The sequence below is a fragment of the Apium graveolens genome, chromosome 5 (genome assembly GCF_009905375.1).
Source record: "Apium graveolens cultivar Ventura chromosome 5, ASM990537v1, whole genome shotgun sequence".
Lineage (NCBI taxonomy): Eukaryota > Viridiplantae > Streptophyta > Magnoliopsida > Apiales > Apiaceae > Apium > Apium graveolens.
Window position 1 is genome coordinate 296,350,198 of NC_133651.1, and position 72,089 is coordinate 296,422,286.

The window sequence follows — 72,089 nt, forward strand, 5'->3', positions numbered from 1 at the left end:
CAGACTATGGAATTGAAGACAAAATCCTTGATTTTCTTTGCTGTGATCGTGGTTAGTGGCATAGCTTCTGCCCATTTTGTGAAATAATCCACGGCCACATTGCGTATTTCACACCCCCTTGGCCTTGGGTAATTCTCCAATGAGATCAATTCCCCATAACACAAAAGGCCAATGACTGGTCAGCGAAGTGATAGACGTTGTTGGTGCATTGGAATAGTTGGCAAATCGTTGGCAACGATCGTATGCCCTAACAAACTTGAAGGCATCTTCTTTCATTTTTTGCTAGTAATATCCTTGTCTGAGGACTTTTAATGCCAACGAACCACCCCCGAGTGATTTTCACAAATGCCTTCGTGTACCTCCCTAAGGATGTAGTTTGCTTCCTCCAAGTCCACACACCGTAACAGTGGTTAGTTAAAACCTCTTTTGTACAATACTCCATCATATTCAACATACCTCGCAACCTGATAACGAAGGCACCAAGCTTGTGACTTGTCTTCTGGCACCGTTCCCTTTCGAATATAATTATGAATGGGAGTCAGCAAAGTCGCTTGTGGGATTACTTGAGTCTGGAACACCCCTATTTCCGGGATACTCGGAATTTCTTGGATCCTCAAAGGGATTTGTCCAAGCAGCACGCTATCCATCTGTGATCCCATTTTAGGCAAGGCATTAGCATTACTATTATCTTCTCGAGGCACACCTTCTAGTTTAGACGCCGCACGCATCTCATATATAGCTCCGTTCGAGGTCCTCGAGCTTGAAAACCCCCGTTGACTTGGTTTACTACCAATTTTGAGTCACTTCGAGCGATCACGTTCACAACTCCTACTTCCAAAGCTATCTTCAGGCCATTGATTAATGCATCATATTCAGCATCATTGTTGGTGACGTAAAACTTGAAGTGAATTGCGCTCATCAGATAATGTCCTTCTGGGGTAATTAAGACGATTTCAGCACCTGCTCCGCTGTTATTCACAGCCCCGTCAATGTGTAAGATCCACCAGGGGTGTGGGAACTCTTCTCTCACTTTGGCGGGGGCATCACCCTGTGAGGAAGGTTCTTCCAACACTATAGCCTTACCATCTACCTCAGAGTCAGACTCAAGTATGAAATCGGCCAGTGCATGTCCCTTGATTGCTGTGCAAGGAAAATATTCTAAATCAAAATGTCCCAGATCTATCGCCCATTTTAACATTCTTCCCGATGATTCTGGTTTATGTAGAACATGCCTAAGAGGATAGGCGGTGCAGACTTCTATTCGGTGAGCTTGCAAATAAGGCCTTAACTTTCTTGTCGCAAGGATAATGGCGTATACCAAGTTCTCCATGCTAGTATACATAGTCTCTACATCTTGTAACCTTTTGCTTACATAGTACAATGGGGACTGTCGACCTTCTTCCTCTTTCACCAGTGCTGCGCTGATCGAATATTCAGAGACTGTTAAATAAAGAATCAACATTTCTCCGTCCTCGGGCTTGGCCAACATGGGAGGATTCCCCAATTGTTCTTTGATTTTTTGAAAGGAATCCTCACATTCTGAGGTCCACACAAAGTCTTTTCCCATCCCATTAATTGCCTTGAAGAATTCCTTGCATCTGTCTGAGGATTTTGACACAAATCGATTCAATACAGCAATCCTTCCTGTTAAACTTTGCACCTACTTAATGCTCGTGGGAGATTTCATGTCTAGCAGAGCCTTGATCTTTACAGGGTTGGCTTCGATTCCACGGTGGTTTACCATAAATCCAAGGAATTTCCCTGATTCGACTCCAAACACACATTTTTGTGGGTTCAACTTCATCCTGAATTATCTTATGATGTGGAACATTTCTGCCAAGTCCGCTATATGGTCTTCCGCTCTTTTGGATTTTACCAACATATTATCCACATAGACTTCCATTATTTTCCCAATCTGCTTCTTGAACATTCTATTCACTAGCCTTTGGTATGTTGCTCCGGCATTGACTAGGCCGAACGACATTCCGATGTAGCAATAGAGACCTCTGTCAGTGATGAAAGAGGTGTGTTCTTGATCAGGTTCATACATAGGAATCTGGTTGTAACCGGAGTATGCATCCATGAAACTCAGCAGAGCATGTCCTGCCATAGCGTCGACCAGCTGGTCAATTCTTGGCAAAGGAAAACTATCTTTTGGGCATGCTTTATTCAAATCGGTGAAGTCCATACACGTTCTCCATTTTCCATTGGGCTTTTTTACCAACACTGGATTGGCCAACCATTTTGGGTAAAAGGACTCTCGAATCAGTCCGACGTCCAAGAGCCTATCCACTTCTTCTGCCAAGGCTATATCCCTCTCTCCGCTTACAGCCCTGCGCTTTTGTTGAACCCCTTTATGTTTGGGATCGATATTCAGTCTATGGCTCATGACTTCTGGATCAATTCCAACCATGTCAGAATGACTCCATGCAAATACATCAAGGTTTGACAGGAGAAATATAGAAAGTCCTTTTCTCAATAATGGATACAGTTGGGAACCAATCATCAGAATTTTGCTTGGATCTTTTTCATCGACCTTAATTTTGATCATATCTTCCACTTGACCCATTTTCTCTGTTGACATGGGTATTCGAGGGTCCAAATCGAGCTGATTATGATACTCATCACTTTCCTGAGAGGGCGCATCCCCATGGGAGGGAGCATCGACCTCTTTATTAATTGAGGGTGCACCATGTATAACAGGGGCATCAACCTCTTCACTTCCTGAGGGTGCGCCCTGTATAACAGGGGCATCAACCTCTTTCATATTTTTTGATGATAAAGGCGCGCTCTCAGGAAGAGGGGCATCTACCTTATGTGTGATCAACCCAAGACTCTGCAAGACATCAAGTCTTTCTTCAAGCTTTTCCCCATTGAAATCTGCTTGGACTACTTGGCTAGGAGATTCTTCATCATCTAGCATCTCAATTCTGATAGTATCTTCCAAGAACAGTGTCGCCGAAGGAAATTTAGAGGAGCGTTCACTTTCCAGTTCAATATAGTAATGGACTTGAATTTCTTCGATTGGCTTTTCGATGCTTCTTTCTCGTTCATCATCCGACGCTTTTCCAGTTTCTCCATCTTTTCTCTTGAAGCCTCTCATAGCTTGTCTGTAACATTCTCTAGAATCATACTGGGAGCCTTTTATGCTGCTGACTCCGTTTGGAGTTAGAAACTTGATGGTAAGATGGTGGATCGAGGTGATAACCCTCATCTCCATAAGGAAGGGACACCCTAGCAGTACATTATGGGATGATTCTTGATTTAAAACCTTGAACTCGAGCATCTTTGTCACGGACAGTGGACTTTTCCCCAAGGTACAAGGCAACCGAATTGATCTCATAACTCTAACTCCTGCACCAGAGAAACCATAGACCCACGAATCTTCTCCCGACATATCCCGATCAGGTAGCCCCATCTTTTTAAAGGTACTATAGTAGAGGATATTTGCCGAGGTTTTATTGTCTACGAAGGCCCTATAGATATTTTTGGTCCCGATCTGGATGGAAATGACCAATGCGTTATTATGGGGGTGATGTACCCACCGGGCATCTACTTCTCTGAAGGTAATGTCCATGGACTCGCCCTTGAATACTTTGGGTGGTCGAGTCTCCACCCTATGAATGTCTGTGAGAGGTCTGAACCGGGATTCCCTTGCATATCTTGCCAAGGTTCTGTTACTGCGTTCCATCCCGGGATCTCCTTCGTAGATTGTACGGATGCTGCCATCCCTGACAAACTTATTTTCTTCCAGAGTTTCATTGTTCGATCCCCGTGGGACTCGCCCTCCTTCTTCCTTTACTCCGTCGGTGCTATCCTTGTGCCTCCTTACTTCCTTAACCACCCATTGGCCAAGATATCCTTCCTTGATAAGTGCTTCGATCTCATCCTTTAGTTGTCGACACTCATGTGTGTTGTGTCTGGATGACTCATGGTATTCACAATACTTTTTCTTGTCTTTATTTTGTCAAGATGATAGAGCCTCAGGTTTTCTAAACAGCCCTCTATTCTTGTTTACCTCAAAGATATGTTCAATAGACGCGGCCAAAGGCGTATACCTTCTTGCCCTGTAGTTATAGATTGATGGAGGGCTCCATTTCCTCCTTGTGATTGTGGCATTCACCCGATTTGGGCTTCGACTACTCCTGCTATACCTTGGGCTTGGAGATCTGTCTCTCTTCCTTACTTTGTTTCTTTGACTTGCTTGCGTCGTTGGTTGTACCTCTGCCAGAGACTGCTCTATAACTTTAAATGATTCTGCCAAATTAAAGACATCCGCCAGAGTGGCCGGGTCTTTTCCTTGTAAGTGTTTCCAGAAATCCAAACCGACCCTTAGTCCTGCTAGCAAAATGCTTTTCAAACTTCGTCTGAAGCCCTTCTTATGCTGGTAGATTCAGCGTTGAACCTTTTAAAGTATGACGTCAAGCTTTCATTCTCCCTTTGCCTAATGTTGGTGAGAGTTATAACAGAGGGAGCATACCTCACGGCAGCTTGGAACTTGGTCAAGAACATGGTCTTCATTTGGTCCCAGGAGGTGATTACTCCCGGTCCGAGCTTCTGAAACCATTGTTGGGCGCTTTCTCTAAAAGTTGCCACCAAGAGCCGACATCGAGCCAAGTCTGGGACTTGATATACATTCATCTCTATATTGAATCGGCCCAGGAATTTCACAGGTTCTGAGCTTCCGTGAAAACGGAGATCGCTAGTAGTGTTGCGATATCCGGCCGGCAACTGTGCCTCTCTTACTGCCACCGAGAATGGAGAAGGGATTTTGGTCGTGGCCGTTACTCTGCCTTCCAAGTGGTTGAGCAGCCTTTTCAGATCATCCGCATTGAAAGTTCCCACACCTGGGATAGTTTGCATGTGAGGCTGCGGACCTTGGGGCTGAGGTGGAGGCACTTCTACCTGGTTCCCACCTGGAGGAGCTTGTTGTTGGTTGGTATTCTGGGCATCTTCTGGTATCACGATCACTTTGGGGTTTCGACCTTGATCCCCCTAAATTTTCTCCTTGACCTCGGTCGCAGCCTCGAGCCATCTCGCGATCATAATTTTCCACATCCCTATGATCATCATACTCAGCATAGTTATCGCTGTCTGCTCGATTATACCAGTGGGTATCATTGCGGCCACGATGGTTGTCACGGCGATATCCATCTAAGTACCTACCTCGACCTCCACCTCTTCCCCTCCATTGGGATCTCCTCCAACGGTCGCTTCCATACCTTCAGCCATACCGGTGCAGAGATCTACGGAGAGGAGCTCTCTCATGATCGCGGTTCCGCTCCTGATTCCCATGGGAATTCAGGGGCACACACGTTGTACCATGGGGCGTCACATCTCCACAATCAGCTTCTTTTTGCCATTCAAGTAACAATATCCTTAGATCATCGTCACTTAAGCAGATCCCCAAGTGATCCTTTAAATCCGTGAAGCCTCGTTGCTCATTCTCTACCATGGACTCCGCCTGCCGGCGCTCCTCAAGACTACGCCCGGACCGGTGCGGATGGGCAACCCCCGGTTATCCATCCGCAGTATTTCTCGACCATCAGCATCTTCTTCCACAAGCTCGAAGATTGGAGATGCATTGTTGGAATAGTTCAGACGTCACGGGGTTATCGGCACACGTCCCCCTCTAGTTTGACCGTGGCCGGCCTGAAGGGTTTTTAGCACATAAACGCAGCGAAAACGTAAATTTAAATCTTAAAAAACCGAAACCCTCCGCAGGATCCATTCGAAAAATAATATTTAATTCGTAGTTCAGTATGTTTACCTTAAGAAGCTTTACGTTACTGGAAAGATGGAGGTCTTTAATGGCGATCCAAAAACGATGAACGGAGATCCTTAGTAGCTGCTCCTCAACTGTGAACCACTCCACCGGTATCCACCAAGAAAACGATGTAATGAAGGAGGAGGAGATGGAGAGAATTACGGTTTTGTAAATCTTTTCTGGTTGAGGCAAAAATAGGGTTTATAATAGTATATTTATAGGCAAAATTTTCAGCTGAAAATTTTCCCATAAAATATTATTATTATTAACGCTTTATTATTCTCACTAATAATTAAAACACCTTTTAATTATTGATCCTTTTTCTAAACTCTTTAGAAATAATTCTCTCACTTGATTTAATTTCCAAAAATTAAATTCTTAATTAATAATATTAAGAACCTTTTCTTAATTAATTTATAATCAATTAAATCTCATTTAATCAATTATTAAATTTGCCAATTAATTATTTATTTCATAAATAAATAATTATCAGCCATTATTAATTAATTCCTCCACCATTAAATCATTCTCTTTTATGGTGTGACCCTGTAGGTTCAATATTAAGCCGGTAGTAGAAATAAATAATAATAAAACTATTTTATCATTATTTATATAAATTCTCTAATTCATTAAATATGATTAATTAATTAATCATATTTATTCTACATCGTGAGGGATACTTCTCAGTATATCGCGACTATCCGGATAATACGAATTCACTGCTTAGAATACCAAGAACCTATTCAGTGAGTAGTTACCGTACAATTAATTCCTTCTACCCTGCAATGTCACGATTAAATACAAGGCATGGGACTTGTGTCAAGCCTATCTTATTTAATCACTTGCTTTCCCATTCACTATGCTTAGTTCTATTTAATGTAAATTAGAAACTCCTTTCTAATTTCATTCACTCTGGCCAGAGATTCCTGAACTAACATAAGTGGATCATCATTGAACATTCTCTTCCTACACTGGAAGGGGTAGATCCTTTATTGATCATACACTATCTTCGTGTACAAATTACTATGCCCAGTAGAGCCCTTATAATTGTCCCTTGAGACTAAGAACTAAACCAAAGCATAGTTCAATGTACACAAGATGACTATGATGACCTCAAGTCTAAGGATACTTGTACAACTATCACTATGTGAACAACTGCTGACACGTGAGTGAACTCCATCAGTTGTTCAGCTGTGTGAGTCATGTTCAGTGAACTTATTCTATAATAAGCACCTACATACTAGCTATAGTGTCACCACACAAATGTCTATGAGAACAGACATCCTTCATAATGAAGCAAGCATAGTATGTACCGATCTTTGCGGATTATTAATTACCAGTTAGTAATCCTACGACCAAGAACTATTTAAGTTTAGAGTTATCATCTTTTAGGTCTCATTATTATGATCTCATCACAATCCATAAAAAGTTTTACTCTAAACTGTGGTATATCTTATTTAAACATTTAAATAGATAGAGCCCGTAATAAAAACAAAACGAGCCTTTTATTAATATCAATGAAATCAAAATAGATTACATAAAAGTTATTCCTAAATCCTCATACATGATTGGACTGAGGACATATCTCTTTCAATCTCCCACTTGTACTAAAGCCAATCACTCTGGTATCTAACACCCATCTTGTCTTTATGACGATCAAAGTGACTCTGAGAAAGTGGCTTTGTGAGTGGGTCTGCTACGTTGTTATGTGTGTCAACTCTCTCGATGTTGACATCTCCTCTTTCAACAATCTGAATTGCACCACCATTCAGAGTAAACACGTACCCTGACATGGATTTGCTTTCACTTTCTGATTGAAAACTAGAGTCAGTATAACCCTCTATTTTTAACTCAGATTCACCACCAAAAACAAGAAAAATGTCCTGAGTCCTACGCAAGTACTTAAGGATGTTTTTTACTGCATTCCAGTGGTCTTCACCTGGATTGGAGTGATATCTGCTCGTCACACTAATTGAATAAGCAACATCAGGCCTTGTACACAACATCGCGTACATGATAGATCCTATTGCTGAAGCATAAGGAATCTTACTCATACACTCTCTTTCCTCAGGTGTCTTAGGAGACATTTTTTCGGAAAGGGACACTCCATGGCTCATCGGTATGAGACCTCTTTTGGAGTTTTCCATGCTAAACATTTTAAGCACTTTCTGGATGTATGTACCCTGGGTAAGACCTATCATTCTTCTAGATCTATCTCTATAGATCTTCATACCGAGAATGTAGTATGCTTCTCCCAAGTCCTTAATGGTGAAGTTCTTTGATAGCCATACTTTGACTGATTGTAGCATCGGTATATCATTTCCTATAAGACATATGTCATCCACATATAATACAAGAAATGTTACCGCGCTCCCACTAACCTTCTTGTACACACATGGTTCATCTATGTTTTTGATAAAACCAAACTCTTTGATTGTCTCATCAAAACGGATGTTCCATCTACGAGAAGCTTGCCTTAAACCATATATGGTTCGCAGCAGCTTACACACTAGGTGTTCATTTCCATTGGAAAGAAAACCCTCTGGTTGTGTCATATACACATCCTCCTCAAGTTCCCCATTGAGGAAGGCCGTTTTCACGTCCATTTGCCAGATCTCATAGTCGTAGTAAGCAGCAATCGCAAGTAAAATCCGAATTGATTTTAACAGGGCAACAAGCAAAAAAGTTTCATCAAAGTCAATCCCTTACCTTTGTTTGAATCCTTTTGCCACGAGCCTGGCCTTATAGGTCTCCACCTGGCCATCTGCTCCAATCTTTCTTTTGTATATCCACTTGTACCCAATAGGTTTAACACCTTCAGGCGCCTCAACCAGAGTCCATACTTGGTTGGTATACATAGATTCCATTTCGGATTTCATGGCACCATGCCATTTCTCTGAGTCAACACTACTCATAGCCTCATTATAGGTCACAGGGTTGTCATCATTAATGATTGACAACTCATTGTCATTCTCAATGACAAGGCCATAATACCTCTCAGGTTGGCGAGACACTCTCCCTGTCCTACGAATGGGCTGTTCCACAGAAGGTTGTTCAGTCTGAACAGGTATTTCCACTTGATCCGTAGTAGTTTATGCTTCTTGAACTTCATCAAGTTCAATTTTTCTCCCACTGTTTCCTTCAAGGACAAACTCCTTTTCCAAGAAGGTAGCATGTCTGGAGACAAACACCCGATGATCGGTGTAAAAGTAATACCCCAAAGTCTCTTTAGGATATCCCACAAAATTACATTTTACGGATCGAGATTCCAGCTTATCCTGGTCAACTTTCTTGACATAAGCTGGACATCCCCAAATCTTAACGTGTTTAAGACTCGGTTTCCTTTATTTCCATATCTCATATGGTGTTTGAGGAACAGATTTGGAAGGCACCTTATTCAGTAAATATGCTGAGGTTTCCAATGCATAACCACATAGGAATACTGGAAGATTCGCATAGCTCATCATGGACCGAACCATGTCTAACAAAGTTCAATTTCTCCTTTCAGATACCCCATTTAACTGTGGAGTATATGGAGGAGTCCACTGGGAGACTATACCATTTTCTTTGAGATAATCTAGAAACTCTCCATTCAAGTATTCACCTCCTCGATCTGATCGAAGAGTTATAATACTGTGTTTGGTTTGTTTCTCCACTTCATGTTTATATTCTTTGAACTTTTCAAAGGCTTCAGACTTGTGTTTCATCAAATTCACATATCCGAATCTAGATCTATCATCTATGAAAGTAATAAAGTACGAAAATCCACCCATGGCTTGCGTAGACATTGGTCCACATACATCTGTGTGTACCAATCCTAGAAAATCTGCAGCCCTCTCTCCATGTCCACTAAATGGAGATTTGGTCATTTTACCCAATAGACAAGACTCACATGTAGGATATGATTCAAAATCAAAGGGGTCAAGTAACCCTTCCTTATGCAATGTCCGCAGTCTATTTTCACTAATATGACCTAGCCTACAGTGCCATAAATAGGTCATATTTTCATCATCTCGTTTTCTTTTATTAGTTTGTTCAATCTTAAGTAAATCATGCTTTACGTCACATACATACAGACCATTATTTAAAATGCCACGTCCAAAAAAAACATTATCTCTAAGGATAGAACATTTATTATTCTTAATAATAAATGAAAAACCATCCACATCCAACATAGGAATAGAAACAATATTCCTCACAAAAGAGGGAACGTAATAACAATTATTCAAATTAATAGTCTTTCCCGTAGGCATATGTAAACTAAATGATCATACAGATATGGCCGCAACCCTTGCTCCATGGCCCATACGTAGAATCACCTCATCTTTTTCAAGAGTCCTACTTCCCTTTAGTCCTTGCAACGAATTGCAAATATGAGAACCACAGGCAGTATCTAATACCCAAGTAGAAATTTGACCAAGTGATATTTTAACTTCGATCATGAACATGCCTGAATCAGAAGCGGTAGTCTTACTACCCTTCTTCTTCTTCAATTCTGCAAGGTCAACCTTGCAGTTCCTCTTCCAGTGCCCCAACTTGTTACAGTGAAAACAAACAGCTAAATTAGGACCAGTCAACTTGTGAGCATCTAGTATGCTCCGGAGTGATAGTATAGAAGACATGACAAATATAGTAAATCTGTAAATGATAAACACATAACAACACTTAGCAAATATTCAATTTCATTTCAAAATACTATATGAATCGGGTCTTTATTCATAAGTGTCTCCCACTAGTTTATCTAATTTTTTCAACCCCCTAAGTGAAAATTAAGCATTCATAATGCTAGTGGAAATAGGGATCCTACATTCCATCACACAACCTCGGCTGTGGCACGAAACGTAATGTGATGTTCAATAGGCAGACAACTCTTGTCAATTACATCTTATGTTATTCCCTAATATAAGTTTAGCCTCTTGAATAATTGAGTCACGGCTGTGGCACGACAAACTCAATATTCTAAGTCAAGTCTAACCCAATATTTCGTACAATTGAATCAGTCTCCAACGGCCCACGGCTGTAGCACGTACCGACCTTTAGATTATAATTCAATGTACACATCTTTATGTAATAGACAAGTATTTCTTATTTCGAAATCAAATCCCTCGGCTGTAGCACGAAACGATAATGATTTAAAAATAAGAACCACTTTCTACCATGTTGGAAGGCTATGACCGACACAAGCCCGTTGTGTCATTGGCCAATTACTACTTGATATTATTTAATTTTAGAGGGATTATATTACGTTACAATCATAATCATATTATAAAGAGATTCTTCCTTTTAAATTAAATATTTCAAATCAATAATCGATAATCAGATGATTCCCAGATCGGGTGGAGCATTGTCAAGAGGCGTCACTTAATAACCCTTTCTTACAGATAGAAATCTGTTGTTGACAGAATCATCCTTTCTCTCAATACTGAAAATTCATATTCAATTACGTGTTTCATAAACACAAGAATCTCATGATCGTATTCATAATATTTATTGTTAAGGCAAGAAACGATTCCTATTCTAGATTTTCTAGAGCACGCCTTATATTGATTTAAGTTCAACTAAATCTATCATCGCATGGTAAATATAGGCATATATCTCATATTTAAAATTAAATAAACAAGTAAATGTAAAGTGCAATAAAGTAAATGTGTTTGGTTATGGCCCCATCCTATGTGATCTTTATCAAGCTCATGATAAAGATCAAGGTCAATCTAATATGGTGATGGAAATAAATACAACTACTTATTACATAAGTCTTCTTCTTTGTTTAGACTTCTTGTATGCCTCGTCTTCTTCTTTGTATCACCTCCATTGGATAGCCTTCTTGAGTCTTCAATTACATTACATGATTGAAAGTAAAACTAATCTAATGAACTTACAAGAATAACTCGAGTTACATTCGAGATTTATGATTACAAAGATTGACGACATGCAAGTCGTATTTAAAACCAAAACCAAAACCAAAACCATTACACTAAGGTCGAAAGGCCATAACCATCCACCATGCTCATACAACACATAAAAGCATGTTAAAACACATAATCTGATCTTAACATATCATATTATCCATGATCTAATCATAAAAAGAAAATATGACAAAAATCAAAAAAATCAGAATCAAATCAGAAAAACAAGAATCACTGTTTACGGGCAGTAAACGACGTCAAACGCCTTACAGACGAGTCGTTCATAGCTTAAGCAATCAGTTTTGTTCAGACGCTCGTTTACCTATGGAATAGGGTATTCGTTTGCGTAAATCGGACACCAGACCCAGATTTCAGCAAATCTGCAGCAGCCAATTCAGAATCCGTATCTAATATGATTCTCATAATTAGAACAAACATAAATCATGTATATATCAGTATATATACAGATTACATAATCATCTTATGATTATACAACTCACATGAATATTATATATTCAAAACCATACATATATAAGCATATTATATCAACATCAAATCATGGAGAATCACGTACATGCTCATATATCAAAAAAAGTTAAACACATAAATGAATTAAAAACTTTCCGCAAGTAGCTCTGATGCCATTGAAGGGTTTTTAGCAAATAAACGCAGCGAAAACGTAAATTTAAATCTTAAAAAACCGAAACCCTCCGCAGGATCCATGCGAAAAATAATATTTAATTCGTAGTTCAGTATGTTTACCTTAAGAAGCTTTAAGTTAATGGAAAGATGGAGGTCTTTAATGGCGATCCAAAAATGATGAACGGAGATCCTTAGCAGCTGCTCCTCAAGTGTGAAGCACTCCACCGGTATCCACCAAGAAAACGATGTAATGAAGGACGAGGAGATGGAGAGAATTAGGGTTTTGTAAATCTTTTTTGGTTGAGGCAAAAATAGGGTTTATAATAGTATATTTATAGGCAAAATTTTCAGCTGAAAATTTTCCCATAAAATATTATTATTAATAACGCTTTATTATTCTCACTAATAATTAAAATACCTTTTAATTATTAATCCTTTTTTAAACTCTTTAGAAATAATTCTCTCAATTGATTTAATTTTCAAAAATTAAATTCTTAATTAATAATATTAAGAACATTTTCTTAATTAATTTATAATCAATTAAATCTCATTTAATCAATTATTAAATTTGCCAATTAATTATTTATTTCATAAATAAATAATTATCAGCCATTATTAATTAATTTGTCCACCATTAAATCATTCTCTTTTATGGTGTGACCCTGTAGGTTTAATATTAAGCCGGTAGTAGAAATAAATAATAATAAAACTATTTTATCATTATTTATATAAATTCTCTAATTCATTAAATATGATTAATTAATTAATCATATTTATTCTACATCGTGAGGGATACTTCTCAGCATATCGCGACTATCCGGATAATACGAATTCACAGCTTAGAATACTAAGAACCTATTCAGTGAGTAGTTACCGTACAATTAATTCCTTCTGCCCTGCAATGTCACGATTAAATACAAGGCATGGAACTTGTGTCAAGCCTATCTTATTTAATCACTTGCTTTCCCATTCATTATGCTTAGTTCTATTTAATGTAAATTATAAATTCCTTTCTAATTTCATTCACTCTGGCCAGAGATTCCTAAACTAACATAAGTGGATCAGTATTGAACATTCTCTTCCTACACTGGAAGGGGTAGATCCTTTATTGATCATACACTATCTTCGTGTACAAATTCCCATACCCGGTAGAGTCCTTATAATTGTACCTTGAGACTAAGAACTAAACCAAAACATAGTTCAGTATACACAAGATGACTATGATGACCTCAAGTCTAAGGATACTTGTACAACTATCACTATGTGAACAACTGCTGACACGTGAGTGAACTCCATCAGTTGTTCAGCTGTGTGAGTCATGTTCAGTGAACTTATTCTATAATAAGCACCTACATTCTAGCTATAGTGTCACCACATAAATGTCTATGAGAACAGACATCCTTCATAATGAAGCAAACATAGTATGTACCGATCTTTGCGGATTATTAATTACTAGTTAGTAATCCTACGACCAGAAAATATTTAAGTTTAGAGTTATCATCTTTTAGGTCTCATTATTATGATCTCATCACAATCCATAAAAAGTTTTACTCTAAACTGTGGTATATCTTATTTAAACATTTAAATAGATAGAGCCCGCAATAAAAATAAAATGAACCTTTTATTAATATCAATGAAATCAAAACAGATTACATAAAAGTTATTCCTAAATCCTCATACATGATTGGACTTAGGACATATCTCTTTCACGGCCGAGGCATCTTCATCATTCATAGGTGCTTTCCCAGGTGCATGAGTAGCACGGTTGTGGCGAAGGCCCCTTCTGGTCTTGCGTCGCTCCACGGTGCTCAGCATTGAGTCAAAACCGTTTAGAGCATCTCCCATGCGATACAGTTGTTCCAACAAGTCAGCATTGTTGATAAGCACAATCGGCTGTCCCCCAACATCCGGAGTGGGGCAATCAGTCATGGGTGGAACGTAAGGTTTATGGCGGTCATAGCCATGATCAGATTCTTCATCAGAGCTTCCATCATAAAACTTTCATCATGGTATTGAGACATCTTTCCTCCTAGATGCAGATCTTGATTAGCCCCTCCTTCTAGCGCCAATTTGTTGACGGAGAAATCTGGTAGCAACAAAGTTTGAGGTTCGTAGCCGGAAACAAGATCTATGACGGTGGTTCTTTTTTTGAAACGTGAACAGTAACCGGTGGATTTGGTGAACAGTGTTCATCGGGAAGTATGAACAGTGTTTGGTGGTGGTGATTATTGGTGGCTGAGATTGCTTAGGGTTAGCGGTGGTTCCTTTGTGCTCTCACTTCTGACCCTTTATAATTTGCCTACGTATCCCTATTTATAGGGAATCAAGCCAACGTAGTTCTTGGGGAACAAGAAACATAATGGGCTTAGATTTCTTGTCCCGAGGCCCAGTAGAAAACCTATTGGAAACCGTATTCTACTAGCTTTAGGAATGTCTGCCGATGAGGCCCAACCACAAAGGCCCAAGGCTCGTCTGCGGCTTCGAGAGTTCACGGATAAGGCATCTCCCTGGCCAAGGATAACCCTCCGCTACCACCTTTTTCTCTAGACCGTGGACGCGGGTATAGCCGTGGTTCACCCCAAATGTTGGACGCATCCTTGTCCCCCGGTAAGGAGCCCCTACTAGATTACAGGACAAGTGATCCCAAGCTTTTGGGTGCAAAGTGCAGGATACTCCGAAGTCTCCCAACGAGGACACCCGTTGACTACAGAGATAAAGCTCCCAAAGCACACACCAGACCCCACATCCCCAATGAGGATACTCATTGACTACAAGAGGAGGCCTTTCATCCACGCATACCCCTGAGGTCTCTGACCACGGACACCGCATTTCCTGTAGATGCACTACAGGAAGGAGTTCTTCAATAGAGTACCTGCATCATATAGGTTAGTAATAATAATCTCCATCTTCCTTGAATCTTCCAACGAACCCATCCAAGTAATCATGTTGAAGTCTTCCCAAAGTTTACTATTCATTCAGAGCGCGCCCTAAGTCCCACTATAAATAAGGATTCAATCAGGGAATTCCTCATCCTTTCCTTAGTAATTGGGCGCGCATTCCCACTATGCCGAGGGCGCGCCTTCGTCTTCTGCATATTTTTAGTTTCATATTCATTGGACACGCCTCCCCTATCATAAGGGCGCGTCTTGTCCTTTACAAAGAAGGAAACCTTCTTTGTCTTCTCCCTGATTTTAGGCATTTATATATTAATTTTGACTGTTTTCTTATCTTCAGTCTAAATATAGTTTTTACCAATTTTTGGGCATAACAGCTAGTTCTTTTGAACTAACTTCTTTTGTTATTTGTAATCCATCAATACCATGTTGCATGATACCAATAGCATTACTGTTGAAATAACCTAACATCTGTGTCCAATAAAACATTTTTTCCAGATACAACTGTGATACTTGTTTAGTTGACATGAATAGGCAATTATTTATACTAGTTGGACATGAATAGACAATTATTTATACTAGTTGGTAATCAGTGGGCAAAAATTAAAAATAATACTAAGTTATTATTTGCATAACATTTGTGACATACAGTTTTTTCGTAAGTTTTAATTATTTTGTTTAAAATAATTAAGTGTAAATTAAATTATTAATCTAGGAAGTTTATTAAATCAGATAGTAATCCTCCCCTAGGTTTGTATTTGTGGCATTTTCCGATAATCAAGTCAATATCGGTCTATCCGGACTTTTATCCCTAAAATATTTTTCGACAAAATTTAAATGACATAATTTGGGATAGATATATCAACTTGATGATATGCTCTAATCTAAGTTGTTTCGGTCAAAGAAAGAACATGCAATGGCTAAACGTACGAAAATCGAGAATTTTCAAAACACCGCTTTTACGAGTTTCAATTGTCAAAATTATTTAAAAGTGTGTCGATCTTAAAAGTATCACTCTCAAATATACGTGATATATTCATTTGAATATAAATATCAAATTATCTTGCCAACAGATTAAATACATATTTTATTCCGAAACACCCTGATATGCTTATTTATCTTGATAAAATCAATATAAATTCAAATGTAATTATTCCTCGGACCTCATAGTCATTATTATTCAAGGAATATTATTTTTGTATATATATTAAGTCAACTTTTGTCTGAATTGTCGGTAAAGACAAATTATTTTTCGGTCATTCTGGAAGGTTATTTTAACGTTCGAAAAATCCGAAACAATACTTAAAAATATTTTTTGACTTGAAACTTGGGATTTGACATAAAATATATTTATTTCTAATATTGGTAGGAATTTCATATTTTTTCATGACTGTTTTCCGGGACCCCTAAAATCCGTACGTAACTGATTTATCGGTCGCTTAAAAGTCATAGATGGTTAAATGATTTCAAGGTGAAATTTTTACCATGATCCCCTGAGATTATTTCTAGAGGATCCCCCAAGTTTCATATATTTTGAGTGATTTCTCAATTTAATACAAAAAATACATTTTTATTCGTCATTCTCGCATTTATTCGCTTTGTTTTGAGATGTTTAAATATGGTACAAGTGAGGAACGTTTTTGTATGATAAAATATGTTGTACAACAGCTCTTGAATGTTTGCAAAGGTCAACCAACAATTTTCTTTGATTTAAGGAAGTTTGTTCCCATTTTTGCCACATTTTGGCCTATTTATACACTCATCCTCTCATACATTCTCTAAGCCATTTTGTGCAAGAAAAATTCTGGAGTTTTGCCATTCTAAACTCTCTCTTTTGCAGTAGCAAAAACCTCTCCAAAATTCTAGCAAGCAAGCCTTTTTATTTTCTTAAGTTTCATACCTTTAAAAAGCTTGTTTTTGTCCATTTCTTGCTCAAATCTCTCACACCTTGTAACACTTACTTAGGTAACTTAAATACCACTTTCTTGCAGCCTCTAAGTATCCCAAGAGCCTCCCAAAATTTCGGTTTTATTGTCCTTACTCCGACCATTTTTCCGGCCACTTTCCGGTAACTTATCGGGTTCGTTTTGGTGTGTTTTCGGCTTCTATCCTAGCTTGTATCTCTTGTAACGTTCTCTTTAATTTAAGAGGGGTTTGAGTCTTTTTAAGGTCAAGAGTCATAAGTTAATTAATATTTGTGCTAGTGCTTAATCGTTCGATCTTTTGCGCAAATATTCCGATAGTTTATAATTTTGTGTATTCGTGCTAAACTAGTTAAATCTTGTTAGTACACATAATTTATAAACATATTTAGGAAAGTTTGTACCTCATCTACTCTATCCTAAATTAGTTTTTTATATTCCGTAGATCTTTATCTAGGATAAAATATAACTCCGATTTATTTAAATTCCGAGTCAAAGCAATTTTGTATAAGTCGATACACGACATAAACAAATAACCTCCTTGTTGAGTTAAAGTAAATAAAAAGTTCATATTCCGAGTTGGAAGCACTTTGTATAAATATCATATAGAGATATAAACGAAAGCTTCCTTGTCAAATATTTACTAGACGGTTTCTTTTGTTTCCGAGTTGAAGTTGATTGTACAAGTCGAAAGTAACCACATAAACAATAAACTTCTTCGTCTGAAATATAAAGTAACTTAAAGACTCGCTCTTATTCCAAGTTAGAAGCTATTTGTATAAATCTCGTTATAATTATAAGAGATATAAGCAAAACGCTTCCTTGTAAAATATTTGCAAGGTAGTCCATTTTATTTTCAAGTTGAAGTAAAATTTATATAAGTCGATATAATACGATATAAACAAATACTTCCTTGTTTGAAATAAAAAGAGACATAAACTAACTAAATTCCGAGGTTACGAATTTTTGTATAAGTCTCGTTATAATTATAAGAGGCATAAGCAGAATATCTCTCGTTGAATATTAGTAAGTTTATTACTACTTCGAATCCGAGTTGAACGCAACTTGTATAAATCTCACTATATTATTTAGAGATATAAACAAGACTTCTTCGTTGAGTTAAAGAAGTTAAAATAACTTCGAACACTAAGTTCAAGGTTACTCGTATAAATATCATCTATTATAATTAGAAATGTACACGACCCTTACTTACATTGTTCTTGAAGTTAAAACCAACCTTAATTTCGAGTCAAGAAATATTCGTATAATTTAATATACGATATAAAGTCTCCTCGTTTATATTAAGTGGTTTATCTTAGTTTGTTAAAAAGCATTATAACTAGTTGTTATATTTCTCCCGAAATTTTTTAAATAATAAACAAGATATACTTGAATTTTATTCAAGTAATTTATATTCGGCCTTAATTAATATTCAGCCTTATATTTAATATCTTAATATTGCTTATATTTAAACGCCCCTGTTGTGGTTTAGAGTTTGCATATTATTTAAGATATTGAATTATCTCTCGGTTTAGTACTGTTATATACTAATCCAACCTTTTTTCTTACCAAAGGGTTTTTATAAGTCGTAGTACTTGTATTATATCCTTTGACGTAAGGTGAAGTGAAGTGAGGTGATTCTCGCTCTAAGACCCAGGACTTAGACACGCTGAGTGGGAGTTGGGTGTCTACCCACCGTAAAGAGGAGGAAAGAGCCAAGACCCGATCTAAGATCCAAGACCGGCAAAGGGTGTAGATACGAAGTCTACGCAAAGGGTTGCATAGTTTTGAGGAGGTAGCGGGGAGTTACGCTCCAAGATAAGCTTGCAGGGGTTCTACTTAGATTGTAAGGAAGTAACGGGGACTTACGTTCCAAGATTAATCTAGTAGGTTTTGCTATTGTATTTTGAGAAATTAGCGGGTAGTTAAGGTCCAAGATAAATACATGGAGTTGTAAAGGCTTCTACGCCTTCGATAAAGGAGTTTCTTTGTAGTAGAGAAAATTTCGAGTCCGGGGAGGAGTTCGGGGACTAGACTTGGGGTGAGTGTACTCCATTTGTGACAGTCATCCACCGCAAATCAGGATAAAATCAACTGTCTCGCACTCTACATCTTTACGGGTTTATCTTTCCGCACTTAGCTTACTTGTTTACAAGTAACAAATTTTAAAAGGTAAAGAAAATTTGAAAACGCCAAACTCTAAAATTTAAAAAGATTATAAGTTATTTAACCCCCTCTAGCTTATTAACCCCTATTTTGGGACAAACAAAATTAAATCTCATAATATTTCGTTTGAAATACGAATTAAAATAAATAAATAAATAAATATTATTAATTAATTATATAGTTAAAAGGAATCGAAGTCAAATGTAATTATAAAATTTTACAGTATTTTTTTTAATAATATGCCTTATAAATCTAGATATAGTTCTACTTCTCAACCTAATTATTTTACTTGTTATATTAATCTAACATATTATCTTTTACTAATATGATTATTTAAAAGTACATTGACGCTTGGATGAACACTAACAAATAGAAATTAATGTGAGAATAAAGTTTAGAGATAGTAGAAGTCAATTTGTGTTAGTTGAGATTCAATTATATCAAATTTTAAAAATACTTATATAATTTTTCTAGTGAGAGTACCAAGATTTGGTAATTTTGTTTTCTAATAAAACATAATATAGATAATTGATAACCCGTGCAAATCAGATTAAAATATAGAAATAATATTTGTAGTGCGAAACACATATTAAAATTAATATATTAATATGAAAAATTAAATTGGTACTTGTAAAGAATAATTATGAAGTTGAAAGATATCTAATCATATATGAAATTTTTCATAATAATTCTATTTCTGCATTATTTTACTTGTTATTAAAATCTAACATATTAGTTTTATTTTTGTTAAACAAATTGTATAACTATATTTGTAGTTCGTTCACTGAATTTTAAAATTGGCAGGATATTTGCCGCTCTTTTTTTAAAAAATTTAGTTAGAGCAGAAATAATTTTATCGGGAAAAAAAATAAAATAATTAGAAAGTTTACAATGAAATCGGGCTGAATTTAGTAATATCAACCAGATTGGGTTGAATTTGGAACTTTTAAAAAATTTGTAAAATATATATTAAGTATTATACTAGTGGTATATATTGTGAAAATTATATATATGGAACATCATAAAATTCGTTTACATGTTAAAATTTAGTTCTTCAAAAAAACAATTTTGTATCGAGAGAATTTTGAATTTTCTTTTACTTGGCATATTATAAAAAATTGAATATTTATGTATATATTTGGAAAAATTATTAAAAATTTATGAAGGTACCAGGAAGACATATTACATTGATCCTTATTTTTTTAGAAAATAACAAGAAGCACAATGAATAAACATTTTTGAAAATAACTATATTCTATATATGTTTGACATGTAATTTAGGGGTTATTATTTAAGGTTTAGGATATAAAAAATTTTCCTAAATAAACGTACTTGTATTATTTAAACTGCGTCAGCAGTAATATTACACATACTATCTACAGAAAAATCTAAACACTACTGAAAACTTGACAATGAATACTGGACATGGAATACATAGCTTACGCTAACAAGTATCCTATCTTATTCTTATTGGTAGACCTAGGACTAAACCCAAGTGAAGTGTCTAAGAATATCCTTGCAATCATTTATAATCGCATCAAAGTAGGACTGCCCTCATACTGTATGATCGCATCCACCACAATTTTTCACTCAAAGATACATGACCTAGATGTCCTCCACTCCTTAGTCCATGAAAGTGCTTCAAGAACCCCTATTGCTTCAACATTTCTAGATTGCAACCGACCCTAAATCACCTTACCTTTAGCTGGAATAAAGCACCCACGATCATCCCGATTAATGCAGCCCAACCCCATCCTTCCTGCCCTCAAGTGACACACAACATCAATATTGATCTTTATCCGGATACTACAAACTTTTAACTGACCAGAGTACTTATGAGCTTCCTTCCTAGCCCGGTTCCAGTCTACATTCATGCTAACAGACTTGGATTCAATGTCAAAGCTAGACCTATTTACCCGATTTCAGACCCAATCATTCCAGCAAACCATACCCACCATACCAACCTGTTCTCGGTTGCCATGCTGAAAAACAAGCTTAAATGATGTCATGACTTAATCATTTCATAATACCCATACTAAAACCATTTACATCGCATGATACCCACAATACCTTCCATATCTTTGTATTTTGGCCATTTCCAATCCGACGTCTACAGCCTTGGCGTATCACCTCATGCGTTTCCATTAAACTCCTCCAAACATAGCTATGGTTATTTTTCAACTTAGCATCTAAGAAACTTGATCCTAGAAGACAACGGCAACTGGCAAAATCCTTGTCACTACAATCATTGGCATGCCTAGATATTTTTTGATCCATCCTTCCAATATTTTGATCAATTTTCTCAGCCAAGGAGTTAAACGTTGCAACTTTTCTTCGCCCTACAATCATTGGCATGCCTAGATATTTTCCCGGATTTTGAGCTTCTCTGACTCCTAGCTGCTGACATATATACTTCCTCTCTATTACCAGCAATCGTATTAGAACAAAACGTAACCAAAGCCGTAAGTCAGACATTCCCTGTTGCACTTTCACCTTTGGTATAAGGCAAACAAGCGTTTAATTTACTCCACTTGGTAATTCTCCATTGCTCATGTACCATCTACAGAACTCAACCACATCCCTCCCAACTACACTACAATAAATCTGAAAGAAAGCAGGATTTAGTCTGTCTAATCCAGGTGATTTCTATGGTATATAATATATAGTCGACTGAACTTTTAACCTCTGCATGCGTAACTTCATCAACTAATGCAGCATTTTCTATCTCTGTGACATGATCTACAGTCTCTCTCTGATAGCTTACCATGTTCACAAGAAGATTTGAAAATATTAGAAAATAGCTTATCACTGTACATTGAATCTCTTCGTCTGTCTCCACCCATTACCCATGTTCATTTTTAATACGCCGAAAGACATTCCTTGTTCACTGAGCTGAAGCGAACTTATGAAAAAATCTAGTGTTCAGGTGACCATTTTGCAGCAAAAACACCTTCGCCTGTTGTTTCCAGTACACCTCCTTCTTCTCCAGTAAATTCAAAAACTCCCAACGAGCATCATTTATAAATTTGAATACCCTCTGCATCCTTTCGAGCTCTAAACTTACGTAAATTGTACGGACAGTCCATCAATTTCCTCTTCAATTCCTGACTCTGACTCCATTAGCTCATTCCACTCAGTATGTTCCCAACTGTTTTTCACTACATTCAATTATTCAAACAATCATGCTATTTGATTCACACATTTTCAAACCTGAACCTCTTACTTTTTGGCATATAAACTTTCTTATTTAGTTGTAAATATAAGGGCAAGTGGTCACTTCAGTAACTCTAATTTCAGCTAGAGGGAACATTTCTCTCCATTTTTGATTTGCAAAGCCACGATCAAGGCCTTCCTGCACCCAATTTATTTTTCCACGTGAACTTTTCACCTGCAAAATCGAGATCCACCAACTCACAAAATATATGGAGAAGCCATAATTTGAACCTTGAACCTTGTTTTTTGGATTTAGGATATGAATTAGGATAAAGTTTATAAAAGAAAAATGGCACTAAATATGTACTTAGCTGAATTACTGATCACATGAATACATAGTAAAGATATAATGTATTTTGATGATAGAGTTAGTAATTTTTTAGTAACTTTCCATAATTGATGATAGAGTATAATATTGAGTTTAGGATACAATTTTATTTCTATAAAAAATTTCAATCCCCATGTTTTAACTTATAGATTATAATCCTCCCTAATGATGTTGGTTGGAGAAAATATAATTTAATACCTTCCGCCAAGTTAATTTTTAAAAGATTAAAATCCTTCGTTTATTTAAAATAAATAAAAGAATGGAACATTTAAAGTATTATACTTCAATTCCATAAAACAAATAGGGATAAAATTTTAAATAATTATATTCTAATCCTGAACTTGTTCTTTAAAAATAAAAAATCTCAAGTGATATTAGAGAAAGTCTTTTTTCATAATTTTTATATAGACTGAACTACCCTATTTTTAATATTTATATAAAATTTGTGTTTTGTAGGAATTGAATTCGAGTTGCTTCATTCTTCTATACAACCTCGTACCACTACACCACATTGTCACATTTGTTTTTTTATCAAACACATAATATATGTAAGTGTACTAAAGGATTATTTTATTTATATTGTCACATGTGTTTTTTATCAAACACATAATATGTAAGTGTGCTAAAGGAATATTTTATTTAACTTTAAAGATAGTTACTTGAATTCCGCAAAAAAAATGATAGTTACTTGAAAATTTGTACAATTAATTTTAAAGAACTAAATTTCAGATATAAAGTTAGGTATAGTACATAAATGGATTATTATCTTATTTATTATTATTTTTTAGTTTGAAAATATACCTCATATATTTTTAACATATTTTTTATTATAAAAAGTAATTAAAATGTACATATATAATTTTTAAAGAAAATATTGAAAATAGAATCGCCTATATATAAATAATCTAGATTGGTTTCAGAATTTGACCCATTGTTCAAAAAATACTCAAAATTTGACTACATGACTAGCCGAAAAACATTGTCACATTCTATGTTTAGTAAATTTAAATTACAAGTTCGACGAGAATATTTTACTAATAATGTGAATTTTTTTATATCTTATATTAATATAAATTAATGTTTTTGAGGTATTTATAAGATCAAGTCAATTGATTATTTGTATTAAAATTACTAACTTCACTTTAGTGTTTTGAGACTTGTCCGATTTTAAAAATATTTGAAATTTGATATGAGATCTCACGAGATTAGTTAAAACTACAATGATATATTAAATAGATTTATTTTTCATTTTTCACTTTAAAAAACTAGCATTTTAAAAAGAATTCTTTTAGATAAAAATATTTATTGATCAAGACAATATTGTACAAATATCTTGAATTATTTTAATAATTTGAAATATTCAAATAAAAGTTATATCTATACTATATTGTAGCATTTGATTCAATATATTTTATACTATTTAAAAAAATATATTGTTCAATAATTTGAAGTAATTAACCAGTTCAACTAATATTTATAAAACTTTATCAAATTAAAAAATATTTAATTTTAGGAGAATAATATACAATATTATCAAATTATTATATGAAGAAATATTAGAGTTGTAATGAAAGAAACTTGAAAATAGTTTAAATAACAATATAATTCCAATTTTTCCTTCAAATTCTTGAAAAAAATCATGAACATCAATAATAAGTCTTACAATATATAATTTATTTTTATGTTACATGATTGATACTGGGTCGCGTAAAAAAAGATATGGATTGTTTGTGAGTGATAATGTGAATACCATATATAAATTATTGCAATTTATTAATTACATAATTTTAATTTTTGAATAATTATAAATACATGTTATTTAAATAATCAATTATCTCACTAGATATTAATAATGATTATACATGTACATAAATCAGATATTTAGCATATAAATAATTTAAATTATCGTAATTTCCTAAGAAATGTAACATACGATAATTTACATGCTAACATACACACATATAACTTAATCTTATTTTGTTAAGAGTAGTATAAAAAAACTAACATTTTTCCAAACATACATACGTTAAATTTTAAAAACTAAATTTTTTCATTAAAATCAACTTTTATATCAACAGTAGTGTAAATTTTATATTATTTTATATTATGATTGCAAGTAATTATGAATTCAGTTATTCATTTTTTATCTTTCTAAATTGAGTAAAGTAATTGTAAGTTAGTAGAAAACTCAGTAATAATATAGACCAGTTATATAATTTATTTAAATAAAACTCAAAATTTTTAGTTAACTTATTCAACATATATGTTGGTTTTTAACTTTTTCTTTGTAAACATACCAACGACATTCTACATATTAAGTTTATTAGTTTCATTTCACAGTACACTAACTACCTGTTTATATTCATTTTTTAAATACAATTATACAACACAAACACGAATATATATAATATTGGAAACGTTGTGGAATTTAATAATGTCTTGTATGAAAATGATACACACATAAATACGTTAGATATTATACAACATTTACAAATAAGATTATAACCAAAAATATTATAATTGGATGCATAAAAAAACTCCAGAAAATAAGGCACCGTTATTATGATAGTTATTATTCTAATATTTCACCTCACTCAAAAACGGCTAATGCTTTAAAGAAGTTCTCCCGCAAGCCTGGTTAAGAAATCAAACGCTCTAAAATCTCTAATAAGAACATCTCCCATAAATAAAAACCTTTAGCTAAAATGTGTCAAAGATACTGTTAAAAAATATTATATAGATTGTGTAAAAATTAATCAAAATTATGCATTTTATTTAAAATAACTTAAAATGATGAAAATATATTGTTTTAAGCCAATTCCACTAAAATAAATCAACAGGTTCGACAAATTTTACATAATCAATATTTTATGTTATTTTAGCCAACCATTTTAACCAACATCATTGAAGATGCTCGTGGATGAAGTCTTTTTTCAATTTTTATATTATTATTCTAACAAGATATGATTATTTAATAAATTATCGATAGATTAAGGAACATTCTCCAATTTTAGATGGAAATATCAAAAAAAGTTTTAGTGACATAAACGTAAGTTATTGCATAACAAATGAAGTATAAATCAATGTTTTTTTTTGAAGTGAAGGGGTAATTAGCACTTAGTGGTTTATCCCAAAATTTGTTAAACTATGTATGTCTAATTATTAAAAAAAATTATAAATTATATAAGTCTAATTATTAAAAAAAATATGATACTTTTGTTGGTTCAAAGAACCTCAGAAATAAATTTGTTACTCCTTCATCTTTTTACTGCCTTCCTTTTTAATTAAATGATCTAATATTACATATGATTGTAATAATAATTGAAACTTTTTGTAATACTCCTACCAAAATACCAAAATTTAATTATATTTATTACTTTCCTAAACATGGATTATCACATCTTTTATTCTGAAAAGGATAATCACATTTTTAGATATTATCAAAAATGAAATTCTTATTCTAAACTTAACTGTCTGAACTCATAAATGGAATCCCTCAAAATAGAAGAGAGGTTAAATGCAATACTGTTTTTTTTAAACTGAAATGTAGTACTCTTGATTATTTTAATTTTTACATTTCTACCATAACGGTGAAATGACATTAATGTAAACAAGGAAAATCAAAATGCAGGGTGCATCATATTACAGAAAAATAAAATCCAATCTCAGATACCTCCTATTGAAGATAAGTTTTTAAGAATGATGCCAGGAAAAATATTCCAAGATTGCTTCTTTTTGACTTGTATATAAATTGCCAGGAAGAATAATACACTCCTGCTAGCTGCTCCAAAGATGAGGTTACTTGATGCACACATATATAATTTTATTTGTAATAGGAAAAATGCAATGGCTTTTGGTTGGACCATGTCTATGTTCATATGTTGCATGTCTATTATAGCAAACGGTGAAGCAAACAACCGTGACAATGATGCACCACCTGGCAATGTCAAACTTCATCGGATTCTAGTAGATACAGATATCGACACTGACGACATATGCGCTCTTTTGTACCTTTTGAAACTTAACCATTCAGAATTTCACTTGAAGGTATCAATATCAATGAAACAATGTTTCATTTGAATTTCACTTGGTATATTTGCTATAACTAGTTTGCATGCTAATATATGTACCATCTTCATGCAGGCTATTACTATTAATTCCAATTCATGGAGTAATGCAGGGCACGCTGTGAATCATGTTTACGACTTGCTTTACATGATGGATAGAGATGATGTTTCTGTAGGAGTTGGAGGTGAAGGCGAAATTCTTGAAGATGGTACTATTTTACCAGATGTTGGTGGCTATCTCCCTTTAATTGATCAGGTACATACATATAAGAAGTCATTTTACCTAGTTTTGAACTGTTTTGTTAGTTTGCAATCTATAATGCATTTGGATGAATTATGTTGTATATGTTTTTATCAGGTGAAAACTACAGCAGGAGATTGTAGATATAGACAGTCTATTCCAGTGGGTATCAAAGGAACATTAGATATTGACACAAACTTTGGCCTCAGGAAAAGCTTCCTGCCGCAAGTATGAATTAGTACTTTGAGTTTTTTCTTTTTTAAATACTTTTGAACATTTTGGATCATGATTAGTGATTTGCATAGCGCGATCTCATAAAATTTGGATTCAGGGGAACAGGAAATATACACCTCTTCGGCAGGCTACAACTCAACAAGTAATGATCGACACAATTTCAGCCAGTCCGACCACTGTACTTCTCCTTGGATCGCATACAAATTTTGCAATTTTTCTAATGAATAATCCACATTTGAAGAAGAATGTGGAGCGTGTTTTCATCATGGGAGGTGGTACACATGGTAACTTATACACAGCCTACTCTGCCAATCCTTATGCAGAGTTCAATTTCTTTCAAGACCCTTTTGCTGCATACCAGGTAAATTATATGTGTCCATGTATGTGCATATTATATAGCACTGAATTGATGAAATATTCGATAAAGGTGTGTAACATTTCATCTTTGTAATTCAGGTGATACATTCTGGGATTCCAGTTACCCTGGTCCCCTTGGATGCAACAGATACAATCCCTGTAACCAAAGAATTTTTTGATATATTTAAGGATAATCAGCTTACATATGAGGCTCAATATTGTTATAATTCTCTGAAAATAGCTCATGACACTTTGCTCAGTGGCCAATTTCCTAAGGTAAAAATTCCCAGCAATCAGAAGTACTTGTGTTCATAATTCAACAACCACAAAAAAGAAACCACACTTTCTAAGCTGGGATCTGTTATCAAACGACTTATCTATTATATTTTGTTAAATATGAACTTATCTACTCTCTGGAGAGACAAAGTCTACTTACATTTTAACTTTTGCAGACCATGTTTATTTGGTTTGGTTTAATTTTACCTCACTAACCATGTTTGGCTTCACATGACAGAGTTATTCTATTTGGGATACATTTACTGCTGGTGTAGCGGCCTCAACGATGCATAATTATTACAAGCCTGATGGGGAAAATGATTTTGCAGAAATGAAGTACATGAACATAACTGTAGTTACTTCAGACAAACCTTATGGGATATCCGATGGCTCGAATCCGTTGTATCAACATAGAAAGAAAATGTTCAACCACATGAAAAACGGGATACACAGTGGCCATGTTCAAACTGGAAATCAGGATCCATTTTGCCTTGTCAAGGATGGCACAGGGAGATGTGAGGTATCATCTTTATCTTCAACATTGTGGTTTTCTTCTAATGAATATAAATTGTTCCTAAGGATATATTTAAAACTTAATTGAATGCTGATCATCATGATCAGGACGGCTATACCAAAGAAGTAAGTGGCGCAGAAGGTGTTCGTATACTAGTCGCCACACATGCAAAACCTAATCGTAACCTTAGCAACCCGCTTGATAGACAATTCTTTACGAGCTTCCTGGATGTAAGCTTTTGTAAACTCTCTTTTGACCTCAAAATTGTACTACTTTTTAACTTAAACCGTATTTAAGGAGTATCTAATTTAAACATGATTTTATAATTGTTTTATGTATGAGTTGCAGGTTCTTACTAAACCTCAAAACAGTGGGAGGTTCAATTTCACTACACAGTTTCCTTACTACAAACAAATTCTTCACAAACCAAATTTTAAAGGAGAAAAGAAACTAGGGAAGAATGTTGTGTTTGATATGGATATGAGTGCAGGAGATTTCCTAGCTTTATTGTATCTTCTTAAACTACCTGCTGAAGTGATTAATCTTAAGGTGAGAATAAATACTACTTTCTTTTCCATTGACCTGCAAATGAGAAACAAGTTTTACTAGTTTCTTTTTTCTTGTCCAGGCAATCTTAGTAACATCAACTGGTTGGGCAAACGCAGCTACAGTAGATGTAGTTTATGATTTGCTGCATATGATGGGTCGTGATGACATTCCTGTCGGCTTAGGGGAGTTCTTTGCATTCAATCAGTCTTCTTTTCCTAACAGTAACGTTGGGAACTGCAGATACAGCAAGGCTATTCCACATGGTAGTGGTGGACGTCTTGATTCAGATACCCTTTACGGATTTGCTCATGATTTGCCTCGCAGCCTCAGAAGGTGCATTACAAACTCAACAGTTTATGTCATTAGCTTCTTGAGCCTAGTATTTTACTCCTGTATATGACCTCTCTTTCAGATATAAAGCACAAGATGATGGAAAGTATGGTGCTCCAACAGAGAGTGATAAGCTTGAAGCACGGCAACCATTTGCAATGGAGGTTTGGGAATCTGTATTGAAGTCTTTGGATCCTGGATCAAAAATCACTATATTGCATAACGGACCCTTGACAAATTTGGCAAAGATTATTAGCTCTAATAAAAGCATTAGCACTCTTGTTCAGGTATGGTCGTAGAGTACTTTCTAGTGAAGTTCATGAAAACTCACTGACTGAAGTCGTTAGCTGATTGATATATATTCTAATGCAGGACGTATATATCGTTGGAGGAAACATCAACTACGATAAAAATGAGACTGGGAATGTTATCAATGTTCCTTCAAACATAAATGCAGAAATGAACATGTTTCTTGACCCTCTGGCCGCAAAAACAGTATTTGAATCCGAGCTAAATATTACCCTCATTCCTCTTAATGTCCAACGTAAAGTCAGTGCATGCGGTAAGATTATTGAAAAGCTACGCTATACAAGAAAGACAGCCGAGGCTTCATTTTCATGGCGCCTCCTATCAGCATTACAAAGCTTGCAACTACAAAATCATAGATATCAACATATGGTACTAATGCTTAATATATACCTAATTTATTCACAGTTTCTATAATTTTGCATTCTACTAAATGGTTATGTGTTGTAGGAAACATTCCTCGGTGAAGTTCTTGGTGCAGTTGTCTTGGCCGGTGATAATTCAACCTTAAAATCAGAATTCGATGTCAAATCTATTAGAGTTTCAGCTACTGGAGATGTATCTAAAGATGGACAGCTATATATTGACGAGAAGCAAGGAAAATCAGTAAAAGTGTTGACAAATTTGGAATCGTCGGGATATTATGGACTCCTTGCAAATCGACTTAATGATAAGAAACGGTCTGCAGTAGTTGGAAGCTTTGAGGAGCAGAGAAACATTTGGAGTAGATCAGCAAATTAAACTTACACGCATGAAACGTTTAGTGAAACATTGCTTTTCTTGAAGGACGACCTAATTTTGTAAGTGCATAATACTGTAAGGTCTCCTTCAAGGAAGAACTATGTATACCATTAGTCCATGTTTCGCCACGGTTACCTATAATCAAGAGAAGCTAATCTATCTACATTCCATATATATATATATTCAAGTAGTTGCTCTTTCTTAGATATCTATAACACATACACCCCGGCGGCGCACATCAGACATTACGACCACATATCAGACATTTAAGAGAGAACAATCTGCATGTACCTAACAAGTTCGTAAGCAGGCTGTTATGATCAAGCATCAGATTTGTGAATTGACAGAAAAGGCGGGAAGTAGCATTTATAAAACGTAGTCGTTTAATCTTTTGTTGCAGGTGTCGTCTCTGGTCCATTAGGTCTCCTTGTTGTTTTGGTTAATGATTTAGTCCACGTCCATTTGTGGGGTGTGCCCATTTGTGGGGTGTCACGTGTCAGTTATGTACTAGGTTGTTATATATACCGCCACCATCATTTGTCCCGAGGCAGGCTGGATCATTATTATCTATTTTGCAATGTTATTTTTTTTCTAAATCTAGTTCTTTTTATTTTCATCTTCTTTCTTGATTTATATCTGCAATTAGCTAACAATTGGTAATCAGAGCCAGTCGTTTCTTGGAAATGGCTGATAAAACACCTCTTCCTCACCGTGAGCAAGTTCTTTCTTCCATGGAGGCGAAACTCCTTCTGGTTGAAGAATCACAAAACTCTACATCTGAACAACTTCAACAAATCAAGGCACAATTTTTATTGGAAAATCGAGATATTAAGCAAAGTTTAGCTGATATAAAGGCGTTGATTAAACTCCAGGCGCACCTCAAACTCAAACCCAGGAAGATGGAAGCTCTAACAAACCTCAACATCAGACCAAGATGGTACCACTTTCTACCCCTACCCCTACTACTTTCGTTATAGACAATGATATGTTGCGTATTCATGATGTTAACCTCACTCAAAGAAAAAATAGTCACCCACCACTTACATCACACACAATGGATCTCACCACTAGACCATTGGAACCAACATCCTTACCAGAACTAAGAAATATGACTGCTTTTCTCCAGTTTCAAGCTGGACCTTATATGTTTAGTCCTCATTCTATAACTACCACTCAAAACCCTCATTTGATACCCCCCTTTCTACCAGTCTACACTAAACCCATTCGCTCCTCTAATCTATCCTTATTATCCTCAAGGTCAATTACAAAACCACCCACCCGCTTACCACATACCTGTCTCACAACCATCTATTACTCAACAACCTGTTAACCAACACAGGATTCCCCGTGACAATACTCACCAAAGGAACTTTCACACAAACCAAGGGTTCAAAACACCCAAATTTGATTGTCCAAAGTTTAATGGAAAGGATCCCAGAGGACGGATTACCAAGTGTGAAAAGTATTTTCAGCTAATGCCCTCTATTGATTTACGATCTCGGGTTCTAAGTGATGCATTACATATGGAAGATGATGCGGACATTTGGTATAGAACAGTAGAGGAAGAGAAATATAACCTCTAATGGCCTGAGTTTACTAGATTGGTATGTCAAAGATTTAATAAAGGAGGCTATGAGAATGTTGTCGGCCAATTCAATAAGCTTGTTCAAAAAGGCAGTGTGGACGATTATATCAATCAATTTGATGAATTGAGGAATTATGTGATGTTGCAAGAGGGATTTCACAGGGAATCATATTATATTGACAACTTCATAAGTGTCCTCAAGGAGGAGATCTCTCAACATTTGTATAATCAAAAGCCTCATACCCTGCAAGAAGCTAGAGACAGAGCTAAGGGCCAAGAATACTACCTCACTGTGTTGGATAAACGATACAGAGCTAGTAAATACTCCCATCCTTCCGGTACTAACTCAGGAAATCCTGCCAGCAAATTCTCCAGTGACAAGAGTGTCTCTAACGCTAAACCACTTGACACTTCTCGAAGATTAACCTTGGCTGAAATCAATAAAAGAAAACTCAAAGGGTTGTGTTTTCATTGCGATAAGAAGTTTGAACCAGGCCATGATTGTCGAAAGAAAAAAATTTATGTACTGATGGATGATGAAACTGAAAATGGTAAATCAGATGATGAAGACTTGGTAGTAATTTGGGAGGATGATAGTGTACATCATAATACTGAAGGAGAAGAAGCTGCAAAAATCTCACTTCATGCCATTACTGGATCAACTAGCAGTTGTACAATAAAATTGCAAGGGCAAAAAAAAAACAGGGAGATCACTATCTTAGTTGACAGTGGGTCAACTCATAACTTCATCTTTCAAGGGCTAGTAAAACAGCTAAAGTTACAGACAATGCCTTGTAATGCCTTTAATATAACAGTGGCCAATGGTGAAAGAATGCAATGCTCTACTGAGATTGATAAGGTCCATTGGACAATGTCTAATCATAACTTTCACTGCAAGATGAATGTAATCCCTTTAGGAGGGTATGATATGATTTTGGGTGTAAAATGGATGGCCACTGTAAGTACTGTAACAATTTATTATCAACAAGGCAACATCGTGATTAATTGGCAGAAAGAGAAGTTACAGTTACAACAGTCAATCAAGAAACCTGAAGTGCATCTGCATACTCAAGCTAAACAAGTCAAATTTCATCAAGAGGAAGCTTACTTTCTAGTACAGCTCACTGCTATTGATAAGGAACCAGTGGAATCAGATTCATTGCACCCTGATATAAGGCAACTTATTAACTCTTATGCTGATATCTTTGAAGTACCAACGAAACTTCCACCACAGAGATCCCATGATCACTGTATTTTCTTAAAACTGGGAAGCCAACCCATCTCCTCTAATCCCTATAGATGCCCAATAGCACACAAAGAAGAAATTGAGAAGATTACAAGGGAGCTACTAGCTGCAGGAGCGATCAGAAACAGTAGCTCTCCATTTGCCTCTCCAGTCCTATTACTCAGAAAAAAAGATAGCACTTGGAGGTTAGTAATTGATTACCCAGCCCTTAATGCTATAACTATCAAAAATAAGTTTCCTATCCCCATTATTGAAGAACTTTTGGCGAACTTAAAGACGGTAAAGTATTTACCAAACTGGATTTAAGAAGTAGGTACCATCAAATTAGAGTAAATGAAGCTGATATTTTCAAAACTGCCTTTAAAACACACCAAGGTCACTTTGAATTCACGTAATGCCATTTGGGCTCACAAACGCTCCAGCCTCCTTTCAAGCTCCCATGAATGATGTCTTTAGTGCTTATTTGAGGAAATTTATTCTTGTCTTCCTTGATGACATCTTAGTGTACAGTTCTAGTGTGCAAGAGCATGTTGTGCATCTAAGGCAAGTGTTTGAAGTACTGAGATCTCAAAAAATGTTCGTTAAAAGAAGCAAGTGTGCTATAGCTCAACCACAAATTGAGTACTTGGGCCACTTAATATCTTAAGGAGTTTCTGCAGATCAGAGCAAAATTTTTGTTATGATAAACTGGCCTAAACAAAAGTCGATCAAGGGACTGAGAGGGTTTTTAGGCTTAACCAGATCCTATAGATGATTTGTGCAGCATTATGGGGTGTTTAGTAAGACACTCACTCAACTAGGGGTGGCAATTTCGGATTTTGGGTCGGTTCCTATCAGGTTGGATATACCTGATTTTTTTAGTCTGACCCGAACCCGACCCGACCCGAAACGGGTTCAAAAATTGTGACATGAACTCGACCTGGTAGGTACCAAATAACCCGAAATTGACTTGTTTGACCCGAAATAACCCAAAAATTAGAAAAAATTAATAAAATTAAAATTAAAAAAATAATTTACATCATTATAAAACTAAAATGTTATGCCAAATTAATATAAAAAATAGAAATATAATAAAACACAATATTACAAATGATTGATAAAATATAACCTACCATTTATATACATATATAATATATATATATATTATTTATTTAAATAAACAGGTCGGGTTCGGGTATTTCGGGTCAACCCGAAAATGACCTGATTTTTTCGGGTAAATTTTTACCCAACCCGAACTCGACCCAAAAGTCAAAATCCTCAAACCTAATTCGTACTTTTGCGGGTTGGGTTCGTGTCGGGTTTCGGGTCGTGTCTGATTTTGCCACCCCTACACTCAACTGTTAAAAAAGGGAAACTTTAGGTGGACCAAAGAAGCAGATAAAGCATTCACTGATCTGAAGACAATCATGTCCACAACTCCCGTTCTGGCCTTACCAGACTTCACCAAACCAATTGTAATTGAGACAGACGCCTGCAAAAGTGGGATTGGGGCAGCAATGATGCAAGAAGGTCAACCTATTGCTTACCTAATCAAGGCCCTTAGTCCAAAACATCAAGGTCTATCTACCTATGAAAAGGAATTACTTACTGTAATTTTAGCCTCACAAAAATGGAGATCTTACTTATTAGGTCACCATTTCATTGAGAAAACTGATCAGGAGGCAATTAAGCATATAATGGAACAAAAGATATCCACCAGCCTTCAACAAAAGTGGCTGTCTAAATTAATGGGATATGACTATTCCATTCAGTACAAAAAGGGAAAGGAAAATCATGCTGCAGATGCTCTTTCCCGGGTGTTTGAGGATTTTGAAATCACTGTTATAGTGCAGCAAGATATACCTCAACGGAGACAAGAGATGCTCAACAGTTTGATCAATGATGATTATGCTCAGAAGATGATCTCTAAAATCTTGATTGACCCTCAGGGAGGTGATGGCTATACCTTGGTTGGTGGACTATTAAAGAAGGGTGACAGACATTATATTGGGGCTGACACTGACCTCAGAAAGAGAATTTGTACTGAAATTCATGGAAATGCAGAGGGAGGGCACTCAGGGATAACAGCTAATGTCAAAAGAGCAGAAAGAATTTTTATCTGGCCGTCATTAAGAACTGACATCACCAATCTTATCAAAGAATGTGATATTTGTCAAAGGAACAAACCAAAGCATATTCCATCTCCAGGCCTTCTTCAACCTATTGAGATCCCAGATCAAGCTTGGGAAGTCATTACAATGGACTTCATTGATGGGTTACCAAAATCAAAAGGAAAAAGTATGATTTTGGTGGTCATTGATAAGTTAACGAAGTATTGTCATTTAATGGCTTTATCCCATCCCTACACTGCTCAATCAGTAGGTGAAGAACTACTCAATTCTGTGATTAAACTACATGGCAGTCCTCAAGCAATCATTTCTGATCGAGATCCAGCCGTCATGAGTTCTTTTAGGAATGAGCTGTTAAAGGCACTTGGAACAAAAATTAAACTAAGTTCAGCCTACCACCTGAAGGGTTTTAGCACATAAACACAGCGAAAACATAAATTTAAATCTTAAAAAAACTGAAACCCTCCGCAGGATCCATGCGAAAAATAATATTTAATTCGTAGTTCAATATGTTTACCTTAAGAAGCTTTACGTTAATGGAAAGATGGAGGTCTTTAATGGCGATCCAAAAACGATGAACGGAGATCCTTAGCAGCTACTCCTTAAGTGTGAAGCACTCCACCGGTATCAACCAAGAAAACGATGTAATGAAGGAGGAGGAGATGGAAAGAATTAGGGTTTTGTAAGTCTTTTTGGTTGAGGCAAAAATAGGGTCTATAATAGTATATTTATAGGCAAAATTTTCAGCTGAAAATTTTCCCATAAAATATTATTATTATTAACCCTTTATTATTCTCACTAATAATTAAAACACCTGTTAATTATTAATCCTTTTTCTAAACTTTTTGAGAATAATTCTCTCACTTGATTTAATTTCCAAAAGTTAAATTCTTAATTAATAATATTAAGAACCTTTTCTTAATTAATTTATAATCAATTAAATCTCATTTAATCAATTATTAAATTTTCCAATTAATTATTTATTTCATAAATAAATAATTATCAGCCATTATTAATTAATTCCTCCATCATTAAATCATTCTCTTTAATGGTGTGACCCTGTAGGTTCAATATTAAGCCGGTAGTAGAAATAAATAATAATAAAACTATTTTATCATTATTTATATAAATTCTCTAATTCATTAAATATGATTAATTAATTAATCATATTTATTCTACATCATGAGGGATACTTCTCAGCATATCGCGACTATCCGAATAATACGAATTCACTGCTTAGAATACCAAGAACCTATTCAGTGAGTAGTTACCGTACAATCAATTCCTTCTACCCTGCAATGTCACGATTAAATACAAGGCATGGAACTTGTGTCAAGCATTAGAAACTCCTTTCTAATTTCATTCACTCTGGCCAGAGATTCCTGAACTAGCATAAGTGGATCAGCATTGAACATTCTCTTCCTTCACTGGAAGGGGTAGATCCTTTATTGATCATACACTATCTTCGTGTACAAATTCTTATACCCAGTAGAGCCCTTATAATTGTCCCTTGAGACTAAGAACTAAACCAAAACATAGTTCAGTGTACACAAGATGACTATGATGACCTCAAGTCTAAGGATACTTGTACAACTATCACTATGTGAACAACTGCTGACACGTGAGTGAACTCCATCAGTTGTTCAGCTGCGTGAGTCATGTTCAGTGAACTTATTCTATAATAAGCACCTACATACTAGCTATAGTGTCACCACACAAATGTTTATGAAAACAGACATCCTTCATAATGAAGCAAGCATAGTATGTACCGATCTTTGTGGATTATTAATTACCAGTTAGTAATCCTACGACCAGGAACTATTTAAGTTTAGAGTTATCATATTTTAGGTCTCATTATTATGATCTCATCACAATCCATAAATAGCTTTACTCTAAACTGTGGTATATCTTATTTAAACATTTAAATAGATAGAGCCCGCAATAAAAAAAAGTCTTTTATTAATATCAATGAAATCAAAACAAATTACATAAAAGTTATTCCTAAATCCTCATACATGATTGGACTTAGGACATATCTCTTTCAATCTCCCACTTGTACTAAAACCAATTACTCTGGTATCTAATACCCATCTTGTCTTTATGACGATCAAAGTGACTCTGAGAAAGTGGCTTTGTGAGTGGGTCTGCTACGTTGTTATGTGTGTCAACTCTCTCGATGTTGACATCTCCTCTTTCAACAATCTCCCTAATCAGATGAAAGCGCCGCATGACATGTTTGGAATTTCTATGAGACCTAGGCTCCTTGGTTTGTGCTATTGCTGCGTTGTTATCACAATACAACACAATAGGCTCTTCAACGCTAGGAATAACTCCCAACTCAGAAACAAATTTCCTCAACCAAATGGCTTCTTTTGCAGCCTCACTTGCAGCTATATATTCTACTTCCGCTGTGGAGTCAGCCGTTGTAGACTGTTTGGAACTCTTACAACTAATCGCACCACCATTCAGAGTAAACACGTACCCTGACATGGATTTGCTGTCACTTTCTGATTGAAAACTAGAGTCAGTATAACCCTCTATTTTCAACTCAGATTCACCACCAAAAATAAGAAAAATGTCCTGAGTCCTTCGCATGTACTTAAGGATGTTTTTCACTGCTTTCCAGTAGTCTTCACCTGAATTGGACTGATATCTGCTCGTCACACTAATTGAATAAGCAACATTAGGCCTTGTACACAACATCGTGTACATGATAGATCCTATTGCTGAAGCATAAGGAATCTTACTCATACGCTCTCTTTTCTCAGGTATGAGACCCCTTTTGGAGTTTTCCATGCTAAACCTTTTAAGCACTTTCTGGATGTATGTACCCTGGGTAAGACCTATCATTCTTCTAGATCTATCTCTATAGATCTTCATACCGAGAATGTAGGATGCTTCTCCCAAGTCCTTCATGGTGAAGTTCTTTGATAGCCATACTTTGACTGATTGTAGCATCTGTATATCATTTCCTATAAGAAGTATGTCATCCATATATAATACAAGAAATGTTACCGCGCTCCCACTAACCTTCTTATAGACACATGGTTCATCTATGTTTTTGATAAAACCAAACTCTTTGATTGTCTCATCAAAACGGATGTTCCATCTATGAGAAGCTTGCCTTAAACCATATATGGTTCACAGCAGCTTACACACTAGGTGTTCATTTCCCTTGGAAAGAAAACCCTCTGGCTGTGTCATATACACTTCCTCCTCAAGTTCCCCATTGAGGAAGGCCGTTTTCACGTCCATTTGCCAGATCTCATAGTCGTAGTAAGCAGCAATCGCAAGCAAAATCCGAATTGATTTTAACAGGGCTACAGGCGAAAAAGTTTCATCAAAGTCAATCCCTTGCCTTTGTTTGAATCCTTTTGCCACGAGCCTGGCCGTATAGGTCTCCACCTGGCCATCTGCTCCAATCTTTCTTTTGTATATCCACTTGTACCCAATAGGCTTAACACCTTCAGGCGCCTCAACCAGAGTCCATACTTGGTTGGTATACATAGATTCCATTTCGGATTTCATGGCACCATGCCATTTCTCTGAGTCAACACTACTCATAGCCTCATTATAGGTCACAGGGTCGTCATCATCAATGATTGACAACTCATTGTCATTCTTAATGACAAGGCCATAATACTTCTCTGGTTGGCGAGACACTCTCCCTGTCCTACGAATGGGCTGTTCCACAGAAGGTTGTTCAATCTGAACATGTGTTTCCACTTGATCCGTAGTAGTTTGTGCTTCTTGAACTTCATCAAGTTCAATTTTGCTCCCACTGTTTCCTTCAAGGATAAACTCCTTTTCCAAGAAGGTAGCATGTCTGGAGACAAACACCCGATGATCGGTGTAAAAGTAATACCCCAAAGTCTCTTTAGGATATCCCACAAAATTATATTTTACGGATCGAGATTCCAACTTATCTGGGTCAACTTTCTTGACATAAGCTGGACATCCCCAAATCTTAACGTGTTTAAGAATCGGTTTCCTTTCTTTCCATATCTTATATGGTGTTTGAGGAACAGATTTGGAAGACACCTTATTCGGTAAATATGATGAGGTTTCCAATGCATAACCCCATAGGAATACTGGAAGATTCGTATAGCTCATCATGGACCGAACCATGTCTAACAAAGTTCGATTTCTCCTTTCAGATATCCCATTTAACTGTGGAGTATATGGAGGAGTCCACTGGGAGACTATACCATTTTCTTTGAGATAATCTAGAAACTCTCCATTCAAGTATTCACCACCTCGATCTGATCGAAGAGTTATAATATTGTGTTTGGTTTGTTTCTCCACTTCATGTTTATATTCTTTGAACTTTTCAAAGGCTTCAGACTTGTGTTTCATCAAATACACATATCTGAATCTAGATCTATCATCTATGAAAGTAATGAAGTACGAAAATCCACCCATGGCTTACGTAGACATTGGTCCACATACATCTATGTGTACCAATCCTAGCAAATCTGCAGCCCTCTCTCCATATCCACTAAATGGAGATTTGGTCATTTTACCCAATAGACAAGACTCGCATGTAGGATATGATTCAAAATCAAAGGGGTCAAGTAACCCTTCCTTATGCAATGTCCGCAGTCTATTTTCACTAATATGACCTAGCATACAGTGCCATAAATAGGTCAGATTTTCATCATCTCATTTTTTTTATTATTTTGTTCAATCTGAAGTAAATCATGCTCCACGTCACATACATACAGACCATCATTTAAAATGCCACGTCCAAAAAGAACATTATCTCTAAGGATAGAACATTCATTATTCTTAATAATAAATGAAAAACCATCCACATCCAACATAGGAATAGAAATAATATTCCTCACAATAGAGGGAATGTAATAACAATTATTCAAAACAATAGTCTTGCCCGTAGGCATATGTAAACTAAATGATCCTACAGATATGGCCGCAACCCTTGCTCCATTGCCCATACGTAGAATCACCTCATCTTTTTAAGAGTCCTACTTCCCTTTAGTCCTTGCAACGAATTGCAAATATGAGAACCACGGGCGGTATCTAATACCCAAGTAGAAATTTGACCTAGTGACATATTAACTTCGATCATGAACATGCCTGAATCAGAAGCGGTAGTCTTACTACCCTTCTTCTTCTTCAATTCTGCAAGGTAAACCTTGCAGTTCCTCTTCCAGTGCCCCAACTTGTTACAGTGAAAACAAACAGCTAAATTAGGACCAGTCAACTTGTGAGCATCTAGTATGTTCCGGAGTGATAGTGCAGAAGACATGACGAATATAGTAAATCTGTAAATGATAAACACATAACAACACTTAGCAAATATTCAATTTCATTTCAAAACACTATATGAATTGGGTCTTTATTCATAAGTGTCTCCCACTAGTGTATCTAATTTTTTCAAACCCCTAGGTGAAAATTAAGCATTCATAATGCTAGTGGGAATAGGGATCCTACATTCCATCACACAACCTCGGCTGTGGCACGAAACGTCATGTGATGTTCAATAGGCAGACAACTCTTGCCAATTACATCTTATGTTATTCCCTAATATAAGTTTAGCCTCTTGAATAATTGAGTCACGGCTGTGGCACGACAAACTCAATATTCTAAGTCAAGTCTAACCCAACATTTCGTACAATTGAATCAGTCTCCAACGGCCCACGGCTGTAGCACGTACCGACCTTTAGATTCTAATTCAATGTACACATCTCTATGTAATAGACAAGTATTTCTTATTTCGAAATCAAAGCCCTCGGCTGTAGCACGAAACGACAATGATTTAAAAATAAGAACCACTTTCTACCATGTTGGAAGGCTATGACCGACACAAGCCCGTTGTGTCATTGGCCAATTACTACTTGATATTATTTAATTTTAGAGGGATTATATTACGTTACAATCATAATCATATTATAAAGAGATTCGTCCTTTTAAATTAAATATTTCAAATCAATAATCGATAATCATATGATTCCCAGATCGGGTGGAGCATTGTCAAGAGGCGTCACTTAATAACCCTTTCTTACAGATAGAAATCTGTTGTTGACAGAATCATCCTTTCTCTCAATATTGAAAATTCATAATCAATTACGTGTTTCATAAACACAAGAATCTCATGATCGTATTCATAATATTTATTGTTAAGGCAAGAAATGATTCCTATTCTAGATTTTCTAGAGCACGCCTTATATTGATTTAAGTTCACCTAAATCTATCATCGTATGGTAAACATAGGCATATATCTCATATATAAAATTAAATAAACAAGTAAATGTAAAGTGCAATAAAGTAAATGTGTTTGGTTATGGCCCCATCCTATGTGATCTTTATCAAGCTCATGATAAAGATCAAGGTCAATCTAATATGGTGATGGAAATAAATACAGCTACTTATTACATAAGTCTTCTTCTTTGTTTAGACTTCTTGTATGCCTCGTCTTCATCTTTGTATCACCTCCATTGGATAGCCTTATTGAGTCTTCAATTACATTACATGATTGAAAGTAAAACTAATCTAATGAACTTACAAGAATAACTCGAGTTACATTCGAGATTTATGATTACAAAGATTGACGACATGCAAGTCGTATTTAAAACCAAAACCAAAACCATTACACTAAGGTTGAAAGGCCATAACCATCCACCATGCTCATACAACACATAAAATCATGTTAAAACACATAATCTGATCTTAACATATCATATTATCCATGATCTAATCATAAAAAGAAAATATGACAAAAATCAGAAAAATTAGAATCAAATCAGAAAAACAAGATTCACTGTTTACGGGCAGTAATCGACGTCAAACTCCTTACAAATGAGTCGTTGATAGCTATAGCTATCAGTTTTGTTCAGACGCTCGTTTACCTATGGAATAGGGTATTCGTTTGCGTAAATCGGACACCAGACCCAGATTTCAGCAAATCTGCAGCAGCCAATTCAGAATCTGTATCTAATATGATTCTCATAATTAGAACAAACATAAATCATGTATATATCAGTATATATATAGAATACATAATCATCTTATGATTATACAACTCACATGAATATCATATATTCAAAACCATACATATATAAGCATATTATATCAACATCAAATCATGGCGAATCACGTACATGCTCATATATCGAAAACAGTTAAACACATAAACGAATTAAAAACTTTTCGCAAGTAACTCTGATGCCATTGAAGGGTTTTATCACATAAATGCATCGAAAACGTAAATTTAAATCTTAAAAAAACCGAAACCCTCCGCAGGATCCATGCGAAAAATAATATTTAATTCGTGGTTCAGTATGTTTACCTTAAGAAGCTTTACGTTAATGGAAAGATGGAGGTATTTAATGGCGATCCAAAAATGATAAACGGAGATCCTTAGCACCTGCTCCTCAAGTGTGAAGCACTCCACCGGTATCCACCAAGAAAACGATGTAATGAAGGAGGAGGAGATGGAGAGAATTAGGGTTTTGTAAATCTTTTTGGTTGAGGCAAAAATAGGGTCTATAATAATATATTTATAGGTAAAATTTTCAGCTAAAAATTTTCCCATAAAATATTATTATTATTAACCCTTTATTATTCTCACTAATAATTAAAACACCTTTTAATTATTAATCCTTTTTCTAAATTCTTTAGAAATAATTCTCTAACTTGATTTAATTTCCAAAAATTAAATTCTTAATTAATAATATTAAGAACCTTTTCTTAATTAATTTATAATCAATTAAATCTCATTTAATCAATTATTAAATTTTCCAATTAATTATTTATTTTATAAATAAATAATTATCAGCCATTATTAATTAATTCCTCCACCATTAAATCATTCTCTTTTATGGTGTGACCCTGTAGGTTCAATATTAAGCCGGTAGTAGAAATAAATAATAATAAAACTATTTTATCATTATTTATATAAATTCTCTATTTCATTAAATAATTAATCATATTTATTCTACATCGTGTGGGATACTTCTCAGCATATCGCGACTATCCGGATAATACGAATTCACTGCTTAGAATACCAAGAACCTATTCAGTGAGTAGTTACCGTACAATCAATTCCTTCTACCCTGCAATGTCACGATTAAATACAAGGCATGGAACTTATGTCAAGCCTATCTTATTTAATCACTTGCTTTCCCATTCACTATGCTTAGTTCTATTTAATGTAAATTAGAAACTCCTTTCTAATTTCATTCACTCTGGCCAGAGATTCCTAAACTAGCATAAGTGGATCAGCATTGAATATTCTCTTCCTTCACTGGAAGGGGTAGATCCTTTATTGATCATACACTATCTTCGTGTACAAATTCTTATACCCGGTAGAGCCCTTATAATTGTCCCTTGAGACTAAGAACTAAACCAAAGCATAGTTCAGTGTACACAAGATGACTATGATAACCTCAAGTCTAAGGATACTTGTACAACTATCACTATGTGAACAACTGCTGACACGTGAGTGAACTCCATCAGTTGTTCAACTGTGTGAGTCATGTTCAGTGAACTTATTCTATAATAAGCACCTACATACTAGCTATAGTGTCACCACACAAATGTCTATGAGAACAGACATCCTTCATAATGAAGCAAGCATAGTATGTACCAATCTTTGCGGATTATTAATTACCAGTTAGTAATCCTACGACCAGGAACTATTTAAGTTTAGAGTTATCATATTTTAGGTCTCATTATTATGATCTCATCACAATCCATAAAAAGCTTTACTCTAAACTGTGGTATATCTTATTTAAACATTTAAATAGATAGAACCCGCAATAAAAACAAAACAAGTCTTTTATTAATATCAATGAAATCAAAACAGATTACATAAAAGTTATTCCTAAATCCTCATACATGATTGGACTTAGGACATATCTCTTTCACCACCCACAGACGGATAGGCAGTCAGAAAGGCTTAATTAATGTGTAGAGATGTATTTACATTGCATGACTGGGCACAAACCAAATGATTGGGTAAATTGGTTGCCTTTGGCAGAGTGGTGGTATAATACAAACCACCACAGCGCCATTTGGATGTCTCCATTCCAGGTACTGTATGCAATCCCCCTCCACCTATCAATTTCCAATACACTCGAACTAAGGATACTACTGGTAATGGCATGTTACAACGGAGGTGGGAGACCCAACAGCTGCTCAAAAAAAATCTGGTAAAATCACAAGAAAGGATGAAGTGGTATGAGGATAAGAAAAGAACTGATCGAGAATTTAATGTTGGAGATGAAGTTTTCCTCAAGCTCCAACCTTACAGACAACATTCTTTGGTGCATAGAAAAAATCAGAAGTTGTTTGCAAGATTTTATGGTCCTTATGTTGTGACAGAAAGAATTGGCAAGGTTGCGTACAAAATAGCACTACCAGTGGGGAGTAAGCTGCATAATGTCTTTCACATATCCCAGTTGAAGAAGAAGATTGGCTCTACTAAGGTGGTGCAAAATACACTACCTGGGATAAATGACACAGGTGAAATTGATCCACAACCCCTGGACATAATCGACAGGAAACTCATTAAGAAGGGAAATTTACCGACTGTCATGGTTCAGGTGGTGTGGGAAAATGGCACAAAGGAAGAGGCTACCTGGGAACTTTGGGACAGGTTGATTAAGAAGTACCCGAATTTCCATCTTTGAGGACAAGGATAAATTTAAGAAGAAGGCAGTTGTTATGATCAAGCATCAGATTAGTGAATTGACAGAAAATGCGGGAAGTAGCATTTATAAAACATAGTCGTTTAACCTTTTATTGATGTAACGGTGTCGTCTTTGGTCCATCATGTCTCCTTGTTGTTTTGGTTAATGATTTAGTCCAGGCCCATTTGTGGGGTGTCACGTGTCAGTTATGTACTAGGTTGTTATATATACTGCCACCATCATTTTTTCGGAGGCAGGATGGATCATTATTATCTATTTTGCAATGTTACTTCTTTTCTAGATCTAGTTCTTTTTATTTTCATCTTCTTTCTTGATTTTTGTCTGCAATTAGCTAACACAGGCACACACTTTTACTTTCAACGTGTTTCTTAGTGACTATATAAAAGTTCCAACTTACAATTGTATATTCCCTCTGTGAAAGATATTGTGAAACATTTGACGTCGTCTGTGGACTGTACAAGTAGGCTTATTCCAAAATCCGAACAATCTCCATATCTCTCGTTGACGATAATCGTGTAAAAGATAAATTAAAACTGGTTCTGACTCCAACGACCGAAATTTAGCGACGTTGAGAATGGTTGATGGCCGAGTATAAATATTGTGCCCGTCGCTTAACATCCAGATAAGCAATACTCTTTTATTGCAATTATGTGTTTTCTTTTCGGTATAATCGTTGCACTTACTATATCGTGTTTACAAGCTTATCTTATACAAACATGTTCATGTTTAAGTATTCAAAAAGGCAGGGGCATGAATCGATAATGATTAATATATCAATTACTCAAGAACCATATTTATTAATGAACTCTTGGTATGTGTTCCTTATGCATGAATTTTGGGGTAAGCTCATATTTATGTGTGTTAAATCAAGATTTAACTGGAGCTAGCGGTTACGTCTAGCCTGCGCAGTTTTGGATCAAGTTAATTATTGTAATTTTACGACAAGAAAGTGCAAGTTTGTTTTGGTTTGTTTTATAAATTTTCTAAAAAAAATGTACTTATGATCCCATGCTAGATTGATATAGTTTGAAAAATAAGCCTACGCATACAAACGTTAAGTCCTGCCTTTACGATAACCACAATAATTTTCATAGAGTGAGCAAATCAATTGTGGTGCCACATTACTCTTCAAAACCAAGTGACTTGAAGTTCAACTTAGTCGCAGGACAAATCTGACAGAGCTGGCTAAAGGCTTGGCAAGGAAGGAGAGTAGTGGAAAAAGAACTTAATTTCAAGGGGCTGACTACAGGGAAGAGGGTGAATACAAACAATCTGTGAGAAGCCTAAAGCAAATGAATCAGGCCACTCAATCAGAGCATCCCAAAAAAGTAACAAATATCAGGAAAGTACAAATGTTAATTGATGCATTTATTAAAGGAAACAAAGCAACAAAAGTTATATATGAGGAGCACACCATCATTCTCTTTGATTGCGCCGGACAATGATGATGATCTGGATAAAAAGGAGAGGATTATAAAACTTTGCAACTTCCAGCATCTTTGCGCTATCAGGAAACAACTAGGATGAGCCCGGTCAACATAAGAAGTCGCGGGTTCATAAAAAAAAAAAAAGAAAAAATGAAGCCTATAGATGAAGCCACAAGTTGTCTGCTTGGTTGTTGTCTTAAACTTCTCAGCTTTTAATTATCAACAAAAAATAAAAGAAGTATGTTGCACAAGAAACAAATAAGAAACACATGAAAACTAATAACTGAAATGGTATCTAGCTTTGCGATCTCATCTGGATGTATTAAAATTTGTGTGAGCCAACAAAACAATCCACTCCTGAAAGGTGTGTACAATGTTCTGCAGAAAAGGTATGCATATTGATTGATCGAAATTACACTCATGTTTTGGTGTCTTTGTGACTTTTGATATGACTGAATAAGAGTTATAATAATAAATCATATGCTATGTTGTTGATTATTTATCCCATAAATTTATTTAATCGTATATTTTGATCTTGCAATTAGAAGTGTCAAGTTCATCTCCATGATGTGTGTTGTAGGATGGTAAACAGTTAATGCTAAATAAGTGAGCTGTATGGTACATGATTTCAAGCATCTGCCTTCAAAAAAAATTTATGGTTCACATGCTTATGCTTTAATGATCTTATGGAGTTATCCTTCCCTACTATTTATGAGGAAATGGATGGCCCTAGCCACTCCCCTGCGCCAGTAGCGGAGTGCTCCACTAGCGACAGTGGAGTACAGGACCCGCTTTACTTGAAAATAAGAGCTAAAAAGGCTGAGTTCTGCCATCTTGTCGAAAGCCTTTATAAAGAGGCAATGGTAGGCATAGGCCTAATCGAAGTAATGGAATGCAAAATAGAAAATCTTCCAGAACTTGTAAAAGGAGTAATCGATAAATATGCGCCGACAGTGGACAACAAAGGCTTAAAAGAAATGTACCGCTACTATGCCTCCCTGCTCACAAAACTTAAAAATAAAGAGAGGGGACTAGGATACGAGATACGGGGGGACATGCGTAATAACATACGGGAAGACTTGATGACACGTATATCAATATGTATATATGGAATACTTGCCTTTTAAAGGACTCTGGAAACAATAAAATTAGAGAAGTATGTTTCTACAGAAAGTTATGAATTTTTTTATTGAAGAGATGTCCAGTTCTGCGAACTTGTGATAATCTACTTCCTACTTCTGCAACTAAAAGTGGAGCCTGCCACTTCAAGGAAGCCAAAGCCCCGCATATCTAAAAATTCTGGTCCTACCAAAAAACCAAAAAATATAAGAGAAGGATAGTCGCTACAGAAGCACATATAATGAGATGCACTCTTGTAGTCGTGGGTATAATTCTAAATAGAACTAACACGACGCGTAACAATGAGTCAGTTATATATATCACAATTAACAAGAACATGAAATTAACCAAATAACAAAACAAAATCACGAAGGCAAACAACAAGATATAAATTAGTAACTGAATTGACAAAAGAGATGATAGAATACTTAGTTCTAATAGAAGCTTTAACAAAACTGAAATCTGAAAGAACTATGAACATCTGAGGCGCCTAACCTTCAGGAAGTCTAGACTGTTCTTGAAGAGATTATTGCCCCACTTACGCTGTGTTGGGTTGCAGCAATATCACATCCAGGATATAACAACTCAGAGTACTTCGAACACAGATATGTAGCACTCAACAACGACCTGTACCTCAGTTCTCCTAGAAAACCTATGCTATATTCTGTATGTTTGCAGGAGAGAAAGAGAGAATAAGCAGTAGCTTGGGTTTCACGATTCTGTGATAACAGTATATCTATTCTATATGTTTTGTTCAATATATATATATATATATATATATAACCCAAAAACATAACTGAATATATTAAATTAATTAAAATAGATATTCAAACTTAAATTGCATTTAATGTATATTTCCATAAATGTAACAGTCAGTATCAGGATTTAGCCCATTAGGATTTGCACTTAGCATCAATGGATAATGCACTCAACAAATCCATCAATCAATAATCCATATTGTGCATCAACGAATAATCCATATTGTGCATCAACGGATAATCCACATTGAACTTCAACGGATAATCCACATTGAGTTCAACGGATAATCCATATTGAACTTCAACGGATAATCCTCATTGTTCTACAGATTCAATATTCATATTAAAATAATATAATAAGTCGGTAAATATTTTAATTAAACATTTCAAGCTACTAACTTCAACTCAATTTCTTTATGGATTACACTAAGGAAACGACTTAGATCCAAACATAAAAGTTTAAGTCCTTATAACAAGGAACAACATCCAACAATTAGTTTTAGGAAATTACATAAAGAACATGTCTAAAACATGCCTCAAACTTTCTATTATCGGCTATGATGCAGATCTACGGCTTTGAGATGTTATGGTCTTGTCTCGATCCTGTTCATCGAATGCTTCAAGGAATAACCATTTCCTCTAATTGTGACCACACAATTGCATTCGCTTAGCTGGGTATCTTCAAAGATGTACTGCCAACATCTCGTCTTACGACTTGACCCCATTCAGAGTTTACAAATTCTGACACAGTATTTGGTCCATCAGAATTTATCAAATCCTGATCCAAAATTGTTACAATCATAGTTATTAAAACTCTTGCTAACTAGCTGTTCAAGTACCTCTTAAGGTTTATAGGAGATAGACTCGGATACATAAGTATCTAAATGTATATGGTAGAGGAACTACTAATTCATCCTTACAACTTGTTATTATCACATTGAATACACTTCGAGGGATCTCCTCTCAGGTGTATTGGGTTCCCGTTGTTGATGAATTATGATGGGTTATCAGCCCATCCCCAACCTCGACCTAAGGACTACAGCATGCTCAAGCCCTTTAGTCAGCGGAATAGCTATATTATCCTGAGTTCCTATGAACTCTATAGCAATAATCCTATCAGACACAAGACCCCTTATAAACTTTAGTCTAACTTGGATGTGTCTCTTTATTTTAGCATTATACTTTACACTTCTGACTTTGTTGATAGTTGTACGGCTATCACAATGAACAGAAATGGCAGGAAGCGGCTTGCTTACTAACATACTAATGAGTCCATGTAACCATTCAGCCTCTAGTTGTACGGCTATCACAATGAACAGAAATGGCAGGAAGCGGCTTGCTTACTAACATACTAATGAGTCAATGTAACCATTCAGCCTCTATCCCCGTGGCATCAAGTGCACACAACTCAGCCTCAAAAGTAGACTGAGTAATCAAAGTCTGTCTAGAAGATTTCGAGGACACTGCTCCACTCGCAAGGGTAAACACATAATTAGTCACTTCATTGGAACCAAATTTCTTAGCTATCTAACTTACATCACTGTACCCCTCGAGTACCCCCAGAAATCTCCGGTAATGCAAGCCAAGTGAAATAGTTCCCTTCAGATATCTAAGAACTCTATCCAGTGCCTCCCAATGAGTCTTACTTGGACAGCTTGTATATCTAGCCAACTTAGACACATAATAGGAAATATCTGGCCTAGTCACATTAGCAAGATATTGTAAAATCCCAATAATCTGAGAATACCTTAACTGAGACACAGGAAATCCTGAACTATTCTTGAGTCTAACTTGGATGTGTCTCTTTGTTTTAGCATTATACTTTACACTTTGGACTTTGTCGATAGTTGTACGACTATCACAATGAACAGAAATGGCAGAAAGCAGCTTGCTTACTAACATACTAGTGAGTCCATGTAACCATTCAGCCTCCGTCCCCGTGGCATCAATTACACACAACTCAGCCTCAAAAGTAGACCGAGTAATCAAAGTCTGTCTAGAAGACTTCAAGGACACTGCTCCACCCGCAAAGGTAAACACATATCCGGTCACTCCATTGGAACCAGATTTCTTAGCTATCCAACTTACATTACTGTACCCCTCGAGTACCCCCGGAAATCTCCGGTAGTGCAAGCCAAGGGAAATAGTTCCCTTCAGATATCTAAGAACTCTCTCCAGTGCCTCCCAATGAGTCTTATTTGGACAGCTTGTATATCTAGCCAACTTAGACATAAAATAAGAAATATCTGGCCTAGTCACATTAGCAAGATATTGCAAAATCCCAATAATCTGATAATACCTTAACTGAGATACAAGAACTCCTGAACTATTCTTGACTAAGGAAACTTTTGAATCATATGGTGTACTAGTGATTCTACAATTTGAATAACCATACTTCTCAAGTATATATTTCTCTATATAATGAGAATGTGACAAAGTTATTCCATCAGTTGACTGAGTCAACTTGATCCCAAGAATCACACTAGCCTTACCCATATCCTTCATCTCAAAGTGCCTCTTCAAGAAACTCTTTGTCTCGTTAATAATTTCAATATTGGTTCTAAATAACAAGATATCATCTACATACAAGCACACGATCACACAATCATTACCTCTAACCTTATAGTAGACACACTTGTCACTTTTATTAACTAAAAACTCGAAGTCTAAAACAGTTTCATCAAAATTTTTATGCTAGTCTATAGGTGCTTGTTTAAGGCCATAGATGGACTTGACTAGTCTACATATTCTCCTCTCATTATCAGAAGCAACAAATCCCTCAGGCTGATCCATATAAATCTCTTCTTCAAGGTCACCATGAAGAAAAGCTGTCTTTACATCCATTTGATGGATGATAAGACCATGTATAGAAGCCAATTCAATAAGCATTCTGATTGTTGTCATTCGGGTAATTGGAGAATATGTATCAAAATAATCAATGCCTTCCCCTTGCCTAAAGCCCTTAGCAACTAGCCTAGTTTTGTACTTATCTATTGAGCCATCAGGGTTTAGCTTCCTCTTGAAGATCCATTTACATCCAATAGTAGAACACCCAGGAGGGAGATCAACTAACTCTCATGTTCCGTTTGAAACAATTGATTTAATTTCACTCTTTACAGCGCCTTTCTAATGCCTTGACTCCGAAGAATCCATGGCTTGACAGAAAGTTAAAGGCTCATCCTCGACATTGTAAGTGATAAAGTCACTTCCAAAGTCCTTGACTACTTTTGCACGCTTACTCCTTCTAGGTTCCTCTACTTCATTAGGAGTAGAGCTACTACCAGGATCCATACCCATATTTGTCATCTTTTTCACATGATCATGAATAGAACCCGATGTGTGAGTGAGATCATCCTCAGAACTACCCAAAGGTATACCAGTCTTCATAGGAAATACTTCCTCAAAGAAAGTTGCATCACGAAACTAAACTATCGTATTCACCACAATACCATCTATGTTAGATTTTAATAGTAAAAATCTCATAGCAGTTGTGGTTTCAAGATAGCCCAGAAAGATACAATCAACAGTTTTCGGACCCAGTTTCTTTCTCTTGTGTTCAGGGACAAGCACCTTAGTAAAGCACCCCCACACACGAAGATAACTCAAACTTGTCCTACGCTTACTCCATAATTCATATGGTGTCTTTTCTATATGTTTCAGAGGGACTCTATTCAGAATATGGCAAGCTGTATTCAGAGCATCTCCCCACATGTACTTAGGCAACCCCACAAGAGAAAAGGGTCCTTGCAGACCTTTTGAGAATGAACCTCAACAGCCAGGTGCCATTGGTATACTTGCCAATCATGAATGCACCACAGGTAAGTGAGGTAAATACTTCTATAACTCCTACTATTTCCAACCCCAATGTTTCTTTGCCTTCTAGTGTGGCTATAGAACCTGTGTCTTTGTCCAAACAGGCTCCTACCAAAGCCACCAAATCTAAAGTTTCCAAAGTCAAGTCAAAGTAACCTACCTCTGTTGTTTCTCAAAAGACAACAGTTGTAACAACTACCATAAACCCTGAAGGGAGTGAACAGGGTGTGAGTGGTGAGGGGAGGGGTGAACATCAAAAAGCCCCCCAGGATAAGGTGGGAGAGGTGAGTGGTACCCAAACCAGCCAAGCCACAGTCTCTCAAAAGACTGTGGTGGTTCAAAAGGAGTCCAACACATCCCTAGTTGCATCCTCCCAAAAGGTTGTAACTATTGAAAATAGTCCCCAACCAGGGACACAGAACAAAAGAGGGAGGGACACTGAAGCCACACATTCACCATTTAAAGCCTTTTCAAGGAAGAAGAAGGCCAAGACCCTAGTTTCCATACAAGGGACACACACAGCACAGATACATCCACCTGTATCTGTGTCTTCTCAAATTCAGCTTGATGTGATTCCAGCAAATGTGGAATCACAGCCCCATTCTCTCAATATAGAAACACACCATTCATCAAACTCTCCAACACCCTCTCTGGATGTGGATATGATATTCACATCAATTCCTGATTCTCCCTCATTAAAACTCAGGGAGGAGCCCCACTCAAAACCTGGTGATCATCATCTTTTAGATGATTTGTTGGATCATCAGCCAATTCCTTCAGATGTAGTTGCAGAATCTGTGTCACCACACTTAAAATCAATCCACACAGATTCAACAATTATGTCACTTTCTATATCTACATCTTTTCCTTCTTCAACAGATATCTCTCATCCGTTGACAAGTGGTTGTTCTTCAACGGATATGCTTAACAGCAGTTATCCGTTGATACTATCAGTTTCCACTTCAACGGATATTCCCTATCCGTTGATGGTCTCTACACACTTAACAGAAACAATTCCAACTATAGAGGACATGGCAACTGTACAATCCCTTTTAGGTTTGAGGGAAGGGAGTGATCTTTTGAGTGAGAGGCTGGGTTGCTCCCAGGAAAAAGGAGAGATTGAGAGTCACCATATGCATGCTATTTCTTCCAGCATGGCAAAAGTGAGTGAGAGGAGTGCCACCTTAGAAGGTGAGGGTGAGGGTGTGAGGGTGTGTGTGAGCCAGGGGGAGCCCCTGATGCAAGAACAGAGAGAAATTGAGAGAAAGGAAGGTACAGAAGCTATAAGGGTGGATCCAGCCATTGCTAGTGAGTTAATAAAAGTGGATGATGCAGAAAAGGAAAGACAATTTCAGCAACATTACAAAGCTGTCATTGATAACATTTCCTTGGATGCTGACACTTTTACTCACCCTGTTTCAGCCTATCAATTATTGGCTGCACAGGGCAATGTGGAGGCAGAACAGACACTACACATTGTACACACTTCAGAATCTCTTCTCAGAGACAAAGCTGCTGTCAACAGGCTGTCTTCTCAAGCTGGTGAGCCATCTGAAGAATTTGGAGTAAATTCTAATGATGATGACTCTAATTCTTTGAATGAGAGCATGAACTTAGGGGGAGTAGCAGGCCCAAGTTCTGTTCCTGATCTTCCTGAATGGGCATGGGCAAAACCATCAACACCAGGAGAGTTTGGTGTCACTTTGGTCAGACAAGTCATGACAATTCAGAAGGCCCTTCAGGAGACTCAAGATGCTGGTACCAAGGCAATTCTTCAAGCTCATCTGGAATCTCTGCATCTCTTGCAGTTGCAGCATTACCAGCAAAATCTAAGTGTGGATGAGCTCAAGCAGGACATTGCTGATCTGAAATCCTACAATGCTGAGAAATTGGATTCAGTTATACCCTATGGTACTATGCAAGATTTGTTGGGGAGACTGAGGAAAGCATCTGATGCTGACAAGAGGCTGGCCAGATTGGAAGATAGGGTTCAAATCATTGAAGACTCTATGGTCACCATTCTTCAGAATCAACAAACTCAAACAAATCTACTCATGCAGCTGGCAAAAGCACAAGGCTTGACCCCTACCCTTGATGATAACAAAAAGGGGGAGAATAAAGGGGAAGGGGAAGGAGAGCCATCTACAACAGTTCAGATTTCTCAAGTGCTAGTTCCTGTCATCACAACTTTTCCAACTATTCAAGTCAAAGGAAAGCTAGATGGAATTGATCTAATCCAGATAGCAGCAGCTGAATTGCAAGTCAAAGAGCAAAGGAAGAAGATTGATGAAAAGATGCAACTAATATTTGGTTCTACAACTTCTCAATCACAATCTGTGAAGCATAGCACAAAAGTGGAATCAATTATTATGGAACTCAAGCTAGTAGGGAGGCATAAGGATGGAGAAACTTCTTCCAAAGATCTGCAACCTATGGTTCTCAAGCCCAACAACAGATCCAATAAGGACTCTACAAAGAATCCTCTAAAAGAGGTGGATTTTCCTCTTCCAAAAGCTGATGAGGATAAGCTTTTAGGTAGAAGTATTGCATATCTCAAAGAGACCATGGATGAGGCTGTAAGGAGAAACATGGCTATTATCTTCAGAGAGGGAAAGAGCAGATGTGTGATGCAAGGACATCCCAAATTCTCAATAGCCAAGAGGGAAAAAACCAAAAGGTTGAAGGAAGAAGCCAAACAGCTAAAGGCTGACAAAAGAGCACAAGCAAAGCTTGAAAAACAGCTAAAGTCAAGTCAGGCTGAAGAACAGAAAGAAATTGAAGACAAAGGTGAAGATGAAACTATGGGGGACATGGTTGGTACTGAGATGGAGGAAAGAAGTAAGGAAGAATGGCAGAAAGGGAAAAGAAAGAAGGTCAATGCAAAGAGAAAGAAGGTAGATAAGACTGAAGAAACCCAATCAATATCCAAACCACTACCCTCTATTCCTGAACCCATTGTACCTGACCCCTTCATGAACATTCATGGTGAAACAATCATTCCCAAGGAGGAACCAATTGATTGGGACACCATCAAATTGCCCACCTTCCTAACCTCTTCTCCACCATCAAAGAAGTATAAAAGAAGAATCAAATCAACACCCTCTAAAGCCTCAATCAAATTCACACAGAAGCCTAAGCCTAAACCTCAAACCTCTAAAGATGATTATGTTCACATCTGTGACATAAAAGAATTTTCAGACATTGAACTCTATCTGGATGAGCTGGAGGAAGTAAGGGGAATAGCTGCCTACAGACAGCTACCAGAAAGACTAGTGTTCAAATACAAAGGAGCTGGGGAAAGAACATGGCCTCTTCACAGAATTCTGAATGAAGGCTACTCTACCTTGATTAGAGTCTACTCAGCCATATAAAGGGATTCTGGCTTTACCAGGACTGCCAAGAATGAGATTCTCAACAAGATTGCCAACATAAGGAAAACTTGGAGGGAGCCCAATGTTTTGCCTAGAACTTTACTCATTCAAGAAAGAGGAATTACAATTCACAAATCACCTCATTGGTTGATGGAGTTCAGAGACAACAAAGGAGTCAGAAGATTTTTCAGAATTGAAGATCAGCTAAAGATTGCCAGTAATGAAACTCTCAAGGATATGCAATCTAAGTTAGATATCAATGAAGAAGATGAAGCTGAATTCTACAGACAACTTCAACTTCAAATAGAGGAGAATGACAGGAGGCTTGGAAAGAAAACCAGGGATCAAAGGAAAAGAAAGTAATTTGCTCAGGCTAAAGGAGCACCCTTGGAAACAATGTAATTCTTCAATTCCATCTCAGCATATACATTTTTGTAGCACTTTTGAATTTTTGCTTTATTACAGTTTATATATTTGTTAAGTATTTTGTTATCATCAAGCTAAACCCAAATTTATGCCTACAGTTCTAGTAGACATAAATAGGGGGAGATTGTTAGGAATATGTGTATTAGTTTGATGATAAGTTAAGCAAAACACTTAAGTAGAAATCTAGTGTTTGTAGCCTCAACGGATAAGACCATCTTGGCTATCCGTTGAAGGAGTAGCTGTACTTAGCAATAAGTTTAGTATTGTAGCACATTTCACTCTCTGGTTTCAAGCTGTAATTCTTAGATGTTGTTAGGAAATAATCAGTCATGTTGACTACTAATGGATGTACAAATAGGAGGGCTAATTATAAATATTTCATGCCTTGTAATTTTGTATAAGTGAAGAAGTGTCAACGGATATTGAAGACCTTCAACGGATAAGAAACAAAGCTTCAACGGATGTCTCTAATGCTTCAACGGATAATATCCATCAACAGATAAGTGCTTCAACGGATAAAGACTTCAACTGATAATGCATCAACGGATAAAGCTTCAACGGATAAGGCATCAATGGATGAAAGCTTCAACGGATGCTTAGTTCATTAGCAGTTGATAGTGACAATTCACAAGCTGACAGAGGCACATGGGTTGACAGAGACATACTGGAATGTGGAAGCCTCTAGGAGGAATCAAGAAAATGCAGCATTTCCATTTTGATGCAAACAAGGAAGTATTCAAAGATTTACAGATTATCCTAGATTGCATTGGATAGAGAAATGAAGAAGAAACATGTGAAGAATCTTTTCAATTGTATTTTACAGTTTGTCTTCACTTGTAAACTTGGTGATATATAAACCAAGTAGCAGCTAGTAATTAGATATGAATTTTCCTGAGCTGTTTAGAAATATCAAAAGAGAAAATCATCTAGTTTGTACTAGGAAGCAACTGTGATTTAATTCTTTGAATCACAGATTTTCTGAAATAACACATAACTGGTGGAACAACAAATCCACCAGAAAAGTTTTTAAGTTCTTTGTGCTCATTACATTTGTGTTTGAATATATATCTATCTGCATCAGCTTCAAGCAATTCACACACATTTGATCACTCAAACACTTAGCCTTAGAAACTGCTCAAAACTTGAAAAAGTTTTGAGATTTACATTCAACCCCCCTTCTGTAAATCTCATTGTTAGTCCACTGGGAATAACAGGTGTTACACCCGGGTTGACAGCCAATACAAAAAACAAAACTTAACCTGGATGGGAATCCTAATCCGGGTGATAAGGCTTCATACCCGGAACCACCTGGCTATAAACCCAATTCGGGTTAGGGGGACATATCCACAGCCCGGATTAAAATCATTTTGGCACAATATTTTTTAAGCCCCAGCAATAACTCCGGTTAGAATCCGACCCAGGAACCGGATCAAGTAGCAAAGCTAACTTCACGGGTAGAACGTCTAACCCTGTTCAAGAGCTTAAACAATTGCAATATCTTCTAAACAAGCGAGTTAACAAAGAAAATCTAATTAAAAGCAAGATCTGGATTGCCACCAATCCGGATAGGTCCAAATATTATAAATAGTTCAAATCAAAGTACGGGAATCAGAAATCCTATGGAATAGATATTACATGGGCAAGGCCCGAAAAGCTTAACAAAGCTACAACAAATCTAAAGGAAACTGGGGCTAGGGCCATCATATGGTTCCGGTTCACCCCGACCCTCTTCAACATCTGATTTTGCGGCAAGGAACTCCCGAATAAATCTATCTCAATTGGCCAGGGGGTCGGACTTAATGTGCCTCTCCGCAACAAGCCAGGCCCTGTGGACCTCCGGGACTCCAGCCTGGGCCACCTCGAAGTCATAAACATCGCTAGCTTTGAACTCGGCGATGATAGCCTCCTTGCTCAGATTCTCTTTAGCAGCCAAGTCAGATTTAAGCTTCTCCACCTCCTTGGAAAGGCCATCAGCCCGGGCTTTCTCTTCCTTCAGCTGCTCATTTAATCCGGACTTGATAGTTCGGAAGCTCTCCTCGGCCTCGTCCAGCTCATCCTTTAAGTTATCAGCTCGTAACTTCTCAGCTCTAGTCCGGTTGTCGGCCTCACGGATCTCTGTAAAAGCGACATTCGAGCAGATGGATATGGCGCTCCCGAGCTGGAAAAAGACAAGACAAAAACTAAGTACAGAAACTAAGTTGGGGGACACAATCCGGAACTAAAACCATAGAATAATTTAATATTACCTGCCCCCATTGCCCGAATACCCTCTTCAAAGCAGCAGCCATGCTATATCCCTCAACTTCCTCCCAGTCATCCTCAGAAGGGATGCTCGACATGAACCCGGCAAGGTCGACCAAAGACTTGGTTCCTATCTTCACAGCATCCCCATCCGGGCCCTTCCCTTTCGAGTCACAGACGACCCGACTAGAGATGGCAGCTTTTCCCCGGGGAGGTTTGGTTGGGACTGATTTCCTTTTTTTCCTTGGGGGATTCTCGTCACCGGGAATCTCCTAAACCTCGGGCTCAGAGTCCCCTGCATCATGGCCCGGATTCGAGACGTTCTGAGGGATAGAAGATTCAGCCCCGCCCTCGATTTCAGCAGACCCGGATCCAGGTCTTGGGGCCCCCTTAGTAGTCTTGAAAGCCAGACCAAGAGTATTGAACGATGTGGCATAAGAGGAAGAAGACATGACTCCGAGAAAGTCACGATTAAAATGAGGCAAACCTGTAAAAAACAAGAAAAGGGGGTCAAATTCTGGAATAGGGGGATCCAGGTCTAAATGCACAAAAAAGGACCTGGATCAAGATAAAACAAAATTATAGTACAACTCAAAAGCAAATAGGACCAGGATCTGGATCAACAAGCGAAGCAAGAGACCCGGATCGAGGGCCAGCATTTTATCTAAACAAATTATAACTCAAAAGCGAATAGGACCAGGATCCGGATCAACAAGTGAAGTAAGAGACCCGGATCGAGGGCCAGCATTCTATATAAACAAATTACAACTCAAAAGCAAATAGGTGCAGGATCCGGATCAACAAGCGAAGCGAGAGACCCAGATCAAGGGCAAGCATTTTATCTAAACAAATTACAAGTTGAATACGAACAGAGGATACAAATCTAAACAGAACAGCCGATCCGGATCATACACATAGAAATGGGGCAATGATCCAGACCAAGCAACCAAAAAGTTAAAACTAAAGGAAGCATATAAACCAGATCAAGCAAGAAATAAAATAAGGAAAGTCTAAGTGAAAAAGTCCCGGATATATATATTTAAAAAAAAAACTTACACTCGAGTTTAAAGAGCAGCTTGTGGTTCATGAAAGTGTCCCGGGTCAGCTGGAATTCGAGGGAATCACAGAAGGACCTTATTTGAGACAAGGCCCGACCTTCAAGTACATTCAGACTGAACTTGGTCTAAACACCTTCCATTATAAAGTAAGGGAGATAAGCTAGATCATATCCCTTCAGTAGAATAATCTCCCCATTCCATAACTTTAAGGAGGTCCGGTGTATAATAGACTTGGCTCTACCCGGGCCGTACCCACACTCTGCGGCCCGGAACCTAATCTCGTAAAAAGGTTTCTGGCTGGATTTGCAAAGATAGAAGATTTGGTGGAAGAGCTTCAGGGTTGGCAGGAACCCGGACTTGTTGCAACAGGAAATGAACCAGGTCATAGACTTTATCCCATTCGGTGTGATCTACATTGGGGATATCTTGTACACATGCTTGCAGAGGTGTTTGATAAATATATGGCAGCGGGGGCTCCACTCGGATCTAAGATGCTCCATCCAGACCGGGACAAACCCGTCTTCTGGGCGGTGATAGATCCTTTCATGAGGTTCCGGCCACCTCCACTTAACATCAGGGGTCAATTGGAACGCAGCCCGGACCGTCTCATCCATCTCAGCCGGGTCCGCCTCGGAGAATAAATCTTTCAGTTGATAATGATCTCGGCTTATAGGAAACTCGGCGAACATCCTCTCGAGAGCTTCCTGTTTATACACCCCGAGGTGACCGTTAGGCTGTCTGTCATACCTAACCCTACCATAATAAACCTCGTTATCAATATCTGCAGGCTTCTCAATAAAGTGGTACTTTACATCTATCCAATAGCCCTCAGGCGTGAAGGGGACCGAGTTCCGTAGAATCTTCTTGTACCTGAACTTCAAGATTACCTCGGCGGAAGGGGAGGCCTTCTTAACCATTTCTACCTGGACCTGCGTCCCCTCAGATGAGCTCAGATCACTTCCTTCACTTGAAAGACCAGGGTAACAATTGAAAGCCCTTATTGGAAGCCTATTGATCCGGACCATATACCTATTAAAATAAAGGTGAGTTAGTCTGGATTCCTACGATTTTTAAGTTTTTCGCTAAGCGTTCCGGATCAAGGATGTTATATTAATCTTTCCATAACCTAATGATCCGGACAGCCAATGCAAGTCCAACCCGGAAAAACATCAACGATCCGGATCATGTAATCTACGAGCCAAGGAAAATAACAGCAGGGACCCGAATCCTGATGTCAAACACCTAGATCCGGGTCCAAAGCAACCAAACAAAAATTGGAAACCTCAAGTCATATAAGTCTACCCAAGTAACTACCACGAATCCGGGTCTTGTACCCCTACCCGGATCAAAGTCAAAACCAAGAATCAAACAGCAAAATCCATGCATTTCACATATACATACATATATTTTAGGCAAGAACACGAAGAAAAACCCAAAAAAACCAGAAAAACCGAACTTAAAAACCCAACCTTTCGAGCAAAAAACATACCAAAAACACAGCAAAACAAACAGATCTATGCATACCCAAGCAAAAACGAAGAAACCCTCTACATAAATGAACCAAAAAATACATAAATCTACCGATTACTTCGAAGCATGCGAAAACTTGGAGAAAAATACAAAAAATCGAAAATAAAGAACGGAGAAAGGGCAATGGGGACTTATAGATTCGATGACACAATGGAAGAACATAGAATAGCAAAAGAAAAGAGCAAGATCCAACCCTTCAAAAACCCAAGATGACTCCGAAAAACCTCAGCGATGAAGAAAAAAGAATGGTGACCCTTGGTTTTTTTTCTTGATATGAATAAAGAATGAAAGAGAAAGAGGGCACCGCTTTTTATAGGCGAAGAGAAGTGAACAGCCCCTGCCACTTGGCAGGGCGTGGTTGGTCCGGGCAACAGTTACAAAAAAGAAATAAAAAAATAACACATATATACACAGATATATGTGCACAGTTAAGACCCCATTAAACCACGTAATGATTGTGGGGCGAGTTTCAAGGATTATTAACTGCCCCACAATTCAAAATCGTGGGAGGGAAATAACGGAACAAAAACGTTACAAATTCCACATAACCTGCAGCCTCCTACCCGGATCATTGACACCTACCCAGATGAAAGTGTATCCAGACCTACGGACATCAAATGAGCAGAAATTTCTAAAGCAGCCAAATTCTTCTACCTTAATCCGGATTGGCATCTACTATACCAGATCCGGATTGGGGGGCAACCAGGGAGCAGAAATTTTTCTAAAGCATCCAAATTCATCTACCTTAATCTGGATTGTCATCTACTACACCAGATCCCAATTGAGGTGTAACCAGGGAGCATAAATTTTTCTAAAGCAGCCAAATTCTTCTACCTTAATCCGGATTGGCATATACTACACCAGATCCGAATTGGGGGGCAACCGGGTGCAGAAATTTTTCTAAAGCAGCCAAGTTCTTCTACCTTAATCTGGATTGGCATCTACTACACCAGATCCGGATTTGGGGGAAACCAGGGAGCAGAAATTTTTCTAAAGCAGCCAAATTCTTCTACCTTAATCCGGATTATCATCTACTACGCCAGATCCAGATTGTGGTACAAACAGGGAGCATAAATTTTTCTAAAGCAGCCGAATTCTTCTACCTTAATCTGGATTGACATCTACTACACCATATCCGGATTGGGGGGCAATCGGGTGCAAGAATTTTTCTAAAGCAGCCAAATTCTTCTACCTTAATCCGGATTGGCATCTACTACACCAGATCCGGTTTGGGGGCAACAAATATCAGAATTTTTTCTAAGGCAACAAAAGTCCACCTACCTTAATCCGGATCTATCCCTTCAACACCAGACCCGGATTGGGGGGCAACAGAGAAGCATAAGTTTTTTCTCCTAAAGCAACAACCATGTGATACTACTCTACTCCCTCATCCAGAAAATCTGCATAAGGGAGTAGGGGGCAAATGATAGGGTTTAAGCAACCTGGCTAGGGCCCAACCTGGATCTAAGGGGTATCAGGCTCAATTGATGAACCATGACCCCCCTCACCCAGCGCAATCGAGTAGAGAGATCCAGGCTCAGGGTCAACCTAGGACTTGGATCATCTCCCAGCCAGGCTCCAACCCAGGACCTGGATCATCTTCTACCAGGGTCCAACCCATGACCTGGATCACCTGCCTACCCGGATCCGGCCCAGAACCAGGATCACCCTGAGGGGGGTCCCAGAAAGCATATGCACATTCCACAACCCGCCAAGGAAGGGTACATGGGCACGTGACGATGACAGCTATCAACAACCAACATATCAGACAAACACGGCGCGTGTCAGAAGGCCGTTAGGATACCCTGAAGGTGGTCCTCCCTTGGACACGTGTATGCAATCCACCCAAGCTAGGCGTCGTCCGCCTCCAAGAACCAACGGCCCTGATCAAGAGGTACCAACCCTTAAACCCTACCTTGGGGCTATATATACCCCCAAGGATGAAGGGTTTAGGGGTTAGAAAAATACTGGCATTACACACACTCTCTTATACACAGCTTATACACACACAGCAACCTTAGTCTCTCTATCTTCATCTTCCCCAGCCAGCTACTTATTCTTACACCGGAGGCGCCGCGATGATAAAACCCCCCTCCGGTGTTGTTTTGCAGGCTTCCAACAACAACTACACTTCATTAACATTAACATCCAGAAGGTCCAGGCACGGTGTCGGAAGGAGCCGCCCCGCTCACCGGAGTAATCAAATATTAGTCTACAGAATACAAAAAACAACTACATGGCTAGTGAAAATATAAATATAAATATAGGAAAATGCCCAAATAACATTAAATTAAGATATATGGTTCAAAATGGCATAATATAAATTACTGGCCCCTGCCTAGCACACACTTAACATTTCTAACTTATGTGTTAATGGTATGAATTAAAATCTTATATATGGGTCATTTGGTTCGCGAAGTGATATGAAATTGAAATGAGAAATTGGGTTAAGATGATATAGGGTTGAGATATCATTCTTTACATTATTTGGTTGAGTGGAGAAATGAATATATTTAATTAAAATATTATTAATTTATTAATTTTTAATAATTAAAAAAATTAATATAATTTTTAATAATTAAAAAAATTAATATAATTTTAATTTTATATTGTTTTGAATTATCGATTTATTTTTGTATTAAATATTTACATAAAATTATATACAAAATAAAAAATATATTTGATTTCTCGTACCCCTATTTTATACCCACCTCCTCACTGAGATATCAAAAACCCATATTTTAGGGGTTTGAGATATGTGTTTGGAGGATTAAATTTCAGAACCAAATATTATGATTTGGTTTGAAATGACCAAAACTCGTACCTAATACCTGAAAAATCTGAATAACTGATCAGAAGCACGTGAAGGGTCCCATTCTCATGCAGTTTCCTCGATTTATTCAACTTTTGAGTGATATAGTTTTTCTCGATAAACACATACTTTTAATATGTTAAATCTCTTAAAACATTTATAAATCGCATTGGATTATTAAACGCAAAGTATATGTGCATTTCTGATACAGGCTGTTAAGAGATTTCACGGGTAACGCAACTTGAATTTGCGTTTATAGATAACCTAGAATGAATATGCGTGATCAATATGCCAGGGAGGACCGGATTTATAGTAGTGCCTATTTTGATACCTTCAACTTTAAATTGTGTTGAAATGGACCATAACCCTATATCTGGATAATTAGGTAATATATAATTTAGCTTTCGTGGCTAACTTTACTAATTTAAGATTTAAAACTATTATTAAATCAAATCTATTTCAACAAAAACTATCATTACTCAATTAGCAATTTGGAGCCAATTTTAATTATATATATCTTTTACGACTTACGTAAAATACCCATTAATTATTCCCCCATACTTCCCACGTGCTGCGATACTTATCCAAAATTGCAGGTTTGGTTCAAGCTTCACCTCTGTAATGTACCATTGCGTCATATCACTTATTCAGGTGGCGACAAAGACTCAAGGGATAATATATTTTTTATATAGAAGAAAATAAACGACTTCTTAATCCCCGAGGACCAGGACAATCATAGTGAAGACTGGACAGCCTAGGTCTTGCATTGACTTGAGACAAGAGAAAACGAGTAAACGTGTACAAGACTGTAGATTCAACATTTCAAAACTAGAACGAGCAGAGAAATTACAGGGTTCGGAGATGATGATACAGGTCAAGGGTCACTGTGGTCCGATTAAGTTCGGATTAAATGTTAAGTGAGATAAACTATGTTATAGCGATTTTTAAAAATTGTTAACCAATTTATAATTCATAACCCAACAAAATCAATTCACTCGATTTGATTTTAGTATGTTTGAATTAACGAATTTTGACCGTTCGCGGTATAAAAAAGTTCTCCTCTTTATTTTTTCTTCTATAAATACGCACATTTGATTAAAAGAAAATCAATATTTGCTATAGTAAATCATTGGTATTGAGTGTAAATATCTATCAATTTAGTTGCAAAAAAATATTAGATGCAAGTAATAAAATAGTCTTCGACATTATTTCTTAAAAATATTAATCCCAACTTGATTAATGTGTTATAAATTTTTATAAGTTGGCAACCGAATATTTGATAAGGTTTAACAATAATTTACTAAAACCTCTATTAAATGAAATTAGCATATAAATTTGGATAAAGCTGGGTTTTAAAGTTTGCCTTAAAAAACTTGAAAAAGAAAATTTTGCCTAAAAAGATTGGTTTTTAAAGTCATTGAACCAAAATTGAACCAAAACAAAATGAGGTTTCAGTTACAGTTCGGATCAGTTCAAAATTGGATTGTTTGATGCGGAACATGTGGTTTAATCCCAACGGTGGTCACTTTCGCGGCTCTTAGCTAGGGATATACCGCTAACTATTTTTAAAAATTATTTGTGTCTTTTGCTATAAATTTATTGTACAATAATTTTTCTCAACAATTTTGCATTTAAAAATTTCAGCCTGGTAGCTTTCGGTTCCGGTTCTCGACAATAGCCGGTCTACAAAGGTACCTTGAGGAATGATGGTAGAGCAATATACAATGGGTGCAACTGCCGCTGTTATATTGTTGTCCACCCTGTTATCAACTTTGACAAACTCCATAGTAGTAGATACCATCAGAGCAAACCAGACCATTAGGGATGGTGAGACCATCACCTCGGCCAGAGGAGAATTTCAGCTTGGTTTTTTTAGCCCCGGTAGCTCTACAAATCGATATTTGGGTATCTGGTACAAGAAAATTTCTAATGGGACGGTTTTGTGGGTTGCCAACAGAGATACTCCTATCAAGAATAACTTGGCCGTCGTAACGATCAATCACAAGGGAATCACATTGCGCACAGCTGATGTGGTAGTATGGTCATCGAATGTGTCTAAAACGATGCAGAATCCCATTGCGCAGCTATTAGATTCAGGAAATTTGGTTGTAAGGGATGATGATCATGAAAAAAACAATGCAAAAGATTTTATTTGGCAGAGTTTTGATTACCCGGGAGATACTTTTATTACAGGCATGAAGCCTGGAATAGATTTTGTAACCGGCCTACATAGGTACTACACATCATGGAAAAGTGTCGACGATCCCTCCACAGGGAGTTATACTGTCCGAATTGATCCTAATGGATTTCCACAGTTTTTTCGGTTTAAAGGTTCTGCCAGATGGACTCGGACTGGACCATGGAATGGCGTCCAGTTCAGTGGCACTCCAAAGCTTAATCCAAATGGAATTTGGACCGAAAAATTTGTTTTCAATGAGAAGGAGATCTATTATATGTTTGGTCTCGTCAATAGCACTTCTGCTTATATTAGGCGCACAATAACTCCAAATGGAGACACAAAGCATTTTATATGGAATTATCAAAAGCAAATGTGGATAACATACTTTACCGAAATCGTTGGTGACTGTGATACTTATGGATTCTGTGGTGTTAATGGTATTTGTAACATAAACAGTTCACCAAGATGCGAATGTTTGAGAGGATTCATTCCCAAATTTCCAGACAAGTGGGAAGCAGTAGATTGGACTGGCGGATGTGTTCGCAAGACAGAACTAGACTGCAGGACTAAAGTGGGTTTTATGAAATATTTGGGTGTGAAGTTGCCAGACACGAGGTATTCAACATATGACATGAAAATTAGCCTTCAAGAATGTGCGAAGTTGTGTCTGAACAACTGCAGTTGTACAGCATATGCAAACGCAGATATTACAAGTGGCGGAAGTGGTTGCATCTTATGGTTCAACGATCTAATTGATATTAAAGGCTATACAGAGGATGGACAAGATATTTATGTTAAAATGCCAGCATCTGAATTAGGTAACTTCACTTCTCTGCAGACTGTAGTTCCAAACTTTTTATAATATTCAAAAATAGAAAGAAACAAACTTCAGTTCTTTTTTGTTCTGGGTAGAATCAAATGTACACATTAAACCGTTTATCTTGACCTCGCGTGTCCAATTTATCTGTAAAAGATAGTTTTCCAAATTTCTCATGTCTTTAACAGGAGTATTTCAATATCGAGCTTATTGTGCGTAAGATTCTTATATACAACTGACAAAATTTGGACGACATTTCTAGTTGTACATTTATTACTACTATTGTCAAAAGAAATATAATCTCGTTTACTTGAGAACTAACCTTTATTCTTCAATTCTGGAAATGCAGTAGATAGCCTGAGATTGAGAGCAAAGAAACCAATGTGGATCATTCCAATTTCCTTGGTACTGACAGTAGTAATTGCTCTACTTTTCCTGCTTGTATTGAGGAAAAGAAAGCAGACGGAAGGTAAATTATTCAAGACATTAAACTGTTCTATTATAGAAGATGCTTTTACTTTGCGAACAGGATAAGGTAACTGTGTATTTTTGCAATAATTTTACTTTAAAATATGCAGACAACTTGAAATTAAGTTCAGAAACTGTAGCCCTTAACAAAATTGAGAGTGAAGATAGGGAGTTGCCATTAGTTGATTTCAAAAGAATTGTAAAAGCCACGGATAACTTCTCCCAGGACAAGAAGCTTGGAGAGGGCGGCTTTGGACCTGTGTACAAGGTGATTACACTTACACAACATACAAAATTTATGCAAGCAATTCATTTCTAAGAATAATTGCTTCCAGGGTATGTTGAATGATGGAAAAGAGATAGCTGTGAAAAGGCTTTCTAAGAATTCTGGTCAAGGATTAGATGAATTCATAAATGAAGTATCATGTATTGCTAAACTGCAGCACCGTAATCTGGTGACACTTCTTGGTTGCTGCACAGAGAGAGGAGAAAGGATTTTGATATACGAATATATGGCGAATAAAAGCTTAGATTCATTCATATTTGGTGCGTCTGCTTCAAAATTCTCCTCTCTTTTTTTCTGCAAGGCAAAATTCTTCTTTTAATATCAGAGATAAATATATCCCAGCTCATTTCTTTTATATGTCTGTACCTAAAGAATAATATAATTTCTTGATTACAAATTTGCAGATCAATCAAGAAATTCAATGGATTGGCTGAAACTATACAACATAATAATTGGAATTGCGAGGGGACTTCTATATCTTCATCAAGATTCAAAGCTAAGAATCATTCATAGAGATCTCAAAGCAAGTAATATATTACTTGATCATGAGATGAATCCAAAGATATCAGACTTTGGCATGGCAAGAATATTTGAAGGAAGTCAAACAGAAGCAAATACAGCTAGAATTGTCGGGACATAGTAAGAAGTCCTACGACTCTTCAACTCGTGTTTTCTTTTCTTCAGAACTAACAAGTGATATCTCTGAATATAATCTCTTGCAGTGGTTACATGTCTCCCGAGTATGCTATTGATGGAGTGTTCTCTGTTAAATCGGATGTGTATAGCTTTGGTGTTTTAACTATGGAGATAATAAGTGGAAAGAAGAACAGACTTTTCAGTCATCCTGATCACAGCTTAAACCTACTTGGACATGTAAGATAAAGAAAGTATTTTATTTTTTTATGCTATAGGTTTATGTACTAATATATGACAAATCAAAAAACAACTTTTAGGCATGGAAATGTTACAAAGAAGACAAGCTTTCTGGACTTATCAATGAGGTGATATTGGAGTCAAGAAACCAGATGCAAGTGGTTCGAGTTATACAAATTGGACTATTATGCGTTCAAGAAGATCCAATAGACAGACCAGTTATGTCCCAAGTAGTTCTAATGTTGAGCAGTAACATGAAACTGCCTCATCCTAAGAAACCTGGTTTCTTCATGGAGAGAATATTGCCCGGCACAGAACACTTGTTAAGCAACGATAACTTTTCATCAGGCAACCAGCTAACTATTACAGCTATCCTACCTCGGGAATAGTTTGAATCATATGAACAGTTTTAAAGCTCATCTCATGAACCATCCCTGTTATGCAATGATGTCCATGATTGTATTGTGCTCCACTTTTTAATCTACCTTGATAGTCATCTTAGCGGTACACATCATTACTGGAGCACATCAGACCGTTAGGAATTAACAAACAGTGACTCCATGAGTTATTAACTAATTTTCACAAGAAAATGTCAATTTATTTTGTACGGCTATAGAATTTGTTCAATTCATGGAACAAATTATTAACAAACTCAAGATTTTAGAGTAAATTATTAACTAATTTTTACTCGATAATGTCAAATTTCTTTTTTACGGCTATCAAACTTTGTAGAGGCATAAATGATAAAACTAAGTTCTGCTTCTTCTTTCATTCACAATCTTCTGTACTATTTATACTCAAATGCTTGCCTTTTTAAGCACTAGCTATCTTGATTGTAAGTACCATTACAATGTCGAAATGATCTCACACAAGCAAAAGTGGCTTCAACATGGAACACTCATAACCATTTTAGCCTCTCCAGATCATTTCTGCAGAGGGTAGACAGGTCAAATATTAAACTACGAGCCATAAGGCATGTCTTTGTGCTCTCAACTAAAGCTGCATCTTTTTTCTCATATTATTTGGGATATTTATGTCAGTTTCGGGTACAAATACCTGTTTATTATAACGATTTTTTTTAAATATATAAATTTGACAGACCTCTTTGTGATTGGGTTAGGAACTGCCTGCACATAAAATTCTATATAAATGTTAAGCTTGCTTGTTAGGAAAACAAATGTTATATTGTATACAGGAGAAAGGTGAACAATTAATTAAGCCTGAGTATTGGTGAAGTCATTGAAAGGTGGGGTGTGGTAGTGAGAACACCTAGTGGAATTGACTACATGGTGAAAATGCACCAGGTACGGGAAGTACACGTAGTTGTGACCAATGTGCAATGATGTCGAAGTTGGATACAAGGCACTTCTTAGTTGACATGGTGGATACAGAAATGCATGAAGTAAATCATGTTCCTATCTTCTTTGTCAAGTTCTACTACGAAACTAAGACAAAAGTAGGTGTCACCGAGATTGGTTGCTTAATCTGGAGGATTTTGGGAAAACACAACATGGGAGGATTCTTGATGTGTTAGAGGCTTGGAGCGGTTGCTGGAAGTAGTAGACAGAATAGAGAACAGGAAACAAGCTATAACTGCTATTCAAATCTATCTCCCAGCTTAAAAAATTAGACTTGTTGATCAAGATGATTAAAGATGTCAATTCAAGAAAAGATAGTGATGGTGCTGGAGGTGGAGGCGGAAATTAAGAAAGGTGAAAGTGGAACCAAGAGTGTGGTTTCCACTTTCATAACTCACGAAACTAAACAGAGACTGAAGATGAAGAAATTCCTGATGTTGTGGAAGCTAAACTGTTAGGTCTATGACAAGAGAATCACCTGAGATATAATCACCACAATCGACTCTTAAATTTGAATAAATTTGTCTAACAACAAAGATAAAAAAAATCAATCTTAACAAAATGAATATTTATTCTATTATAAAAGAAAGTATTTTTTGAAGGTTGCTGCCACAATTACGAAAATAAGATTATTCCGTTATAATTTACTTGAGAAGAAAACATCAGGATTTGATAACAATTGTCAACTTCTTTTATTTGACAGTATCATTCTACCATCAAGTTTGTTGGCAAAAGGTTGGATACCAATCCATCCCCTTATTAATTTAAGTAAAATGGAACTTTCCAACCCTACTATCAAACATATTGTCATAAACCCTAATATAGTGAACTTCAAGTGGTGTCATGACTGTTCTCAATTTGTTAAACATGTTCTTTTGATAAACTTTCTATCCAACTTGAAATCTTTTGGTTGATAGTAGCATAGTGTCCAATGAATTCATGACATTATGTATTAAACTCTGTTGTCATTTTTGTACTTCCCTGAGCCCTGAACAATTTCTCGAACTTCGTTCAGCTGGTTAAACATTCTACTTTTTATTTTGATAGTAACTATATTAAACCCTTTTGTCAGCATTATTTAGAGATTACCAGAAACATAATTTGTTTGTGTTCCGGACTAAATTAAAGTCCATAGTTATATTGTCTAGACAAGCACATAATTTCTAACACTAACATATTGAGGCTGACAGAAAATATTCTATTCACAATGAAGCTAATGCACTGATTAATGTTGTTGTCACTGAAGATGTTGTCAGAAAAGAAATTGAAGTGGAGACAGAATCTTTGAAAGATATTGTCCCGGCGATTGCGGACATTTGCACGCCTGAATTTTACACAACATTTTGCATACAAAAACGATTTGAATACTTTGACAGTAATCTAGAGTGATACCTTGGCAGCAAGGTTAACAGTCCATTGACAGTGCATTCAAAAATATACTTGGAAAACAAACTTGGCGGGAGATAATACTGTCAAAAATACGACCACAACTTGTTGGGAAATAAAGTAAGATATCCTCTTTGACAGTAATCTATAATACACTTGTAAATACTGGTAACTTTCGGCTAGACTATTATGACTAAAGCGTTTAGGAGCTTATTGTCTATAATACTATCGGGTTGGGTAAATTTAATAATAGACGTTTGTTGGCATTTCAGCCTTCCTTTGCTTTCACTGCCTATCCGAAAGAAAATTCAGTACTTCTTTTCTGATCGTGAATATATGTACTGGTTGTTCGATGTTCAATAATTCTTTCGTGTTTCAGCAGTAGCCTATTGTTCCAGGGAGCTAAGGTTCAAAATATGGAAGAAACAAACGTTTCCGCGACTCTACCACCCAGTAAATTATATTCCACTTAATCCCTCATAGCTTTCCGGCTAAGGAATGAGAAATCTTTTTCGTGTTTCATGAATTCAATTTTCATTTCATCCGTAAAAAGTCATCTTTTTCTCAATAATGTCTTTCTGATTAGATAAGAATAGATTTGATAAATACTGATAACTTTCAGCTAATGTATTAGAACCGAAAGATCCAATAGATAATAAACTAGTGGTTCTAAACCACCACTGATTAATCAACAATGTGTTGCTCACCACAATTTCTAAGAACATATATTAAATTATAAGGTTATTAGATATATTAGTCAAGAAAAACAATTTACATTTTAATGTAATGTCATCTATAAGAAATGGTAACAAACACAAACTAAAAAAATCAATATATATCGAAAATATGGACATCGACATTGCTTAAAAGGCGTGTATTCAGTTTGAATTATAGGGGATTTTAATAATCCATTTAATTCTAGCCGGATTTTAGACGATTTGATAAAAAAATCTCGTAAGAGTCTTGCTAATTTAAATAGAGATTTCGACAAATCCTTTAATATCTCATGAATTTTTCTATTTTAGAAATATAAAATACACTTGTAAAAATCCATTAAAATCTACTATTTTATAAAATACAAGAAAATCATATTTTCGAATA

At 36.5% G+C, this 72,089-nt stretch overlaps 3 protein-coding genes and 1 long non-coding RNA gene across 4 annotated transcripts; 3 read left to right on the plus strand and 1 right to left on the minus strand.

Moving 5' to 3' along the window:
- Positions 1-26,684: 26,684 nt before the first annotated feature.
- Positions 26,685-30,576, plus strand: LOC141661070 (nucleoside hydrolase 3-like). The gene is made up of 12 exons (XM_074468052.1): positions 26,685-26,885; positions 26,982-27,161; positions 27,264-27,374; positions 27,478-27,741; positions 27,837-28,013; positions 28,252-28,533; positions 28,635-28,757; positions 28,876-29,076; positions 29,156-29,409; positions 29,489-29,693; positions 29,779-30,084; positions 30,163-30,576. Exons 1-12 carry the CDS (start codon positions 26,685-26,687, stop codon positions 30,451-30,453), a joined length of 2,595 nt encoding a protein of 864 aa, XP_074324153.1. The 3' UTR covers positions 30,454-30,576.
- A 2,412-nt stretch (positions 30,577-32,988) lies between these two features.
- LOC141661915 (uncharacterized) lies at positions 32,989-34,044 on the minus strand. The gene is made up of 2 exons (XR_012550165.1): positions 33,577-34,044; positions 32,989-33,437 (listed from the first exon to the last, which is right to left on the minus strand). It is a non-coding gene; the product is annotated as an uncharacterized LOC141661915 (long non-coding RNA).
- A 10,539-nt stretch (positions 34,045-44,583) lies between these two features.
- LOC141661071 (uncharacterized) lies at positions 44,584-45,045 on the plus strand. The gene has a single exon (XM_074468054.1). It carries the CDS (start codon positions 44,584-44,586, stop codon positions 45,043-45,045), a length of 462 nt encoding a protein of 153 aa, XP_074324155.1.
- A 20,230-nt stretch (positions 45,046-65,275) lies between these two features.
- Positions 65,276-68,890, plus strand: LOC141661917 (G-type lectin S-receptor-like serine/threonine-protein kinase At4g27290). The gene is made up of 7 exons (XM_074468941.1): positions 65,276-66,618; positions 66,967-67,086; positions 67,196-67,353; positions 67,421-67,631; positions 67,776-68,010; positions 68,094-68,244; positions 68,325-68,890. The coding sequence occupies exons 1-7, from the start codon at positions 65,325-65,327 to the stop codon at positions 68,631-68,633; spliced, it is 2,478 nt and encodes an 825-aa protein (XP_074325042.1). The 5' UTR covers positions 65,276-65,324; the 3' UTR covers positions 68,634-68,890.
- The last annotated feature ends 3,199 nt before the right edge of the window (positions 68,891-72,089 follow it).

Excerpts from the sequence above, each read along its gene's own strand:
- LOC141661917 (XM_074468941.1), top strand. The coding sequence starts at position 65,325 with ATGATGGTAGAGCAATATACAATGGGTGCAACTGCCGCTGTTATATTG. Across the intron at positions 67,354-67,420 it reads GCTTTGGACCTGTGTACAAG|GGTATGTTGAATGATGGAAA; the intron begins GTGATTACACTT and ends AATTGCTTCCAG. Across the intron at positions 68,011-68,093 it reads GCTAGAATTGTCGGGACATA|TGGTTACATGTCTCCCGAGT; the intron begins GTAAGAAGTCCT and ends AATCTCTTGCAG.
- LOC141661070 (XM_074468052.1), top strand. The coding sequence starts at position 26,685 with ATGGCTTTTGGTTGGACCATGTCTATGTTCATATGTTGCATGTCTATT. Across the intron at positions 27,742-27,836 it reads ACCCTTTTGCTGCATACCAG|GTGATACATTCTGGGATTCC; the intron begins GTAAATTATATG and ends TTTGTAATTCAG. Across the intron at positions 29,410-29,488 it reads TTGCCTCGCAGCCTCAGAAG|ATATAAAGCACAAGATGATG; the intron begins GTGCATTACAAA and ends CCTCTCTTTCAG.
- LOC141661071 (XM_074468054.1), top strand. The coding sequence starts at position 44,584 with ATGAAGTGGTATGAGGATAAGAAAAGAACTGATCGAGAATTTAATGTT.